This window comes from Xenopus laevis, chromosome 8L, assembly GCF_017654675.1.
Source record: "Xenopus laevis strain J_2021 chromosome 8L, Xenopus_laevis_v10.1, whole genome shotgun sequence".
NCBI classification, from domain to species: domain Eukaryota; kingdom Metazoa; phylum Chordata; class Amphibia; order Anura; family Pipidae; genus Xenopus; species Xenopus laevis.
Window position 1 is genome coordinate 14,342,787 of NC_054385.1, and position 58,308 is coordinate 14,401,094.

At 42.9% G+C, this 58,308-nt stretch overlaps 1 protein-coding gene and 1 long non-coding RNA gene across 5 annotated transcripts; one reads left to right on the forward strand and one right to left on the reverse strand.

Annotated features, from left to right (window-relative positions):
* Window positions 1-518: 518 nt before the first annotated feature.
* On the forward strand, window positions 519-25,325 carry gpkow.L (G-patch domain and KOW motifs L homeolog). 4 transcript variants are annotated; one of them, XM_041573270.1, is made up of 11 exons: window positions 522-762; window positions 7,497-7,654; window positions 8,562-8,689; window positions 9,382-9,488; window positions 14,289-14,490; window positions 14,667-14,799; window positions 17,330-17,576; window positions 17,665-17,737; window positions 24,448-24,517; window positions 24,692-24,777; window positions 25,098-25,325. In XM_041573270.1, exons 1-11 carry the CDS (start codon window positions 617-619, stop codon window positions 25,224-25,226), a joined length of 1,479 nt encoding a protein of 492 aa, XP_041429204.1. In that variant the 5' UTR covers window positions 522-616; the 3' UTR covers window positions 25,227-25,325. The 4 variants fall into 4 exon arrangements, with proteins under 4 accessions (XP_041429205.1, XP_041429206.1, XP_041429207.1 ...); XM_041573271.1 differs by lacking the exon at window positions 24,692-24,777 and having other exon boundaries at window positions 519-762; XM_041573272.1 differs by lacking the exon at window positions 25,098-25,325 and having other exon boundaries at window positions 519-762; window positions 24,616-24,703.
* Window positions 25,326-55,741: 30,416 nt separating this feature from the next.
* On the reverse strand, window positions 55,742-56,448 carry LOC121397130. The gene is made up of 3 exons (XR_005963482.1): window positions 56,318-56,448; window positions 55,951-56,028; window positions 55,742-55,780 (listed from the first exon to the last, which is right to left on the reverse strand). It is a non-coding gene; the product is annotated as an uncharacterized LOC121397130 (long non-coding RNA).
* Between the last annotated feature and the right edge of the window lie 1,860 nt (window positions 56,449-58,308).

The following is a 58,308-nucleotide window of genomic DNA, read 5'->3' on the forward strand; positions in this document are numbered from 1 at the left end:
TATAAAAGCACCCCAGAAGCCCGGGTGCGGGTTGTAGCAGGGCGGGTTGGGGTCGGTTGCGGGGTTAGGGAAACCCTGACCCACACATCACTAATAGGCACACACATAGATTTTTGTGAACAGACACATGGACACACACACTTTGACACACTGGCTTCATTTTCTCAAGCACACAATGTCACAAGTTCCACACACACTCTCTGGAACAGACACAATGACATGCACACAGACACTATGACACAGGCACACATAGACCACTCACTGACAGGTACACAAAGACACACACAGACACTGGGCACATATAGACACACTCTCTGGGAAATACAGATTCATCTTTGACAGGAATTCTTTGGAACAGACACGTGGTTTTTATGAGATCAGGTTCTCGTGAGGGGCACAATGATCATTACAGTGGTTTGTAGTGTTGTGAAGTGCGTGACAACAACATGTGTTGCTATGCTACACTGAGAGAGACAGTACACTGCAAGCTCCTCCCTTCCAGCTTCGAAAATTCCCTCGTACCCAGAACGCTTTGCGCTTCCCAGCGCTTCCCACAGTGCCACTGGGTCTTCGCTATGTCGGAGTTTCCCGGCAGGCTTTGCGCCGGTGAAAGAAAATGGCAGATGCTGGCTCCTCCCAAGCGCCAATATCTTTTGGGTTTAGTCGCAGTTCCAAAAAGAAACTCCTAGTGGGCGACGGGGAGAAGAAAGAGGGGGGCGAGAAGGAGTATGTGCTCGGGGCAGAAGGAAAAGAGCTGCTCAGGTGAGTGTGTGCGAGAGAGAAAGTGACCCGTGTCGCAATTGCAATTGCTGACAGCTCTAGTTACTTGTATAGTCAGTGTGGCTTTGTTTTATTACTATTCTATTAATTATTAGTATTAAATGTACTTATAGCAATTGCTTTCCCTGTTATTTATGAGTGCGTAGCCGCTGTTTTCATTTGTTCCTCTACCTGTCAGAATATTCCTTCAGCTGCACTTCTATTCTGTGCCCTGCAGCTCATATACTGCTTTTTTGTCTTTGAATTGACTTATACTGTGACGTAGAGAGGGATATTCTGAGACCATTTGCAATTGGTTTTCATTTTTTATTATTTGTGGTTTTTGACTTATTTAGCTTTTTTTTTTTTTCTTCAGCAGCGCTTCAGTTTGTAATTTCAGCCATGTGGCTGCTAAGGTTCAAAACTGGACACATTTATCTTAAAATAACTTCCTTTCATTAGTCCAAAAAAATAAAAAAAAAGTTTTGTGTGGTTTCAGATTCGTCCTGTGAATTTTTTTTTTTTTTTAAAAATGGCTGGAACTAGGTAGGGGTATGCAGAGTAGGTGCCCTTGGTTTGCTTGGCCTTTAATAGTTTTTTAATTTTATAAACTGCCTGTTCCAACCCCCTCTTGCCTGTGATTTGTACTGTGGGCAGAAGTACTTCCCACCTCCCTCTTGGCTGTTGCTGGCACAGATACATATTTGGGGGCGATATGATGGATTTTTGGCTACTGCTGGCACAAGTACATATTTGGGGGCAATATTGTTGCTTTTTTGGCTGCTGCTGGCACTGGTACAGATTGGGGGCATTGATTGGCTGCTGCTGGCACAGGTACATGGGGCAATATGGTGGCTGCTGGCACAGATACGCAGATGTTTGGGGCGATATGATGGATTTTTGGCTACTGCTGGCACAAGTACATATTTAGGGGCAATATTTTTGCTTTTTTGGCTGCTGCTGGCACAGGTACAGATTGGAGGCAGTGATTGGCTGCTGCTGGCTCAGGTACATGTGGCAATATGGTGGCTGCTGGCACAGATACACAGATGTTTGGGGCAATATAATGAATTTTTGTCTCCTGCTGGCACAGGTTCAAATTAGGGGCAATATAATGGATTTTTGGCTCCTGCTGGCACAGGTACAAATTAGGGCCAATATGATGGGTTTTTTTGACTGCTGCTGGCCTAGATACAGATTGGGGGTAACAATATCATGAATGTTTTGGTTTATGCCGACACAGGTACAGACTGGGCACTTGAGAGCAATCTGAGGGATTGACAGGTACATGGGGCAACACGATAGCTGCTGGCACAGGTTCAGGGGGCAATATGAATGGTAAGGTGGGAAATGGTAATGCAATACCTGTAGGGGGGCACTAATTGAAGCCCTTGCCTAGGGTGCCAAAATACCTTGGCAGCTCCCGGTGCGAGAAGCCATGTTCCGTCACTCGCATGTGCATAATAAAAAGCTACCCCGAATTGCTCATCATGCGCGTGACGGGACATGGCTGCTCGCACCGGCAGCACCCTCCCGGTGCAGTTAACCCAGTGCTGGCGTGGGGCATTTAAAAAAAAAAAAAACAACAAAATAACCTGCTGTTGTCCCCAACCGGAAAGCAGGTTCTATTAGCCCGCACCTTTGGTTGGGGATAACATTTTTACCCAACTGGTGCCATTTAAATTTATTGCAGGGTGGTAAAGAATGTATGTAACAGGTAGTAACATGGAAAAGTCTGCTTTGGACATTTATCCCACAGCAACCATTTCTAAAATTGTTTTTTTTCTAACTGAATTCCACCTGGGCACAGAGTGTTTATATTCTCCCCATTTCTTAGACGACTTACTGGCCCATGCACAACCAACCTTCCAGCACAGCTTTTCCTTGCACGTCCTGTCCAGACGTTTAATACAACTAGTATTAGTTTACTAGTTTAGTTACACGACGTGTTTCGGGTGTCAAACATGTCGTGTATGTGAAGTAAGGTCTTATGGGCATGGAGTGATTTGAATAATGAACGACCTCTTTAAAGCACTGCATAGCATTATCAGTGTTTTATAATTTTATAAAATGCAAGTTGGGTGCTATGGGGAACTGGACAAGGGAAAACTTCTCTCTTTACCCAGCATAGAGGGTTATAACGTATGACTTTTCTGCAGTACAGTGTAATGCATTCATAAAGTTGCACTGTGTATATGCATAGTGTACTCTCATTTACATATGCTTACATATTCTGCACAGAATCTTATTTATCTGATTGCTTATAGGGGGGTCTAAACCCTTTAGTTACACTGTCCCACAGCGCCCCCTAGTTGTTTTTTTTTTTTTATAGAAGTTGCAAAAGAACATAATTATAGATGCAATAAAAGTCACCATTGAGAATTCTACTGATTAAATAACTTTATTATAAATTCAAGAGAGCTAATGAGATTCCCAGCACTATGCCAGGCATATTCCTGTTATCTTACATATACAGATTACTATGGCATTTTTTTCCCTTCATTATATTACACTGAAATCAGACATGGGATTAACGACAGACTTGTTCAGTGCTGGGAAAACTCTAGTTGCAGGAACAAAGAACATGGAGCCAGATTTATACATATCAGATGGGATTCTTATTGGAGGATGTTTTGCATATTAATGCAGCCGCTGGCCGTGGTGATTTGGGGAAATTTTTTTTTTATAAATTGAATTGTGCAATGTTGCTTTAAGAATACAACCCTGATGGTGCTGGCCTACAGCTCCCAGCATGCCTCATCCTTCATTATATCATATAGTATTCTGGGATTTGTAGTCCAGCCACAATTTAGTAAAGTTTGGTTGTGCAGTGAAGCAGTGCTGTCTCTCCCATTGCTGCCAATCATCCTGGCACACACTCATGCACATAATGTCCCAGCTCGTTGAACATGCATATGCTTTATGATGTCAAAATCGAGCAGTGATGTTACTATTGGTTGCCTACTATTGGTAAACCTCTTACCGATGGCTGGCATTTCTCTTCTTCAGAAAATGCACCGGCCAGGAGTACTTTATTATGAATATTGCACCACCATCAGTTCCCTGCTCCCAGTCATGCCCTGTATTAAAGAAAAACTATACCCCAAACAGTGTAGGTTATATTGCATAAGACAGCTCAAAAGTAAAACCCTGCTTCATCTAAATATTTTAATTAAAAATATTTTTTTGTATTACAGGTATGGAATCCATTATTCGGAAACCCATTATCCAGAAAGCTCCAAATTATGGAAAGGCCGTCTCCCATAGACTTTCTTTTATCCAAATAATCCAAATTTTTAAAAATCATTTCCTTTTTCTCTGTAATAATAAAACAGTACCTTGTACTTGATCCCAACTAAGATATAATTAATCCTTATTGGAAGCCTATTGGGTTTATTTAATTTTTACATGGTTTTCTAGGAGATTTAAGGGATGAAGATCCAGATTACAGAAAGATTCCTTATCCGGAAAACCCCAGGTTCCAAGCATTCTGGATAACCGGTGCCAGAGCTGCATTATTTCTGGTCGGGTGATTTTTGAGCGAGCACACAGACCAACACAAAATGGGGGCTTAAGATAAAAGATGGAGAAGGGCAATATTTACTGATATCTGTACTTCATTTTGGAAAGATTCTTTAATATGACACTTAATATGATAAAAACTATATCTAGGTTAAGTATTCATTATGTTGTTTATCGTTTGCTTTTGAATCTGGTTCAGAAATCTGCAAAGAAATTACTTACTGTGCTTGTGCTTGCCCAGGGTGTTGCATGGAATACCAGGGAAAATTAGAGATGTTAGTTGTTAGTGTTACAAATTTTCATGCACAGTGATTTTACCTTCAAATTTTCTTTAATGCAAGATAAATTACTTTGGAAAATGTGCAGTAAGTAAATTGTTATATTTTATTCTTGATTTCACTGCCTTCTTTATTACTCTAACATTGGCCTGCAAGTATAAGATACATCTAGGTACAGGTAGGTTATTCAGAATGCTCTGGACCTGTGGCTTTCCGGATAACTGATCTTTCTGTAATTTGATCTTCATACCTTACTTTTACAAAGGCATAAACAATAGGCTGGTTCTGCTTCCAATATGGTTTAATTATATCTTAGTTGAGATCAAGTACAAGATACTGTTTTATCATTACAGAGAAAAAGGAAATCTTTTTTTTAAATATCTGGATTATTTGAATAAAATTGAGTCTATGGGAGATGGCCTTTTCCATAATTAGGAGCTTTCTGGATAATGGGTTTCCGGATAATGGATCCCATACCTTTAATACTTTAATTTTATACAGAATGGGTCAGATATTGATGAGGATGGGGAGATAATCCCGCCAGCTGAGTGCTGCGCCTGGCTAGTTTTAATAGAGATCAGTACCAGGGATGCTGTCCGTAAAATAAACAAAATAATCAAATACACAACTTTTTAAATAACAACTTTGTGTCACAGTACAGGTACGGGACCTGTTATGCTATATATAACTTCACTTTACTAATCCTTATTAATTTAGTGCTGTAACCAACGATTACACAAAACAATTCAGGGCTTATTAGGTTCTAGTAAGTGAAGGTATATATAGGTATGGGTCCAGTTGTTCAGAATGCTCGAGACTTGGGTTTTTCCGGATAATGTAATCTTTCCGTAAAACACAATAGGATGTTTTTGCTCCCAATAAGGATTAATTATAGTTTAGTTGGGTGCAAGAACAAGCTACTGTTTTATTATTACAGAGAAAAAGAAAATCATTCTAATTTTTTTTTGCATTATTTGGATAAAATGGGGTCTATGGGAGACAGCCTTTCTGTAGTTCGAAGCTTTCTAGATAGCGGATGCACATTTTCTGCAGCTTGTTGTACAGAAGTCCTTCTTGTGAATGCTGTGTGCAATTATCATTGCTGTTTACATTCTAGAACTTGCCAGTTTCTGTATACTTGCCCGTGATCTGTTCAGTTCCTGTAATCACATGCCCTTCCTGTGTTTCTCAGATAGAAAGGGCGCCTGATTGATTTTCGGTTACCCTAATGTATGATAACACTGTGCTTTAGTTGAAGATATAGAATTTTTTATTTGCACGGACAGGAAGAATTGCATTATATTGTGAATATATCCTTTCTTCTGTATTGTGTTGGAAAGCATATCCAAAATGCTCCCTAAAGTAATGACGCACTAGGCAAATGTTAGCTTTTTGTCTCCTCTTCATTCAAAGTCAATGGGTAGCACCATCAAGCAGATCTGAACTGGCAGTCAAAATAAGTTCCAAGTCCCAAACAGCCGCTCACCAGTCTAATCAACAGTGACGGTTTATAGCATCTTATACCCTTCTCTTGCATTTGCTAGACCCTACAGACTGTCAATCCAAGCCTCCTGCTGCTGCTATTGGGTAGTGATAGGCCTATGTTGTAGGGGTCAGGGGACGGGCTTGATACCACTCTATGCCACCATCAGATGTCGGTGGGACGGGGAAACTATCTGCAGGCTATGCAATTTTACATCCCCTGATTTTAATTCCCCCCTCACTTTACATTTGTTGTTTTGTGGCCCACCTGTATATATTCTGCATAAAACATTTCCATTTCCATTTTCCTGGATTTTACACCATTTTTTTTCTGGTCCCCTGAAAAATGTAAAAATGGGGGTTCTCTTGTAGTTAAAAATGATTTTGGGCTGCAGCTGGTAAAAATGATCCTGAACCCAATTTAGATTACGCAGCTTGTAACCTGAACCCACGTGACTTGCAATTAAATCCATGGGTCCTGCGGGTACTGGGTCATTGCTACTACACATCTGATAACAGGCAAGACCTGTATACTAGGGATGTACCAAATCCACTATTTTGGATTCGGCCAAATCCATGAATCCTTCTCGAATACCGAACCTAATCCTAATTTGCATATCCAAATTAGTGGTGGGAAGGGGAAAACATTTTTTACTTCTTTGTTTTGTGACAAAAAATCATGCGGTTTCCCTCCCTGCCCCTAATTTGCATATGCGGATTAGGTTCGGACAGGCAGAAGGATTCGGCCGAATCTTAATCCTGCTGAAAAAGGCCGAATCCTGGGTTCGGTGCATCCCTACTATATACCCATTGACTTTGAAGGGGGTGAAAAAATGCTTGTGGTAACATATAGTGTCCTCTAAGTACGAACATTATATGTACAGTTATGAGATTTGTTATCCGGAAACCCGTTATCCAGAAAGCTCAGAATTATGGAAAGGCCATCTCCCATAGATTCCATTTTATCTAATTAATACAAATTTTGAACTGTATTATGCTTGCATTTCATATGTGGTTGTTACCTTAGCCCTGCTGGCATTTGTGACCTAGGATTACCCCAAAGCACAAGTATGAGACCTGTTATCCAGAATGCTTGAGACCTGGGGTTTTTAGGATAACAAATCTTTCCTTAATTTGGATCTCCATACCTTAAGTCTACTAGAAAAACATTAGTAGTAGTAAACATTAAATAAACTCAATAGGCTGCTTTTGCTTCCATTAAGAATTAATTATATCTTAGTTGAGTTCAAAACAAGCTACTGTTTTATTATTGCAGAGAAAAAGGTAATGATACATATTTGTATTATTTGGATAAAATGGAGTCTGTGAGAGCCTTTCTGTAATTAGGCATTTTCTGGATAACAGGTTTCCGGATAACAGATCCCATACCTGTATGTATGTTTAGAGCAAGTCCTGCCTCTTCTCATTTAATTATCAAATTTCTGTCCTGAACAGTGCAAACCCTACTCCAGAATCAAAGCCGTTAGTTATTCCGCTCATAGACAAGAATAGGTGGGCCAAGCCGAACAAGACAAAGGACAAGGAGGAAGATGCAAGTCCACGGACAGAAGAGGAGGCTGTGCTGTCACAAGCTGTAAAAGAGTTGATTGAGGGTAAAGGACCAGTGTTTTCTGTTGCCACCCTGTAAACCCATTCCTTCTCCTTGTTATATTTGGGCGAGGTCACATGGGGTGTTTTTAAAAACGTTCGGTCTAGTGTAAATACTGAATTTAAGGATGCACCTGTTTTGGATTCGGCTGAACCCCCGAATCCTTCGCAAAAGATTTGGCCTAATTTGTATTTGCAAATTATGGATGGGAAGGGGAAAACATTGTTTACTTCCTTGTTTTTTGACAAAAAGTCAAACGATTTCCCTTCCGCCCCTAATTTGCATATTCAAATTAGGATTCGTATTTGGTTCAGCCAGGCAGAAGGATTCGGCCGAATCCTGCTGAAAAAGGCAGAATCCCGAACCGAATCCTGGATTTGCTGAATCCCTAACTGCAATCAAACCACACACATGATAATATGCATTTTTCAGCCTGTCGTTTTTTCTCTCCCAACATGCAGTTCTGTTTTTTCTTGTTCCCCGCAATTCCACTGTTACGTGTGCTCGTTTGAAGCAATAGGCTGTGCGCCGTGATTTCCACTTCCCTTTTCCTTGTGGTGCCGCATACTTTGTTCATGGCCAATAGTAACACTTGTTTGCTTCTCTGCAACGCAGCAAATACGTATATGTGCAATCCATCAAGCCAGAGTTCGGCTGCCATATTGAAAATACGCTGTGTATTTCCAAACCTGCAGATCCCATAGAGTTCAATAATCTAATGTTTCCTTGGTGTATTGGTGGTTCTGCTGAAAAAAGCAAATACGGGCGTCCTGTGGGAATTGCTATTGCGTGTATTCCATTATTTTTTTTAGTAGGGCTTCATTTTTTCCCGTATTTACACTCGAATATGTGTTTAAAAAAAAAAATCCCCCATGTAACATCGCCCTTACACTTTTTCTATTTTCCGTTAGAATCCCGGCGAGCCCAAGAGGATACTGAGACAAATCAAACTCTGAGCATCCCATTGCTTATGCAGAACAGAATTCCTGATGGTTATGAAGATGGAGAGAAGGTTGATGTTAGCTTACGGCCAGATTCTGTAAGTACTGTTACCATTTGTGTCAAATCTGTTTATATCGACTTTGTTAAGAGGCAGGTCCCTTTTCTGTTAGCTTTTACTATGTGATATAAGTATCCGTTCTTGGTAACTTTTCCATTGGTTTTAAATTTTTTATTTTCATTTTCTGCCTCTTTTTGGCAATTTAAAATACACCCTCGTTGTTGGGTCATTGCCCCCCCCCCCCCCCCACATGCAACAAAATTATTGCTCTGCTTTACTGGAGTAGTTACTTTTTTTTACTTATCGTTCTGCTCATACATTCTACTATTTAACTTCCAGTCTCTCATTCAAACCACTGCCTTGGTTGCTAAGTTAAAGTAGACCCTGGTAACCAGGTAGCTCCTGAAGACCAAAGCATTAAAATGCATTAAGATGCTAAAAAACAGGGATTGTTACTCCATAAATTGCAATATATTCAAGCTGGCCAGCTTTATTTATTTTTGTAACTAACTGCAGACGAGTCCTGCAGTAAAAACTGTTACCCTTGCAGCTGAACTAAAGATCAATGTTTTCCTTGGCACAGCACCTGAGAGGACTGTGCACCATCTCCCTGCTTTAGACTTTTTTTTTAGCCTTTACAGAGGCGTCAATGCCCCATTAAATTCCTACCCCTGTGTTACATATGTAAAATATTTCAATACACTTTATTACACTTGAACTTTGTTTTGCAGGCGGAAGCTGCTGACTATGATGTGGTGCCTGTGGAGCATTATGGGATGGCGATGCTGAGAGGAATGGGTTGGAAGGAAGGAGAGGGCATTGGACATACATTTAAGCAGTAAGTTCAACAGACCAGTGACAGAACAGTTTGTGAGATCAGTGTACTTATTGCATTCGGAGAAGGATTACTATCCTTTATGGGTTTAGTACTGTGGATGCATTTCTGGACTAGACTTATGGATAGAGCGAATAAAACAAATTGTCCTCTGATTCTCACTGAAAATCAGGAAGTTACAGAAGGTCCACTGACAGAATAAAATTGTACAAGGAAGGGAGAAATGTTCAGAGTGATATGAAGGAAGCTGTGATGCAAGAACAGGCAAGGGAAAGAAGTGCATGGAAAAAGGATGACGAAAAGTTGTCAAGGGAAAATGCATGTTGGATAAACAGCCCAATCAACTCTGTCTTTGTGTCTCCATGTACTTTCTCCTATAAAAAACCTGTCGAAGGACAGACGCAATAAGTATGTTTATGGCAAATAAAGGGGGATCATGCTAATTTCTTATTTAGACAAAATCAGGCAATTAGCTGGTTAAAAAAAATATCAACATCTAAAAAAACATTTCTCTGTCGTCTTAGGGGGACACAAGGAACGATGGGGTTAAGCTCTATCCTCCAGGAGGCAGGACACTTGAATAGTAATTAAGTGGGCATGTCAGGTCAAGCTTAACCCCACCCACTCTACAATGCGTTATCCCAGTTTTTTAAGTGTCCTGCTCCTGGGATGATGAGACACCCATCTCAAGGATGGAATCTTCAACAACAAGCTGACACCAGGGATTATCCTTTTTACTATGGTTAGCCCCCTACAAGGTGTACCCATCGGAGTCTTTTCTCTAGTCCTTCGGCTATACTGACCACCCAGAGAAATTCCTGCTCTAGGAGACTTGGGCAGACGGTCTGGCCGGTGTGAACGGTCAGTGACATTGTGCAGGGGATAGTACCCTATTTGGGGGAGAAAAAGCACCCCCAACTGCAACACCCCCTCCCTTCCCCCTTTCCCTGCCAGCCTCTGCTTAACACCAACAGACTGCCTCTCACCGATGCCTCTCTTTCTTGACTCACAGGCGCCTGCACCCAAAGGAGCGCAATTACGTGTATCCGGGCGGGTAGCTGTGGGGTACGGCCAGGGAGGGAGTGGAGAGACTGGCTCACTGTCTGTCAGATGCGTGCTGAATGGAAAGCACACTGCGTTCTAAATGGATTCGCCTGCGGCTTTTCACACGGCGGGGGGGGGGAGTTACAACCACAGCACAGGTCAAATACCCTGCCTGTACCAGGTGTCAAACCAAGTTACCGGAGAGCCAAGGGAAACCTCTATGCAGATCCTGCACAATGGGGCAGAGGGCAGCTTCAGCCTCTGTTGGTCTGCCTGAGCAAGACCAGAAGACCCTCCTCAAGGCACTTCCTAACAACTGGGCCTGGGCTCTTCAACAGAACCCCCTCCCCCCCTTCTAGGCAGTTCATCTCTCTCAGTCCCTGGCATCTCTGCAGGGACTACTGGCAATTGCAGATAATTTGGGAAAGGCCCTAGCAAAACTTCACTACAGAACAGGTAGTAAGCGTAAGCGACTTGATGATGCCAATAGGGACACTACCATTCAGGCACAGTCTGAGGAGTCGGGCCATGAGCAGACCTCACCTCCAAGGTGTCATCCGCTGATGAGGAAGGGGCAAGAAGAGTGTCGGGATAAAGACATTCTCCATGATGTTGACAGCATTATCAAGGGGGTCCTTGAGATACTCAACGTGTCTCAAAAGCCAAAAAAGCAGGGAGAAGTGTCAACACAAATCCTCAGCCTGTTTTCAGAGCATGAACAGCTACTTTGTATTATTTAGGACGAATACGATTCGCCCAAGTGCAAGTTCCAGGCGACAAAAAAAGTTTAGCAGATCATATCCTTTCCCTAAGGATCTGATTGACAAATGGTCCAATCCCCCTGCGGTAGATGCACCGGTGTCTAGACTGTCTAAATCTATCACCCTGCCAGTCACAGACGAAGCAGCGTTTAAGGATCCTTCAGATAGAAGGTCAAAAGGATTTTTAAGAGCAACCTTCTCTTCGGGATCGACATAACGGCCTTGGCTGGCATCAGCATGGGTGACTAGTGCTATACAAGCATGGTCTGAAACACTTATTAAAGACAAGCAATCGCAGAGGAATCGAGTTATCTCTGTGACAGCACCCCAGATGCCTCGCAGGTGACTGCACGCATGTTGGCATTGTCTATAGCGGCTTAAAAACTGGTTGGAGAATCTTCGCTCAAAGAAGGCTCTAACCTCGCTCCCATTCAAAGGACAAAGAAACGACAAGAATCAGACTCCCTGGAAGAACAACAAGCCCTATAACAAGCAATCGGCTGACAAGCCCGCATCTGCCTGACGCAACAGGCCCACAATTCCGGGAGGTATGGATCCGTTACTCGTCGGATACCTTGGTCCAGGAAATTGTTTCAGGCGTTTACCACTTGGATTTGAGAGTAATCCTACCCAGAAAATTCATCATGTTCACGGTCCCATCAAATCCCACAAAAGCAAACCTTTTTCTACAATGCATAGCTAAGATGGAAAGAACAGGAGCGATTAAACCAGTTCCACTTCCAGAGAGATTCTCCGGGTTTTATGCAAACCTGTTTACAGTCCCGAAAAAGGATAGCGCAGTCAGACCTGTACTAGATCGCAATTGCCTGAACAAACATATTTGGTCAGTGAGCTTTAAGATGTAGACATTACAGTCAGTAATACGAGAAATGGGTCAGGGACAACTGATGATGTCCCTGGATATCAAGGACGCATATCTCCATGTCCCAATAAGGCCTCCTCATCATCGCTATCTTCGCTTTGCATTCACGAACAAACACTCAATTCGTGGCGCTGCCGTTTGGCCTGTCATCTGCCCCCAGGGTATTCTCCAATCTAATGGCGGTAACAGCAGCGACTATGCGGTAATCTCTGTGTCACCCTACCTAGACAATCTCCTGCTAAAGGCCAGAAAGACCTAAACAAGGTAGTTCTTCTTCTCCAGGACTTCTGGTATACCATAAACTGGGAAAAATCCAACCCACACTCAAGCCATCAAATGACATTCCTAGCCCTCAAATTCAATACGGTGATGTAGATTGTAAGTCTTTCTCGGGACAAGCAGATCAAGAGCCAAGTCCAATCCATATTAGCCAACCAAACACCAGTGCACAAAGCAATACATGTACTAGGAACGATGGTATCTGCTATAGAGGCAGTCCCATTCGCACAGATCCATCTGCGTCCTATTCAAGCCAACATCCTTTCCACATGGAAAGCGAGATCACTAGCTCAGCCCTTCCGTTTGTCACAGATGACAAAGGAGGCACTCCGGTGGTGGCTGATCCAGAATAAACTAGTCATAGGACAGTAGTTGGCAACCCCCGAGTGGAATGCGATAGACACGAATGCCAGCTTCCAGGGCTGTGGGGCAACAAGGGACAATCGGTCGGCATAGTCTTTCGAAGAGTCCAAACTACTAATAAATATTCTCGAACTCAGAGCAGTGAAACTAGCACTCGCAGTGGACACAAATGCTTCAAGAAAAGCCTGTACGCATCCAGAGCGGCAACGTCACCACTGTGGCGTACATAAACCGCCAGGGAGGAACACAGAGTCAAATGGCACTGGCGGAGGCCATACATATTCCGGGGGTGTCTATATATTATCGGCCATACATATTCTGGGGGTGTCCAACACAAAGGCGGATTTCCTCAGTGGGATCAGAGAGACAATCAAACAAGCCTACTCGGCAAAGGGAAGTGAGGCACCAGAAGGAATTCAGGCACATTTCACCAGAGCGGTGGGGGCCTCCCTGTCATGGCGTAACTTTTGTCTGCTTGGCAAATCTGCAAGGTGGCTACCTGGTCATCCATTCACACGTTTACCAGATTTAACACATTCTCCTCGGCCAAGGCTTCCCTCGGACATAGGGTGTTGCAATCTGTACTAAAATAACACCGCAACATCCTTCTAGGCTCGCACACCCTGCTGTTCTGGGACTGCTTTGGTAAGTCCTCCTAAAACGACAGAGAAAACAGGATTTTTGTACTCACTGTTAAATCTGTTTCTCTGTAGTCTTAAGGGTGACACAGGGCTAGCGGTGAGCTTTTCAACCGTTAACCATGTTGGTCGCTACCGAATACTCCCCTGTTTTACAATACCGCCTGTTTTTAGCTTAATATTATAATGTTTCCATTAGGAGCTATGGAACAAAATGAATATGATTGTACAGTGGGTGGGGTTAATCCTGACCTGACACGTCCACTTCATTTCTATTCAAGCAAAAATCCTGTTATCCGAATAGTTCTAGCTCACTGCCTTTTGTACCTGTAGAAAAATATATGAACAATCTGGGATTAGGATTACCTTGAATCATACTGGTGTAAAATAACTGCAAATATACAGCCTACATATATAGATAAATAGATAGATATACACTGATGCTGCAGGTGAGACAAGTGTTTCCATTAGAACCAAGCCATTGATGGGTTATTCTGTGAAATGCAGGTAGTCCTGTACAGATGCCTGTCTTTGACTAATAACTCCGCTTTAGAGTTTGTTCTCCTATTAACCAGGTGTTTGGGTGCAGAGACACTACATAGAAAAAAATATACTGAATAGGGTGATGAAGCACCCAGTAGTGCAAAATGCCTTAGAACGGTGGTGCTTAGGTTCATGGAGCACTAAGGCACCCCTGCTATTTGGTATTATATGAATTTTGTTTATATTGTGATTTTATAATGTGATTTTTCTTTTCTGGATAGGTAATGTGGATCCTTAACAAACACATATTTCTAAGCAAAGTGTAATAGTAGTTCTAATTATGTGCCCCCAGGGATGTAAAGCCATTAGAGCAGAAATTGCGCCCTAAAGGACTGGGACTAGGTGCAGATCGTTCTGCACTAAAGGACCTGGATCCAAAGAAGCCACGGAAACCATTGAAACCTGGGGAGGAACCGCAAGAAGAGTCAAAAGGTCTTGGGACAGGGAGTGCAGTACAGATACAGAGTGGAGCTCATAAAGACATGTATGGGAAGGTAAATCCGACTTTAATTGGAATTCTTGCTTATATGCGCCATCCTCACTGATGTGCAGCAATGGTAAACTCTACCCACTGCATCAGTTTTCTGCTAGCTGCCATTTTCCCAGGTCAGAATATTTTTTGTGATTAGGTTCTCATTTATTGATGGCTGATTGTCTCTTTTTGCTGCAGGTAGAAGGCACTGACCCAGACAATTCCAGGGCAATGATCAAGCTTGCCATTGGTGGAAAGGTGGTTACAGTATCTCTGTTCTCCTTGCGATTGGCCAGCAGTGCAGAATATACAAAGTATGCAAAGGATTTGAGTGAGTGCAACTATAACAAACTGTGCTGTGCAATTTCCTAGTGTACACATTATGCAAATTGTGCAAGCCTTAGTTATAGGGATGTTACTATACCCACCCTAACTTTTTATACTGCTGTATAACATGCATGCATAACATGAGTGTGATAATACACAAATTATTTCTAGACATCCCAAACCCAAAAGTACATTTATTAGTTATTATTTTTAATCAGAGCAGCCATACTGTTTACTCTTGAGTATATTTGCCCCCTCCATATATATTATAGTGACCAAATTTTAATGAAAATTCTAGTTTTCTGGCCTTTACCAAGAAAAAACTCTTGAATTGAACATGTGTTGGACAATTTAGTAATGTTGTTTTAATGGAGAAGGAAAGGTAAAATCATCCTTCATTTATCATAAACGGCATGTGTGAATGGCACCTGTTTAACTTTACTGTGCAGCTTTTTGGACTGATGATAGTAGGTTATTTTTCCCCAACACTACTTCTAATCTCAGCCTTGGTGGAAGTTACTAAACTTCATCTCATCTACCCCATCCCGGTGCCAGCACATGCACAGGTGAGGTTTTCCAAGTACCCAGCAACATGTTCCATATTTCCTGGTTTTCTTTGAGAAGGTAGTGTGTCTAGTAAAAAGCAGCACAGGAAAAAAAAAACATTGAGCATGCGCAGCAGCAAAGCGTTGGGGAAAGTGGCATCACAATGATCCAGAATGGTAACTATTTTCCGCAAGGAAATATTTAGGTGCCTGGTGCAGATGTAATTGAATCTGACTAAAAAAAAAAAACTGCCGGTTAAATTCAGCAGATCGAGGACTGTGTTTAGGGATATCTACTGTTTTTAAGGATTCGGTTCAGTATTCAGCCTTTTCGACTGGATTTGGATTTGGGCGAATCCTTAAAATTGTGACTTTTTGTCACAAAACAAGGAATTAGTTTTTAAGGAGCTCAGCTTTCTTTTCCCCTTTCCCTCTCTCATTTGCTTATGCAAATTAGTTTTCGAATTCCGTTCAGTATTCGGCCAAATCTTTCACAAAGGATTTGGTGCATCCCTAATTGTTTACCTTTGCTTTTAATTAGCAGTACCAAATTAGACATTATTTCTTAAACACATACGTGGTCAGCATACTTTATATTTAAGGGTTGTGGCACATGGTGCATTTTGATTGCGACTATTTTAAAGAGCAAGACAAATGGACTCTGTTGATCTTGTTGATCAGGTAGGTGTCCCACCTACACAGACAATTATCCCCTGAAAACTAACAAAGGTGTAGTTTAGGATAAAACTGTCGCAATCGGCAGCATTTGACTATATAAGTAGCACCAATAAGCACCAATCCCCCTTGTGATTTTTTTTTTTTTTTACAAAAATGCAGTTCTGTACTACAGTATTTTTTATGCGTTTGCTTGTCTTTGTATGTTTTTGTACCTCTCAGCCAAGCACTCCTGCTTATAATTAGGGATGGGCGAATTTTTTCACCTCGTTTCGCCGAAAAAATTACGCCCATAGACTCGTATGGCAGCGTGCGTTAAAAAAAAAAAAGACGCGCGTCAAAACAGTTTCACCGCGCGACAAAATTTTTTGGACGCCCATAGACTTTAATGGGCGTCTGTGACATTTCGCTGGCGGCGAATTTTTGGCGAAGGGAAACGGGTCAAATTCGCCCATCCCTGCTTATAATAGGATTGTTATTTTATGCTGGGATAAAGTAACTCCCAGCCATTTTCAGATTGTTTTCCTGCAAAGAAGGGCTGATTGTTTAGTTATCAAGATACATATTTACAGTACTGTAAATGATTTACATGGGACTTGTAAAGATTTGGATGCCACGTGAGAGAACATGCACATAATAAGCAAAGTAAAATGAAAAGCAATAATGTTGCATTGCACTGTTTGTGGTACTCCTGATCACCCCAGTTGGCTATAGCTGAAAGCTGTATTATCTAGTTTGCACACGTTGATACATTGTAAAATGCTCCATCCCTTCATCTGTTCAACTCCAACTCTCATGTTATTACTGATTTTTAGGGAGGCCCCAGGAGCTTCATCTCAATGACTGAGGGACCATGAATTGTTTCAAATGTATTTTATTTTTCTCATCCTTGCCGCATATGAGTAGAAAAATTGCATTGTAAAGGTTATACCAACTAAATGTTAGATGTACATTTATCTGCACACAATCCCGATACCAATGAGGGGGACAGCCACCCAAGCAGGTCCCATATCAGAAGTAGTTCAGTAGTTCACCCCTTTATATGTTTGTTGTAAAACTACAGCTGACAGCCATCCCTGCATTACATGAAATATCAGAGGAATGATTGGTTTTGTCGATATGTTGTATTAAAGGAAAATATATCAGCTGTATCTTAGTAGTTTACTGTATAATTGAGGAAAAATAAATCAAAGATAAAACCCATTAATAATGAGGAATTGTTTTTCCAGTATTAAGAGGAAGGTGATGTAACTTATTTTTGTGAAACTGTGTTTAAATTTATGTAAAGTAAATTCTTTCCATTTCTTCCTCAAGGTAGGTTAAGTAAAGCACATCAGGAATCCAAAGTGGAGCCACATAGAGACAGAACACCAGAAAAAGAGCAACGAACAAAAGATGGTGAGAAAGGAAAAGATAGTCAAGTAGGCATGATGATGAATGATGTTGAAAAACGCAATGAGTCAAGCAGGAACGGTGACTCCAATAACAAAGAAAAGAGACATCGACAAAGGAGTCCGGATCAAGAGAAATTAAAAAAGAAGATAAGGCCTGAACCGCATGGGTGGGAACCTACTTTGATGGCTGTTAATAATACGACTTGGCCTTAGGGTGTGCTGTGCACTGGTTTATGTTTTTCTTTTCTCCCTCAGCTGGCTACGTCGTGACTTAAGGGTTCGATTTATCGACAAGAATTATAAAGGGGGAAAGCACTACAATTCTAAGGTAAGTTCAGCGGTACCAAATCATGCTTGTTCACCTCAAAATTTACTTTCTGTAAGAATTTTTTTTTTCTTCTCCATGTACGTTTCAGCGCAAAAAGACCCCAGTATAGACAGGCAAATAATTTAAAAGCTTCCATAACAAAAACTCCCCATTTCAATTAAAATTCCCATTTGAAGGGATTGCATGTGTAGAGCCTAGTAGGAGCATCCCAGATGTAAAACCTTTATTGAATATATTGCTGACAACACTTCTCTAATATTTAATAAATCCAAAATGACTAGTATGTCTTCAGGAAATATTAATACATTTGTAGTTAGCCTATTAATAGTCACACATACATGAAACTGTTGCACGTTTAATAGTGTTCTAACCAACTAAGGGACACAATCATGGCAAGTGCATGTAACTCCCATGTACTTATTTACTTGGGTGGTGGAAGTTTGTTGATGAAATGGCTAAACAGACAAAGCTCCCACGACACCGTCATCCCCAGAAAAACAGGCATTTCCAGTGGGGCCCTGAGTATAGCTCTCTCATTGGGTGTTATAGAGTTGCACTGATGGATCAAGCCTGGGACAGCTTTCTGGGATCCCTTTACAGGACCTGCTATAAAACAGGATTTTTGATACTTACCGTTAAATCTGTTTCTCTGTAGTCATAAGGGGGACACAGGGAACCATGGGGTTAAGCTCCATCCTCCAGGAGGCAGGACACTTGAAATTAATTAATTAAGGGGCGTGCCCTTCAGGCTTTACCCCCTACACTGTACCTTCCTATTCAGTTTGTCCCAAAGCTGCGAACGTAATCACCGAAATACACAGGCAGAAAGTAAACAGTGAAACTGAACAAAACTAGACCAAATATCAATAGCTCGACAAGGGTGGGAAGCCCTGTGTCCCCCTTATGACTACAGAGAAACAGATTTAACGGTAAGTATCAAAAATCCTGTTTTCTCTGTCGTCTTAGGGGGACACAGGGAACCATGGGGACTTAACAAAGCAGTCCCAAACAGCAGGGTGGGAGCGAGCTATAACTATGTACAAGAGTACTGCAAAATTATTTAATTACTGAATGCAACACCTGTCGCCCAAAGGCAGCCTCGGCTGAGGAAAAGGTGTCAACTTTGTAAAATTTAGAGAAAGTGTGAACAGAAGACCAGGTAGCCGCCTTACAGATCTGCTCCAAGGAAGCAGAGTTTCGCCATGCCCATGAGGCTCCCACTGCTCTGGTGGAGTGAGCCCGAAGTCCTTCAGGCGCCGATCTTCCCTTCGCAGAGTATGCTTGCTTGATTGATTCTCTGATCCATCTTGATATTGTCACTTTTGAGGCTGCCTGGCCCCGACGAGGGCCCGATGGTATAACAAACAGGGCCTGCGACTTTCGGAAAGATTTAGATCTGTCCACATACCATCGTAATGCTCTGACCACGTCCAAATTATGAAGTCTGCGTTCCTTCTCATTCTTGGGTTCCGGACATAGAGAAGGAACCACAATTTCTTGATTCATTTGAAAGTCTGAAACTACCTTGGGTAGAAAGGTTGGAAGCGTACGAAGAACGGCTTTATCTTTATGGAATATGAGATAAGGAGGAGCACACGATAAGGCACTAAGTTCAGAAACCCGTCTGGTCGATGATATCGCCACGAGGAACACTACCTTATAGGTGACCCATGTATCGGAAATAGAAGACAATGGTTCGAATGGTGGATCCAGCAGAGCTTCCAACACTACATTGAGATCCCAGCCAGCCACCGGAGTACGGAATGGCGGCACGATATGGGCCACTCCCTGCAGAAACGTGCGTATCAAGTCTTCATTCGCCAAACGAGATTGAAACAGGATTGACAAGGCTGACACCTGGACCTTGAGCGAGCTGAGCTTAAGACCTAATTGTAGTCCTCTTTGTAGGAAGGAAAGGATCCGTGGTAGCTGCAATTCAAGGAATGGAAATGAGACTCCTTGCACCAATTGAGGTAAGACTGCCACACTCTGTGGTATGATTTGGAAGACGAGGCTTTTCGAGCTTTTATCATAGTGAGAATGACTTCTTCATCTAGCCCTTGGCGTCGCCAGATGGACCTTTCAACAGCCATCCCGTCAAAGCGAAGAGTCCGGGATTGTGATGTAATATGGGTCCCTGCAGGAGGAGATCTGGTCTGCTGTCCAGCCGGATCGGCTGTTCTATTGACATCTCCTGCAGGTCGGTGAACCAGGTCCTCCGGGGCCAATACGGTGCCACTACAATGACTATCAACTGAGATTGCTTTATCTTTTTGAGGACCCTTGGTAGCATTGGAAGAGGTGGGAAGACATATGCTAGATTGAAGTGCCAGCTCTGAGTCATGGCATCCACCCCCACTGCTAACGGATCCCTGCGGCGGGCAAAGAATCTTGGTACTTTTCGATTGTTTCTGGAAGCCATAAAGTCTATGCTGGGGATTCCCCACTGGTCTGTCAGCTGATTGAACGCCTCTGGATGCAGTTCCCATTCTCCTGGATCCAGCTGATTCCGACTGAGAAAGTCCACTTTTGTGTTGGACACTCCTGGAATGTGTATTGCAGATAATTTCACTGAGTTGTTTTCCGCCCAGAGAAGAATCTGTCTGGCTTCTGCCAGGGCCGCCCGACTTCGTGTCCCTCCTTGACGATGTATGTACGCTACTGTAGTAGCATTGTCGCTTTGGACGCGTATGGGCTTTTCTCTGAATCGGTCTGTCCACTGGACGAGGGCCAATTTTACCGCTCTCAGCTCTAGAATATTTATTGGTAGTTTGGCTTCCTCTGGAGACCAAAGCCCTTGGACAGACTGCTCGTCCCATGTTGCCCCCCAGCCCTGGAGGCTGGCGTCTGTTGATATCACAATCCACTCCGGTGTTGCCCACGATTGACCTGCAGCTAGATTCTCCGATCTCATCCACCACTGTAATTCCGCCCTCGCCTGACGTGACAAGGACATGGGGCGGGATAGAGGTCCCCCTTTCCACGTTGCTAGAATGTTGGCTTGGAGAGACCGAAGATGTATTTGCGCAAATGGAACTGCCTCGATGGCCGAAACCATTGTTCCCAGTACTTGCATCGCCTTGTGTACTGTCGTGCTTTGACTGGACAGAAGATGTTGAACTTGACCTCTGATCCTGGCCTGCTTGTCCATGGGTAATGTTACAGTCTGTGTGATCGTATCGAATTCCAGGCCGAGGAATATCATCCTGTGACTGGGATCTGGGCTGGACTTCGACCAGTTGATGGTCCATCCGAAACTCTGGAGTAGCCAAACTGCTTGGTTTAGATGCTCCTTGGCCCTCGTTTCTGAACTGGCCTTTAACAGGAGGTCGTCCAGATAGGGGGTCACGGAAATCCCCTGCAGTCTCAACGTTGCAGCTGTCACCGCCATCAACTTGGTGAAAACCCTGGGAGCGGACGACAATCCGAATGGGAGAGCCACAAATTGATAGTGTTTGTTCTGGAAGGCAAATCGTAGGTAGCGGTGATGGGGGGGGCCAAATTGGAACATGCAGGTATGCGTCCCTTATGTCCAGGGACATCATCAGTTGCCCCTGTTCCATCCCTCGAATGACAGATCTCAACGTTTCCATCTTGAACCGTACTGATCGGATGAATTTGTTGAGACCCTTGAGGTCGAGCACAGGTCTGAGAGAACCGTCCCTCTTTGGTACTGTAAATAGGTTCGAGTAAAAACCGGAGAATCTCTCTTTGGTTGGTACTGGACTGATTACCCCGGATCGCTCCAACTTTTCTATACATTGTACAAAGGCTTGAGCCTTCTGAGCACAGTGGGGGACTCTGGACATGAGGAATCTTCCGGGTGGCGTGCTTGAGAAATCTAAATGATAACCCTCTGTCACTATTTCTGTGACCCATGCATCTGAAGAATGCTTCATCCATTCCTCCCGGAATCAAAGTAATTTGCCCCCTATCCAATCCAACGATTCCGGAGGTGATACCCCGTCATGCTGAGGCGGGCTTCTCCCCTGAGGGTTTGTTGTGAGGCCTGTTGTTTTTCCAAGCGGGCCGGCCTTTCTCACCGACTTTGGCCCGAAAGTGGGGCCTTTGTGGAGAATTGTTACGCCTTGAAAATCTGCCACTTTGGCCACGAAAAAATTTCCCCCTTCTATTTGAGGTAGATGCTCGGCCTCTGGTCTGTGGGAGAAAGGTACTCTTCCCCCCCCGTCGCCTGGGAGATAATCTTCTCCAGTTCTTCTCCAAACAGACGATGTCCCTTGAACGGCAGAGAAGTGAGTGACTTTTTGGAACTAAGGTCCGCAGACCAATTTTTGAGCCATAATGTTCTGCGTGCTGCTACGGACAATGCTGAAGTCCGGGCAGTAATTTGTGAAGTATCAAGGGTGGTGTCACAAAGGTAACTAGATGCCTCAGCAATAGTCTGTACCGACGATAACAACTCCTGTCGGGGAACCCCGTCTAGAATGTCCTTGGCCAGCGACTCAGACCATGCCTGTATGGCTCTGGAGACCCACGCTGAAGCCAGGCAAGGGCGTAGAGCCGACCCTGCAGAGGTGTAAATTGCACGAAGGAACCCCTCTAGCCTTCTGTCAGAAGGGTCCTTAAATGCTGCTGCGTCAGTAACTGGTAATGTGGTGGACTTTGACAGTCTAGACACTGGGGCATCAACTGATGGTGGATTAGACCAAGTATCAACTAGCTCTTTTGGAAAGGGATATGATTTAGAGAATTTTTTAGTCGCCTGAAACTTGTGTTCAGGGGAATTCCACTCATTCTGAACTAAACCTTGAAGTTGTTCATTTTCTGGGAAACATACAGCTGACTTATGTTGCCTCTTGTATAGGCTAGATGCCTCTCCTGTCTGTTTGGGCTTCTGGGATAAATTAAGAACCTCAAGGACACCCTTAATAATCCCGTCTACATCATGAAAACTGTCACGATCCTTTCCCTCATCCTGATGTTCTTCCTCATCTGCGGATGAATAGTCAGAAGATCCAACCTCACCTTCAGAGTGAGAAGAGTGGAGCTCAGGGGAAGATTCGTCAGACACAGCAGAGTTGACAGTGTCCCCTCTTGCGTCGTTCCCCCGTCTACGCTTGGCGCCAGTTTTATGGCTAAGCTGAACAAGAACCTTTCCAAGGTTATCTGCAATGGCAGGCAACCCTTGTAATGATGCCAGAGATTGAGATAATTGGACTGCCCAAAGAGGGGGAGGAGGCTCTGCTGCAGCTCCAGAGTCGAAATCCTGAGAAACCGTCTGCGGAGCAGTCATAGCTGACGCAGCTGAGAGGCCCCCATGAGCAGTAGTATCCCCCTGCTCCAAGGAGCAGGACCCACAAATCGGCTCAGCCTGGCCCCCTGGAAACTTTTTCTGGCATTTTGAGCAAGCAAGGTATCTCACCTGTGCTGTTAAGGGCTTCTTCCCCCCTGCCCTTGTGAACAGTCCCACTGACCTACCTTCTGCCATAGAATAGGAAGGTAGAGAGAAAGGGGCACTGCCTAAATCACCTCCAGACTTTTTTAGACAGAAAGAGTAGCTGCCTGCTGCTCTCCCTTCGGATCTCCGTTCCAAAATGGCCGCTGGAACGCAAGTTGCGTTCCAACCCGTGCGCACATGCGCTCACTTTCGCGCCCAAGAAAATGGCCGCCGGCGAACAGAGGAAGTGGAACGCATTGCGTTCCACTTCATTGCGCTGATAGACGGACCCGTCCACCTCCCTCCAGTCAAGCCCAGAGTGCGCAATAGACGCAGAAGGAGCCGAGGAGCAGGCAGAGCAGGTGCTGGAGCGGGAGAGAGAGAGCAGGGGGGAGGGGGGGGGGAGGGGGAGAGAGAGCAGGGGGGAGGGGGGGGGGAGGGGGGAGAGAGAGCAGGGGGGGAGGGGGGGAGGGGGTAGCCCAGTAGGGGGGTGCCCAAACCATAAGGCAACGTTACAGCAGAATACAGGAGATGTGCCACTTACCCCCACACCGGCCAAACCTTCTGCCCTGAATCAGTCAGTGCAGGCAACGTCTGGGTGGTCGATATAGCAATAGCTAGAGAGTGACCCCGGTGCGTTTCACCTCGTAGGGGGCTTCCTATTAAAAGACAGGTAACCCTGCTTTCAGGCCTCACCCCGGGTATCAGCCATGGGCTGAACGTGGAATCACACGTCGGTCCAACCTCCCGGGAGCAGGACACTTAAAAAACTGAATAGGAAGGTACAGTGTAGGGGGTAAAGCCTGAAGGGCACGCCCCTTAATTAATTAATTTCAAGTGTCCTGCCTCCTGGAGGATGGAGCTTAACCCCATGGTTCCCTGTGTCCCCCTAAGACGACAGAGAAAAAGGGAATTCAAAAGAGCTGTTGAGATCTGTGGAGAGAATAAATTCCCTCCCTTGGGCACATAGAGCTCTAGATTTCCAGTGAGCCACATATAAAGCATAGCGTCTAATTGAAGATGCTGCCTGCAGTTTTCACTCCATGCACCTGTTAAAAAGATTCATCTTTTGTTTTCTATGTAATATATATTTCCTGATTCAAGATAAATCTTAGGGAAAGATGAGGCAATTTAATTACTGCCACTATATATATTCTATTTGTTCCTTGTATTGCATGGTGCCTCACATAGTATCTTGACTAGCAGACTGTACATTATGATAGGGTGGCAATGGTTGACTGTAATGCCTTTCTCTTTTATTATATGTATACAGACACAGGCATAAAGATTTACTGTCCATTGTTTCAAATAGATGTTGGTAGAGGATGTTTTAAGCCCAACAAGATGCGTGTGTCGAACAGAAAGTGGGCGTATCCTGGAAGGTAAGTGAACTGTATTTTCCCTTGCTGTTAACATAAACCCTGTCTAAATCAGTTTTTTTTTAGTTGTTAAGTCTTTACATGCTTATTATTGTCAGCAGCAAAGCCTCCTGAATTGCAAACATAACTGATGATGCTATTCTGATCATGCTGTAAGGCTACATATATATCTCCTAGATATCAGACAAGATATGCTGGAGACAATCATACCCAAGGAAGAGGGAGCACACGTTATGGTAGTATTGGGAAAGTATCGGGGTATGGTAAGTGATAGTGTATTGTTGTGGAACTATTTTCTTTGTCTATACATGTGTGAGATTATATGGGGCCATCAATCTATCCAGTCCCATGGATATCCTATGAAGGATGACAAAAGGCAAAATATAGTATCAGGGAGACAGGATAAAAGAATAGCAGAAGAAAACAGGAAACATAGGGTAGGGGGAAAGAGAATCATTTCAAACAGCAAGTCCTTGGTCTGTGGTTACTCCTGTTCAGTGTTACTACCCCAGTCTACTGAAAGTATTTTGTCTACTTAACATGCATGGAAACGTTTCATAATGATGTTAATCACTCTTTTTAGGTTGGGAAGATTCTTCACAGAGACAAGCAGAAAAGTAGAGCTTTGGTCCAGTTGCAAGGGGAACATGATTCTGCAGAAACCCTGAGCTATGATGCCATTTGCCATTACACCGGGGCACAGGATGACTAAGGCCTTCAACAGATACACTTCAGGGAGGCAACTGTGTATAGTTTTACAATGTTTATTTTTTTTAATTTAATAACTGTAAATAAACCATTTCTATACAAAGTGTGTTTTGCATTACTATGGTGAAACCAGCAGTTTGCAGCTTCTGAAGGTTTTGAACAATGCAGATATTTCGGGGAGAACTGCAGTAATTGCAACCAGTTCAAGGTAATTTTAAATGAAAATGCACTCTGTAGCAGATACCAGTGGGTATCATGCTGGTGTGCACAAAAGGCCATTCCAATATAATACCCACTGACACGTGTTGCAGGTTTTACTTTAGTTCTATTGGAAGGAGTGAAAGTTAAAAGACGAGCGCTTGCATAGTGTGTCTGTATAATAATAACAGAACTGAAAAACCATTTACAAACACAAGAAATTCTGCTTTTTAGTGCTCTTGTGCTGCAGGGTGATCAGGGGCCCAGCCTGAAGGTCGTTATGGTTAGTTTTGTAGTTTTGCTTTGTGTAAAGTCATAGAGGCAGTTGGGAGTTTTTGGTTCATTTGTTTTTTGTTTTTTTACAGTTTTTGACACAGGTTTACACTATGGGTGCGCTCTTCCTTTAGCTATTCACTTTCCCAGTTTCAAATGAGCCTTATCTTGTGTAGTAGAATTGTAATACCATAATCCATTTAGACTCCTCTGCAAATTGTGGTATTGAATCTCTCCAAACAGATGGTCACATTTTCAAATTTCTAATTTGTTGGATTTTATACTTTATTTTGCTGCATTTAAAAGATTTACTGTAAATACAGAGGTGATTATTGGCCTTGGCTATGCACAAATGGGGATGCAGACATAAGCAATGCATCAATACCTATTTTTTTCTGCATTTTGCCATGTTTATGCACTCCATTAATATTGCCTTGTTCTGCATGTGCATAAATGCTCTGCATGTTTGTGCTGATTAAATATTATTTTGTTATGTACACCTATACTAGGTTTCATTTGACAAAAATCCATGGTCACTGCTAATAAATGAATCCTAAAGTTGCAGATTAACCCCAATCAGATATTTGCAGTTTAAGAAGTAAAGCAAAAATTTTAGGTGATTGAATGCTGTGGGCAATTTATAAACCAATGAGCCCCTTTAGCTGGATAACAGTATAAATAATTTTATTATCCTTGTTACATGATTTTTGAAATTTAAATTCATAAATCAGACTCTCGCCATGATTTTATTGTTTCAGCTTGTACCAAAACAAGGTAGACAGAAGAAAGGATTCCAGTTTCCAACTGCACTCCTTGCAGGTATATGTTTTCTTTTATAGTACCTTGCATTTGTTTCCAATTATACAGTAAGGACTATGGTACACAGGGCTTTTGATTGACATTACTTATTCTAGGTAACGCAGTAGCACTGAAAAACCTGTGAATCTACATGGGTTTATTGAGTAACATGGGAAGGGCTGCAAGCAGTATTGATTGTAACGTACACCTGAATGTAGTGGGCCTGACAGTAGGAGATTATCAATCACGATTAAATTCCCTCTGTGCCAAAGCCCTACAGTATTAAGACAACTTTGACATGGAAAAACGTTCAACTGAGTGTATTTTCTGCTACTGGCACATCCAGGCTATGCCCATACAAGAGATCGAAGTATCAGCAGAGGGCACCATGTTATGAAACTCCAGGACAATAGGGAATCTATTGTAGCAAGCTGGGAATCACAGTGATGGTGTGATTACTAATAAATTGGTCACTTTATGGTCAACCATCACTTCTAATTTTTCTGTCTTTATTTGCTTTTGTTAATTTACAAAAGCAAAAATGTCTTTTGCCTTTCTGCCACTTTGATTTTTACTTTTTACAATAAAGCAGGGGTCCCCAACCGCTGGGCCACGCACAGTCCTGACGTGGGCCACCGAACAATTAACGTGGCGTGCCCAAATTGTACTCGGATGCACCAAATTGAAAGCAACCTCTCCAACCCCCTCACCGACCTCCTTCCCTGAATTCCATAGAACTCCTGAATTGTGGTATCTAGTGAGACTAGAGTCTCTTGTATACTAAGCTATACAGGGCTAAGGGACCACCTCCGCATTTGCACAGGACTTAACTAGTTCGATGTGCCCCTGGAATGTATATTTGATCAAGGGCAGAGATGGGTTTTAGGCATAGTTTAGTGCATAATCTATTCTCAATAGGAACACACAAGATTATGATGTCTTAATGCAGATCACAATATGCATTCTATACATACTTCTAGTCCAGATATGGTTTGACCAAATTAGGCAAGGCTGAATCAACGATAGCAATAACATTTCCCATTGCTGTTAATTTGACTTGCAGATACTGAGGCAAAAAGTGTATGATAGTATATGTTCCCGAGTTTGTTTACAAAAAGGTTGCATATTTGGGGTGGGGGTGTTATTAAAAAATGATGGATTTGTAGAAGCTCTGGAAAACTCATAGAATGGTCTACCCCAGGGATCCCCTACCTTTTGAAATTGTGAGCAACATTCAGAAGTAAAAGGAGTTGGGGAGCTAGCATGAAAAAATGTTCTAGGGCTGCCAAATACATATTGTGATTGGCCAGTTGTTAGCCCTTGTGTGGATTGTCAACCTACATTGAGGCTCTGTGTTCCTGGTTTTTATATGACCAAAACTTGCCTCCAAGCCAGGAATTCAAAAATAAGCACCTGCTGTGAGGCCACTTGGAGTAACATCCAAGGGGTTGGAGAGCAACATGTTGCTCACGAGGTACTGGTTGGGAATCGCTGGTCTACCCATTACAAAAACACATGCAAATTCATTATATCTCTACTGACCTCTAGTGATGACTAACCAGATAGCAAGAAAAAAAAAAATACTGCATATTTATCATTTTAGGGAGATTAAATATATTGTACAGAGCTACATATTCACACTAGAATGGCACCAAACTCATTATGCAGCAGTACTTGATCCAAACTAAGATATAATGAATTATTTGAAGCAACATCAGCTTATTTGGTTTATTTAAAGGGATACTGTTATGGGAAAAATGTTTTGTTTTTTTTTTCTTCAAAACACTTAATGGTGCTGCTCCAGCAGAATCCTGCACTGAAATCCATTTCTCAAAAGAGAAGCAACTCCTTAACACAAGATAACCGCTGCCTGGTAGATCTAAGAACAGCGCTCAGTAGTAAAATCCAGGTCCCACTGCAACACATTTAGTTACATTGAGTAGGAGAAACAACAGCCTGCCAGAAAGCAGTTCCATCCTAAAGTGCTGGCTCTTTCTAAAAGCACATGACCAGGCAAAATGACCTGAGATGCACCTACACATTAATATTTAGGGATGCACTGAATCCACTATTTTGTATTCTGCCGAACCCCCGAATCCTTCACGAAAGATTCGACCGAATCCGAACTCTAATTTGCATAGGCAAATTAGGGGTGGGAAGGCGAAAACATTTTTACTTCCTTGTTTTGTGACAAAAAGTAACACAGTTTCCCTCCCCACCCCTAATTTGCATTAGGGCAGAAGTATTCGTTGCATCCCTACTAATATTACAACTAAAAAAAATACACTTGCTGGATCAGGAATTAAATTTTATATTGTAGAGTTTATTATTTGCAGTGTAAACTGTGTTATTTAGAAAAAAACGACATCATAGAAATCATGACAGAATCTCTTTAATGTTTATATGATTTTCTAGTAGACTTTAGGCATGAAGATCCAAATTACGAAAAGATCTGTTATCCTGAAAACCCCAGGTCCCATACCTGTATATCATCATCATTTAATTTTATAGTGCTAACAAGTTTTAGAGCACTTTAAATGATTTTATATCAAATGGGCTGGGGTGGAGGTTTACAGTATGAGGCATATGAGACCTTGTGGGAAACAGTGAAAACCTCTGGTCTAAAACCCCTTGTCCTGTCCTGGCTGTTTATTTTGTACCTGAGAAAAGAACCCCAAAGTGAATGAAGTGAATAATACAGATGCTAATTGTCTGTATTGGTATTGGACCTTTTATCCTGAATGCATGGGTCCTGGGGTTTTCCGCATAAGGGATCTTTCCATAATCTCAGTACCTTAAATCTGCACAAAAATCATGTAAACATCAAATGAACCCAAGAGGCTGGTTTTGCTTCCAATAAGGATTAATTATATCTTAGTTTGGATCAAGTACAAGCTTCTGTTTTATTATTACAGAGAAAAAGGAAATCATTTTTAAAAATCTGGATTATTTGGATAAAATGGAGTCTATGGGAGAAGGCCATTCCGTAATTTGGAGCTTTCTGGATAACCGGTTTCCAGATTATGGATCCCATACCTGTACTAGTAGTTCCCACAAACAGGAACCTTGTCACCCTGTTTTATTCCATATTTATTTTATTCCCCCCTGAAATTGTGCTAAGTGATGTATTGTTATTTAAAAATGAAATCCTAATTAACTCCTCAGGATTGAGGCCATTCTTCGGTAACCGGTTACATCCCATCCTTACAAATCTCCTACCTACACTGATACTTTTGCCCCAACCCTTTCAATCTCAGCACAGCTCTACATGCCACTCAAAATATCGACAATAAAGAAACATGCCCAATTACTTCTATATTATCTATATCTCACTCTTTATATTTATATAGTTGCTAGGGATGCACCGAATCCGGGATTCGGCCAGGATTCAGGCTTTTTTTTAGCAGGATTTGGATTCGGCCGAATCCCTCTGCCCGGCCGAACGGAATCCTAATTTGCATATGCAAATTAAGGGCGGGTAGGACAATTGTGTGACTTTTTGTGACAAAACAAGGAAGTAAAAAAAGACAAAGTCCATTAAGTTTAACCCCTCCAAATGAAAACCCAGCATCCATACACACCCCCCTCCATCCACTCACATAAATTCTATATACCCATATCTATACTAACTATACAGTTTAGTATCACAATAGCCTGATTGATATTATGTCTGTCCAAAAAATTATCCAAGCCATTCTTAAAGGCATTAACTGAATCAGCCATCACAACATCACCCAGCAGTGCATTCCACAACCTCACTTTCCTGACTGTGAAGAACCCTCTACGTTGCTTCAAATGAAAGTTCTTTTCGTCTAGTCTGAAGGGGAGGCCTCTGGTACGGTGATTCACTTTATGGGTAAAAAGGTCCCCTGCTATTTGTCTATAATGTCCTCTAATGTACTTGTAAAGAGGAATCATGTCCCCTCGCAAGCACCTTTTTTCCAGAGAAAACAACCCCAACCTTGACAGTCTCCCCTCATAATTTAAGTCTTCCGTCCCTCTAACCAGTTTAGTTGCACTTAGTCTCTGCACTCTCTCCAGCTCATTTATATCCCTCTTAAGGACTGGAGTCCAAAACTGCACTACATACTCCAGATGAGGCCTCACCAGGGACCTATAAAGAGGCGTATCAACCATGGCTACAACTATTTCATTGGTATTTACTGAGAGGTGAGCAACAAGTCACACTCTCAAAACTACAAATCTGAGCTAAAAGGGAAAAAAGTTCAGGGGTAGTTCACCTTTTAGTTAACTTCTAGTATGTTATAACAATCGGCAATTCTTGGAAACTTTTCAGTTGGTCTTTTTTTTTAAAAAAAAACATTCATAGTCTTTGGTTTATTTGTTTTCTTCTGCTGCCTCTTTGCAACTTTCACATGGGGATCACTGACCCCTATTCATCTTCTAGCCTCCCATTCAAACTATTGTCTGATTGCTAGAGTAATAGCAACCAGATAGCTGCTGAAATTCCAAGGTGGATAGCTGCTGAACAAAACACTAAATCATAAAAAAAAACCAAATAATAAAAAGAATCAATCAGGGTGGTGGCAATGCTGAAGGTTGATAGTAGAAATACATACAATTTGATAACACCCATCTCTCCATCTTTGATTATCAATTAAATACTTCAGTATTAATTGTACAGGTACAATTTCCTGTTCTCAGGAAATCCTTTATCCAGAAAGCTCAGAATTACTGAAAGGCTGTGTGAGACGTGCTGAGAGATTCTCCCGGCACATCTCTTCGGGTGTGCAGGCGCGTACTTCCGGGCTCTGGGCTAAAGTGACGCTGGCGCTTGGCTCCAAAACAGCTTTAAAAACCCAGTCCTCCATTTTGAGAGTGCCCAAGCTGGCTTCAGTTTACTGATCCTGCCGAAGCGTTATCGTGTTTTGAGTTCCTGGTTTTTAACTTCTTGACTTAGCTTTGATCCCTTTGCCTGACCCTCCACTACGCTATTGCCTAATCCTTATTGTTACCTTGTTCTGAACTTGTTACTATTTTTGCACAATCCCAGCAGCAGAAAGCCCCGGGGCCCCAAAAGGGCGTTGGTGAACACCGGAACCCACAGGGGTGCCCTGTGCATCTGTGCGTACCCGCAATCACCAAATGTTCCAACTAACTAGTATGTTACAGGCTGTCTCCCATAGATTGCATTTTATCCAAATAATCCATTTTTTTCTAAATTATTTCCTTTTTCTCTGTAATAATAAAACAGTACCTTGTACTTGATCTAAACTAAAATATAGTTAATCCTAATTGGAAGAAAAAGCCAATTGGCGTTATTTAATGTTTACATGATTTTGTAGTAGACTGCATGTATGAAGATCCAAATTACGGAAAGATTAATTATCCAGAATACCCAAGGTCCAGAGCATTCTGGATGACAGGTACCATACTTGTATATACCTTCACTTTAGACCCTAATAAGCCCTGAATTGTTTTTTGTAATCTTTGGTTTTGACACTAAACTTAATGAAGATTAGTGAATTGAAGGTATATACAGGTATGGGACCTGTTTTCCAGAATGCTCAGGACCAGGGGTTTTCCTGGGAGATTTGCAGAGGGTGAATATATCAGATACTACTCTGTCCTATACCAAGGAAATTGCTTGTTGTTTCAAATAGCCTGAAAAAACAATTTCCCAACTTTTTAAAAAAAGAAAAGGCAAGTATGTTGGTTTGCGTTTTGTGGGTGAGCGGGGAAAAAAGCAGATCTGCTCTCTTCTGCAAGTCCATTTAGCGGCACAGACAGACATGGCTTCTTCTTGAGTGCAACTTAATGGAGCAGAGATTGCCAGAAAAATGCAGGCATTTTTTGGCTGAATAGTGCTTTGCTCAGTTGCCCTATTCTCCTTGTGTATGCCATACTCTGCATGCCCTATGCTCCCCGTGTGTGCCATACTCTGCATGCCATATGCTCCCCGTGTGTGCCATACTCTGCCTGCCCTATGCTCCCTGTGTGTTCCATACTCTGCCTGCTCTATGCTCCCTGTGTGTTCCATACTCTGCCTGCCCTATGCTCCCTGTGTGTGTCATACTCTGCCTGCCCTATGCTCTTTGTGTGTGCCCTAATCTGCCTGGGTAGTGTTTTTTTTTTTTTTTTAAAGTGGTTGTTTCTCCTTATGAATAAGCCTGTACGGGAGAGAATGCCACATCTTCACAGCTCTCACTGTAAAAAAAACCCTTCTGAATATTTAGGGGGAACCTCCTTTCTTCTAATGGGAATGGTGTATAAAGGGTTATTTCCTTCATTTGCCATCAAGTTATACTGCACAAAATGACCTACACCAAAAACACATGGCTGTCCCCAAAACATATTTGACTCTTCCCCTGTAGTGATGTGCTGGTTGACCTGAAACGCACATGTTGTGTGGGTTCAGGTTTAAATTTGGTTGTCTGCTGTGGGTTTGAGTTTGGTGCGGGTCAGACTGGGAAGTACTTTACTCCTCTACTTTGTAAAATTCAGTATTCAGAGGTGCGCAGAAGTAGTGTAGAGAGGGATGAAACATTAGTCTGGGGGCCAAATAGATCTGCTGGGTACTGTAGGTCTCTCTGAGGGTGGAAGGGTTAAATCAATTTCTTTGACTTGACAAAAATATGACAGAAATGTCCCATTCTCCTTTTCTCGCATTCACCGCCACCCTTTCTACTCTCTCCTCCCATGATTCCATCTTCTCTGTTTCCTCTCTCATTCTTTCTCTTCCAACTTCTCTTTCCTTGAATACTCCATAAATCTATAATGTAAAAAAAGATGAGAGCAATGAGCTGTAACTGGGGAATAGTGTGTATAGTAAGGCAAGAGCTTCTCAGGGGAAAGGACTGTAACTATTGGATAGTGTGAATAGTAAAGCAAGATATTATTTGGGGTAGAGTTTGTAACTGTGGGATAATGTGTATATGACACAATGTTCTGCAGGGTAGAGACTGTAACAGTGACATAGTGTGTATAGTGGCTTTTTTCTTGTGTGGATACGCTGAATTACAGAATTGTTTCACCCCTCTATATTTTGTAGTTGCTCACTATTGTTCCCTAATGTTTTATGTTCTCCGTCTAATTTATCCTTTCAAAAACGATAGACCCATTTTTTTCTTAACTGTCACTTCAGCGCCTGAATGTGATTTTATGGAACCTTTGCTCTATCACCATCTTGTGTTCACTCTTTTTCCTGCAGTTTATGGAATGAATTGACGCGCGGCACAGTCCGGAGCTGATCAGTGCAAGGGAGCCGGTTAGTACTTAAATACTTTGGGGGTTTATGGGGTTTGTTTCGTGATTCCTTTTCGGAATATTTACAGAATATATGCTAATACTTCGATATTTGATTCCAGACAATCTTCCCTGGACGTTTCTCAGTGCGGTGCTTTCAGTAGTAACAGTTTAGTGATAACTTTAAAACTATTGAAAATATGTCATTAATCTATGTATTTCAACAAAATGTAACATGGTTAACAATGTATCCTTCGGTATTAGTTCCAATCTACATTAAAGGGTTTGGTCAACTTTATATTCAATTTTAGTATGATGTAGAGACAATTTTCAATTGTTTTTTTAGTTATTAAGCTTTTCATTCAGCAGTTCTCCAGTTTGCAATTTCAGTAATCTGGTTGCTAGGGTTTGAAGAAGAGACTGGTATATGAATCGGAGAGGTCCTGAATAGAAACATGAGTAATGAATACAAAGTATCAATAACAATAAATGTGTAGCCTTACAGTGCATTTGTTTTTAGATGGGGTCAGTGACCCCCCCCCCCAGCTGGAGTCACAAGAAGAAAGCAAGTAATTCTAAAAAAGGAAAAATGAAGGCCAATTGAAAATTGCTTCGAATTAGCCGTTCTATAAAATACTAAAAGTTAACTTAAAGGTTAAGCACCCCTTTAGATCTCTTTTATTCAAATCTTCTTGTCCTTGTACTGTCAGGGAATAAAGCTCCTATTGAATCAAGGGAATCAGTGTCACTTCTTTCTGAGCGTTTGCCTGTGGCATTAAAGTGAAATTCCTCCACACTTGCAGTTGCCTCTGTTCCATTCTGTTATTAGTCTGGGGGTATTTTACATGAAATGCTGCAAGGTGGACGTTTTCACCAAAATGTCACCAAAATCACCATATTTAGGAAAGGTGTGCGGCTTAGTGCTTTGGAGTAGAAAGACATGCAAATCCAATTTGGATTCGGGGGAATGTGTATATGGTTTTCTGGGGTTTTGGTTCCTTTTTCCATCTTTGTCTTTCAAAATGTGCTGTGAATGTGTTCATTTTGCAGTATCTGAAATGACAGAACTGATAGCTCAAATTGGGGGTGTCTTCATTTTGGGGCCCCCATATGCCACATACTTATGTAAACCTATACATATACGTGCCCGACCACACAGCCAGCCTATATCAGTGGTACAAGGATATCTAATCCGGGATTGTTGCTGTAACTGTGGGATATTGTGTAGGGTAAGGCAAGATGGTCTCCGTTATTGTTGCTATTGCTGTGGGATAGTGTATAGTAAGGCAAGATGGTCTCCGATATTGTTGCTGTTACTATGGGATAGTGTGCGTAGTAGGGCAAGATGGTCTCCTGGATTGTTACTGTGGGATTGTTGCTGTTACTGTGTGATAGTGTGTATAGTACAGGACCTGTTATATGGTAATCATGCTCAGCACACCCCAATCAGGGTGACACGACAGAACTCTATTTAGCAGCTCTATCCCAAGGTACAACCCCCCCCCGATAAATAGCGAGTGTTTTTCTTACAGCAGCCCCTTCTGCTGCCATTTTCCAGAACCTACAGACTTTTGGCCTAGTAATCCGATCCTAACTGATCCCAAGTCACAAACCCATTCAGCTAAACTTGATCCAAGCCCAATATAAACATCACTCCATAGTGACGTGCAGCAAAGTAATCAAACCTATTAAATGAGTGCCTGTCATCAGAATCTGCTTTTTCTAATAATGTGTCATTTTCTAGGGTAAACCTGCTGTTAGGGGAATGTTTGGCCTTGAATTCAGATATATGGAGTTTTGTGTAGCGATGCTTTGGAAATTTGGTATTGATGTACTGCTTGTAGTTTGGAGATCTATACAAGTGAGAAATATTCATAAACCTATATTTATTTGGTATTAACGCGTTCAGGATTCATGGACCTTTCCAAATCTGCTGTGTTATCGTACATGTTTTTTTACCATTCCATTTAAACCAAATTGTCTGGCAGTGAAAGGGTTAAAGTGTGTAATGGTAATTACCATTCTCTGCCCTAGTTGGCAGTGTAAAGATGGGTTAGATTAGACAGCTGTATATATAGTGTTTGCCCACTAGAGGGAGTAGTGAAACACAAAGGAGGTCTAAGAGGGTGGAGTTTAGAAGAATATGAAAGGAGACAAGTCACAGGGGCAGATGTGCATCAGAGGAGGAACATCTATTGAAGAAGTCACTTTGCAGAAGAACAACTGGCAGGACCCAAGTAAGTAGGAAGTGTGAGGCCTGGTTAGCATAGGATTCATTTTCTTATAGTCACTGCTCAGCCCCTTAGAGGGGAATGTGGTGGCAGGTCCCCTTAGCATTAGGCTGAGTAAGCATGGTGTGTGTTGTTTGTTGTGAGCCAGAGATTATTGTGTGGGGTTGGTGTGTTTTTATCCTCATTTGTCAGGTAGATTTGAGAGTCCAACAATATGAACCAGCGCTCCAAAAAGCTCAGGGTAGAGAGAGAGTATAAAGAGAAAGGTAAAGAAAAATAAATAAAATAGTGTAGTATTGTTTGAGCTCTATATCTTACCCCTTTTGTAGTAACACTGTAATAGTGGCTTTGTGAGTTTTCCACACCTTGTTAGTTTAGGTTGTCCTTTAAATGAAAACGTGTTTCACACTGCAGAGAGGTGGTGAGCGATTAGTTAACAAACGTTTAATTTCCATTACCCAAAAGACTCTAAAACAAATGCGCTGTATATAGTGTAAAAATCTTTTATTACAATAAATATAAATTGCCCTCACGTGTTTAAAGGTTAAAAAAAGTCAGAATGCGCACTATTAAAATAAATCTCTGATTACTTGGGTTGAATCTGATGTTAGTGGAAGTTTTTAGCTTTGGAACCTAAAGTATGTTGATTTCTCAAGGAGGGTTTTATTCAATGTTATTTATTTAGTGGGATTGCACATAAATTATAGTAGATTTGGAAAGCTTAAATTGCGCCAAAAAAACCTTGATGTAGTTTTTTCTATTTATAATACTTGTACATTTGTGTTTATCAGGAATATGCCAGTAAGAAGCAGAAGAAAAGAGATGGATAAAGCAGAAGGGGTAGAATTGAGATCAGAAGACAGAGGAAGAATTTCCCTGGGACACTCTCAGGTAAGTATAGCTCGAATGGGGTGTCTTCATTTTGGGGCCCCCATATGCCACATGTAAACCTATACGTATACCTGCCTGACCAGAGAGCCAGCCTATATCAGTGGTACAAGGATATCGAATAGGAATAATGACATAAATATCTTATCTGTATTTGTATAGAACTGGCTCTTTGCTGTGACAGCTTTGTGCCACCAACCAGTGTGTTCAATCAATAGGAGCTGCAGCCACAGAGTGCTGTCCATGGTACTGAATGGAAAAGGCAGTTTAAGCTTCCCTCAATGGCTGCATTAGTGATTGCAGCATATGTACCATAAGTCACATGTTAGATATGTACTTACTATAGCAAATGTGTTTTATGTAACATAGTAACATAGATTGAAAAGAGACAAGAGGGGCAAAAACAAGTTGGCAATCTGACTTGTCCCTAGATCAACTGGTATATGAGCTATCTCCCATAACCCTGTATTCCCTCACTTGCTAAACACCATCCAACCCCTTCTTAAAGCTATCTAATGTATCAGCCTGTACCACTGATTCAGGGAGACAATTCCACATCTTCACAGCTCTCATTCAGCTCTGGCACTCTCTATACCATAGCTCTCATATTAGGTGCAATGTATTGCTGATATATAGAGATAAATCGCTTGTTCAGGACAGTGGAGATCTGTTGATGGCTGGAGGGCTCCCTAGGTTTTCCAACAGTTTGTGCAGAAGACAGAGGAAGGCCGTACAGCATAATGCAGTCCCTTGGCAGTGGATTCTGCTAACATTGATTTCCCTCTAATGAATAGACTCAGTTTATCAGAAAAATAGATACAACACTTGCATACTCTATTCATTTGGCACAGTTTGCCTGGGGCTTATTATATCCTACAGTCTGGTAGGACTTTGACTTCTGAGGCATTTCTGCATGATTGCTTTTATCAGTCCTGCCCTCCCCTTTACCCACTCAGGGAGCCAGTCCATCCGCCCCTTTACCCACACAGGGAGCCCGCCATCCCGCCCCTTTACCCACACAGGGAGCCCTCCCCTTTTCCCACACAGGGTAACTTTCTTCTCATGACCCCAAATCCTATAGCTCTCTTCTGCATTCTCCTTATGATTACATGCTATTATACCCCAGGCTACCAAATTTTATATTCCAACTACCCCTTTTCATTAGCAATAGGTTGTTTTCACCTCCCTCTCTGCCATTGATTGGTTTCTAAGGCAAATGGGACCCTAGCAACAACGCAGCAGCTTCTAAACTGATTGCTATTGGGGCTAGTTGATTCACTCTCCCATCTGCCTCTTTCTGTATATGTTACCTTGGCTTTTTTAAAGGAAGAACCAACCTTTATTCCCAGCCCACCAATACCCAGAATAAATACACACACAGCTTCTTTGTGGTTAATCTGTGTAAGTCACAGCTTTATTGATGGAATATATTTGGGCTTTTCGATCCTGAGGAAGGCAAAAAAACCTTTGTGAAGCTTGATCTAATCTGCTTCACTAGAGGGAAAAATTCCTTCCTGACCCCTTAACGGCGATCGGTTTTGCTCCCAGGATCAATGCTCAATAATCAAAGAAGGGAAGCAGGGTGAGGGACACAGAAAGAAATTTGGCAGCATACACATGAGCTCCATTAAGCTTCTAAGTGAACGCTGCATTCCTCTTCATTCCATTAGATCCCGGATTTTGCAGTTTGTGGGATGGAATGAAAAGCAATGCAGGGTCTGCTGAGTGGCTTAAGGTTGCTTCTGTGTATGAAACCATCTTTTAGATGTAAGGGGGGGCACTGCTGTTGGAATTGTGGTGGAAGCAAGGGAAACAGAAGGGAATATGGCAGCATATACATGAGCGCCATTAAGCTGCTAGATGAATGTTGCATTCCTTTCAATTCCATCCCAGGAAGCCTGCAGACCCGGCTTCTACAGCCCAAGGATGGAGTTAAAAGCAATGCAGAATCCACCGAGTGGCTTAAGTGTGCTCCCGTATATAAAACCATATTTTGGATGAAGGGTGGAGCACCGCTGGTGAAGCTGCGGCTTAAGGAAGGGAAACAGAAGAGAATATGACAACATACACATAAGTACCTTTAAGCAGGAAGGTGAATGCTGCATTCCTCTGCATTCCGTTGGTCCCCCTGCAGCCTCCAGACCCGGCTTTGCAGTCTGCAGAGGGATTGAGTGAAAAGGAATGCAGGGTCTACCGAGTGGCATAAAGGTGGTTGCGTGTGTTTAACCATATTCTTGTCCCCAGTATGGTACTGCTTGTCCCTTCTGGCAGCTGTGACTCAGATGTGTGTGTGTGCGTGTATGTAATTATGTATGGGGGTCATGTCAGTGGGATGAAAGTGTGTTGTCCATAGTCTCAGTGTGTGTCTGTGTGCGTATGTGGATATGTGTTTGCTCGTGTGCCATTACAAAATTTACAGCATCTTTGTGTGTTCCGTACTGTTCTTCTTGTGGGTGCGACTGCCTCTGCTGCTGTTGACTCGGCTCTAACTTTGGGATCATTTACAGAAGCCTCTATCTTTGGTCTTTTTGCAGATTGGTGACTGGCTGGCTCCTTCGCTCCTGTCTCTTTATTTGGCCTTTTTGCTGATGATTTACTGGGCTTCCTGACTGGCTCCTTGGCTCCTGACTCTTCACGTGGCTTTTTTGCAGATGTTTCACGTGGCTGCTTGGCTGGCTCCTTGGCTCCTGTTCTTCCTCTCTGGTTGGTGGGGGGAGAAGGAAACTTGGGAAATACCTCAGGAAAGACTCCTGGCATAAGCTGGTGTAAAAATTCTTTGTTGGCTGATGCCAGGAGTAAAGTTTTCCTGAGGCATTTCTGCACAATGTCGTCGCTTGGCAACTCCACTAATAAGTTGTATCCAAGGATGTGTTCAGCAGCTTTAAGGCAGCACTGAGCCATTAAAGATGGTAAATAAGTATGAAATTCATACTTCATCATGGTCAGTGCTGCAATGCCCCTGGCAGCTGTAAGAGCATTGGCTACTCTAGTGATGTTGTCATAAAAAAACATCTCCATGGATACACTCATTAAGGTGAAGTGCTCCAGAAAAATGAGCCCCAGAGACTGTTAAAGTCCCAGAATGGGGGTTATTTATAAACACTGGGCAAATTTGCACCTGGGCAGTAACCCATAGCAATCAATCAGTGATTAGCTTTTTTTTTGAGCTAGCTGTAGTGTGATAGCAATCATCTGATTGCCCCCCCTCCCCCGGAAATTCACTCTTAAAGTACCAGGAGCAGCATTTTTGCTGTCCCTGGTACTTAGTGGGGCTCTGCCGCCTGAGGCGATAGCCTCAACTTGCCTCATTGGTGAAGCACCCCTGGGAACATCTATTGAAGATGTCACTTGCAGGAGAAACACTGGCGGGACCCAAGTGAGCAGGAAGTGCGAGTAGCAGTCAGAAAAGGATTAGTTGTGTTATATACACTGTAGCAGTGTAGTGACTGATCAGGACATTGAGCATTTAATTTTCCTATAAAGGAACATAAGCCCTCTACAGGTCTGGACTGAGAATTAAAATAGGCCCTGGCATTTCAGGTACACAGAGGCCCAAACAGCCCCCCACCAGTCCACTAAATACTGACTTTCTATGGGACCTTATAGCTGCCCCTCTGGCATTTGCCAGAACCCACAGATTGCTAGTCCGGGCCTGGCCCTCTAAGAGTCTGAGCCCAGAACAAGGAATGGGGTGACAGGTCTCCTTAGCACATCTCAGTGGTTTATTCTCAGTGGTTGGCAGTACTGTAACTGTGGGTTAGTGTGTATAATAAGTAACACTTTTATCAGTGGTTTGGACAGTGGGGTAGTGTGTTTAGTAAGACACAATTATTTCAATAGTTGGGACTGTAAGTGTTGCTTATTATTATTGTTATTATTCTTGGTAAGAATATTTTTCTCAGGAAATAGAGCAATGGCCAAGCGAGGAGGGTGACTAAGGAAACCTTTCAGATGGACTGATAGGGGTTTAGGTCCACCCTCTCTATATAAAAAAATCCTCAGGGGAGGCCCAGTTTGCAGTACCCCCACCCCCTACTGGTATTCCATCCTCCTTGCCACCGTATTCCAAAACCTGCAGTAAAAGAGCAAGTGTGGCAAATTTAAATTTGGAAGTGGTTAGGGTTGCCACCTGGCCGGTATTTTACCACCATACAGCATCCTGGGCCCACTGTGACAATAGGGCCTGCTGTATTACACACTATGGAGAATGATGAGAGGCAACTGTACAGCTGATTGAGGGCCCAGGAGGTAGAGGTACCCCAGTAGGGTTGCCACCAGACAAGTAAAAATCATGCTTGATGCCAATGTTATTAAAGGAGAAGGAAAGCTACGGAGGCATTTTATTGCCAATAGATTAGCTGCAATAGTGCAAGCTAGAATGCTATATTTATTCTGTAGAATGTTTTACCATACCTGAGTAAAAAGCTCTAGAAACTCTCTGTTGTTTAGGATAGGAGCTGCAGTATTAACATGGTGTGACATCACTTCCTGCCTGAGTCTCTCCCTGCTCTGGGCTCAGATTACAGTAGAGAAGGGAGGGGGTGGGAAGAAGAGCAAACTGAGCATGCTCTTGCCCAGGGCAATGAGGTTTAAGCTGAAGGCAGGAAGTCTGATACAGAAGCCCATGTGTACACAATAGAAGGAAAGAAATGCTGTGTTTCTTTTGACAGGGGACTCAGAGCAGCACTACTTTGGTGGTTTACTGGTATATTTAGATGGACCTTTCTGATAAGGCTTACTTAGTTTTAACCTTTCATTCTCCTTTAATAGGGAAAAGCTAAAAATATATGAAGATTGGTATTTTTCTCCAAAAAAGGTGGCAAGGCTACATTCCAGTAGAGGACTTAAAAAGATTTTGCTCTGTGGCCCGGCTAGTTATGTCCCTGAATGAGGCTACGTGCTACTGATACAGGAGGGACACAATATTTAGGTGGAGGATTTAGGGATTGGGGGGATGGAGGTGCAGGCCCACTTGCCAAAGACACCAGTATGACTTGTTCATGATATATTCACAGACTGTACGGTGTCCATTTCTCTAGAACGGCCCTTCCTGTCAGTGCAGCAACCATGGGGTTAAGTATCCACCTCCGGAGGCAGGACAGAAGAAAAAAATTAGAATCTCGACTCCGCCCTCTTCATATAAGCTCGTGCTCCTCCTGATTACCCTCCTGTTTTTTTCTTCTGTCCTACTAGGAGGTTTGGACAGCACACTTTGTGTTATATATTTTTTATTTCACTTTCTTTACAGGTTTTCCATTCTGAAGAGGGGAGTTTATCCAGAGCAGGAGGCATCCTAGCTCTTATTCCACAATCCTGTGTCTAATCCCTAACCTGCCTCCACTCCTCAGGACTGGCGAATGGTTACCTAAGGGGATTATTTATCCACAGCACAACCACCCTCTCTCAGAGAAGGTACTGCTACCTTGCGCATCTTCCGGTTTTCCCTACAACCGCAGCAACAGAGCCACGGGTATCTAGGGGACCGCATTCTGTACTACGCGCAGTTCCTGTTAAGGACACGCGCGTGCGGTTTTTCGCGCCACAGCGAGGCTCGCGCGTATGCGCGTACACGCAGAGATCGTGCTTACTGGGCGCCATCTTGGATTTTTCATCCACACGCGCCGGAGTTCACAGAGGCACTACAAGCTGAGACTTGCCACCAGACAGGTACAAGTTCAGTAGCAGTGAACCGCTACATGAGGGTTTTAACCCAGCGACTTTACTTATGTGTTTTATGGCAGTTTTTCAAACGGTTCCACATAACACGTATATTACAGCATGTTGACTGTTATTATTCTCTGCATACTTCCCAGTTATGCCTATAATGCACACTGGATTAAGGTCTTACATGCCTATAGGCAGACAGGGCCATGTTTCAGACTAGTTGGTCCCTTTAGGGCACCTTTAGTTACTAAGACACATCTGTATGTTTTATTCCAGACAATACACCATGGATGCAGATTTGGGTCTGGAAGAGTTTAGGAAAGAGATGACCTCAGCTACGCCCAAGACAAAAAGGGCAGATAAAAGATCACACAACCAACCAAAAAAATGCAAATTCTGTAAACATTCATTACGTAAAGGGGAACAAGGTGTCTGCCTAGACTGTGCCGAACCAGCAGATCTTCCACCAACTTTATCACCACAACCTATTCCATTGCAACAAACTGAGGCTAGTTCCCCACATTTAGAAGCTCAGGATCCTTCTACTTCAAAACCTCCTCAGCTAGAGGAATTGTTTGACTGGATTAAATCAACCATTCAATCTTCCATTGCTCAACCAACTAAGCATAGTAAAAAACGAAGGGCACATACTATTCCAGATTCAAATTCATCTGATTCTAACTCAACTAGTGATCAAGATAGTGATGTTGAGCCAAGGCGCAGTTTCTGATACAGAATATTCTTCCGATGACTCAGACACACAGCGTCATTACCGCTCCATTGCAGGCCCAGAAACCGCAAAACGGTTGCTTCGCGAAATGCTAGCTACGCTAGAGATTAAGGATGAGACAACAGCCACATCAAAAGCTGACAGGGTGTTAGGGATTCAACCCAAAAAGTGTTGAACCTTTCCGGTTTTTCGATCAATATCTCAGGTGATAGAGACTGAATGATCAAAACCAGACCACCGCCTCACTCAGACTCAAAGGTTCCAAAACACTTACCCCGTTGCAGAGGAACAACGTAAATTGTGGGACAAGGCCCCTAAAGTTGACTCGGCGGTAGCTCGCTTGTCCAAGAACACAACTCTACCAACAGAGGAAGCGGCTTTCAAGGAGCCAATGGATAAAAAGATGGAAGGGTCCTTGAGGAGAGGGTATACACATGCCACATTGATTCTAAGACCGGGAATTGCATCGGCGGGATTAGCTCGCACTGCCAGATTTTGGTGCCAAGAATTGCAAAAGAATCCTCCTTCACTAGAGGTCTTACATGAAGAACTACAACGTCTTTCGCCTTTTTGGCAGATGCAGCCATGGACACGGTTAGGTTGGCAGCCAAAACCAGTGTAGATACAGTAGTTGCTAGACGAGCACTTTGGTTACGTCATTGGTCTGGAGATACAGCATCCAAGACCAAGTTAATGAACCTAAAATTTACTGGGGACACGCTCTTCGGACCAGACCTCAAGCAGATCATTACCGAAGTTACAGGTGGTAAGAGCACCTTTTTGCCTTCAGGCAAGAAACCCAGATCAGAACAGCCCACTAGATCTTATAATAGACCCTGGAGCTCCCAGGGCCGACCATTTCGTTCCTTTCGGAATCCCACCTTTCATACTTCACAATCGAGCGGCGACACGAGAAAAGGCAGACAAACCTGGCCCAACCCACAGAGACAGAACAGGAAACCTGTCCCATCAAAGCCCAATTCAGCCTGACTCCAGGCTAGGACAAGCGGGGGTAGGAGGTTGTCTTCAGCAATTTTTTCCAGTACGGCGAGACCACATACAGGACAATTGGGTGCTCACAATCATAGCAGAAGGGTACCGAATTCCATTCGACAGCCTACCTCCTCGCACTTACAAACGCTCATCTACACCAAAAAACTCATCCAAAAGACTCGCTCTGACTACAATAGTAAACGAACTGAAACAAAACAATGTCATTGTACCAGTACCTGCCGAAGAACGTTACAGAGGTTTCTACTCGAATCTCTTTTTGGTCTTAAAGAAGGAGGGTACCTTCAGACCAGTATTAAACCTAAAAACCTTAAACAGGCAGGTGTCCAAACAGAGATTCCGCATGGAGTCCATTCGGTCGGTGGTAATGTCAATGACCCACAATTGTTTCATGACCAAGGTAGACCTTCAGGATGCCTACTTGCATGTACCCATCAGGAGGGCATCCCAACGATATCTACGGTTCACGGTGCTCGGAGAACATTACCAATTCAAGGCTCTTCCTTTCGGCCTTTCCACGGCACCCCGAGTGTTCACGAAAATACTCAGCCCATTGATTGCACACCTCAGGCGTCTAGGAATCTCAGTTACACCTTATCTGGACGACCTCCTGATCAGAGCTCGGTCCTACGACCAGAGTCACAACGACACCCAAATTTGTGTCACAATACTCCAACAACACGGTTGGATAATAAATTACAGAAAAAGTCACCTCACACCCACACAGCAAATTCAATTTTTGGGAATGTTGTTCGACTCATCCCGTCAGACTACATCTCTGCCCTTGGAGAAGATTCAAACAATCGTACACGCTGCTCAACAAGTCTGCACTCAGACCACCATTTCGGCGGAACGCTGCCTCCAGTTATTAGGCTACATGGTAGCAGAATTGGAAGCACTGCCTTTCGGCAGATTGCGCATGAGAGACTTTCAGAATCACTTTCTATGCCTTTGGAACAAGAACCACTCAAACTTGTCGCAACAAATTCCACTTACCATGCAAGTCAAACGTTCACTGACTTGGTGGACAATACCTCAAAATCTTTCTCAAGGCAAGACATGGGCCGTACTGACCACGGACGCCAGCCTCACCGGCTGGGGGGCAACTTGGCCACCTCGAACTTGCCAAGGGACATGGTCACAAGCAGAATCAAAACTTCCTATAAACGTGTTGGAAATCAGAGCAATACGAAATGCCATAGCTCATTGGTCTCCAGACTTACAAAACATGCCACTACGCATTCAGTCCGACAATGCCACCGCAGTAGCCTACCTCAACAAGCAGGGGGGAACCCGCAGCAACAGAGCGATGAGGGAGGTAGCACAAATACTCACCTGGGCAGAACTTCATGTTCCAGCCATCTCTGCAGTCTTTATTCCGGGCGTACTAAACTGGGAGGCGGATTACCTCAGCCGCCAGAGGATAGACCAGGGAGAGTGGTCTCTCCGCTTGGACGTCTTTGCGCAGTTGGTAACCAGATGGGGAAGACCAGACATAGACATGTTTGCGTCAAGACACAATTTCAAAGTTCCTACCTACTGCGCCAGGTCACAGGACCCGAAGGCGGCTTACGTCGACGCATTAGTGATACCGTGGATTTTCAAGAGAGTCTATGCCTTCCCTCCACTAGCACTTCTTCCAAGGGTGATACGCAAGATACGGCTGGAACGGACAGAAACCATTCTCATTGCCCCGGATTGGCCGCGAAGACCTTGGTACTCCGAACTCATCAACATGTCAGCAGCTCCACCATGGCGGCTGCCTCTCACACCAGATTTGCTCACTCGAGGTCCGATAAAGCACGACAACCTGCAGCGGTTGCATTTGACGGCTTGGCTGTTGAAACCGAGTTGTGGCGTTCCAAAGCCACTGACATTCTGTTGAAGGCCAGAAAGCGGTCCACATCTAGAGTCTATCACAGGACTTGGAAAGCTTTCATAGACTGGTGTGAGCCCAGGCAGTTTCAGTGGCAGCAAGCGTCAGTTCCAACAATTGTTGAATTCCTTACTCAGGGGCTCCATTTAGGTCTCTCCTTAGCAACCCTCAAAGGCCAGATCTCAGCACTTTCTATTCTCCTACAACGTCAGTGGGCAAGGGAACCAGATGTCTTGCAGTTCATGCAGGGAGTGGGTAAGGTTAGGCCTCCATACAGGGACCCAACGCCACCCTGGGATCTTACACTTGTTCTCAATGTATTACAGGGTCCCCCGTTTGAGCCTTTGGCTTCCTGCACGCTTAAATTTCTTACCTGGAAGATGACATTTCTCTTAGCCATTACCTCAGCAAAACGGGTTTCTGACATGGCAGCCCTATCTTGTAAGGAACCCTGGCTTATTTTGCATCAGGACAGGGCAGTTTTCAGGACTATTCCAGCTTTCCAGCCCAAGGTGGTTTCTGCTTTCCACATAAATGAGGAAATTAATCTTCCTTCCTTCTGCCCTAGGCCAGCTAATCTCAAGGAAAAGGCACTACATAAACTAGACGTAGTGAGAGCGGTTCGCTATTACCTAGACAGATCCAAAGATTATAGGAAGTCGGATACCTTTTTAGTTACATATGGTCAGAACAAGGGGTCACCTGCTTCTAAACGAACCATTGCTAGATGGCTGGTTGAGACAATCAATTGTGCTTATGACCTTAGTCACAAACCTAGGCCCTTCAAGGTCCGAGCTCATTCTACCAGAGCACTCAGAGCATCCTGGGCCTTGTATAATCTAGCCACTCCAGAACAAATCTGTAAGGCAGCCACTTGGGCGTCTTTGTCTACATTTGCAAAATTTTATAGACTTCATGTGTTTCATTCAACTCCTGCTGCATGTGGTAGAAAAGTACTTCAAGCAGTTTTGAGGAAACAGTAAATTGAACCCAGCCCTAAAAAAGATGGGACAGCTTTCGGACGTCCCCATGGTTGCTGCACTGACAGGAAGGGCCGTTCTAGAGAAAGATGGATTTTCGACTTACCGGAAAATCTTTCTAGACGGCCTGGACTGTCAGTGCAGTAAGCCCCACCCTTTCATTACTGTTCGATATTGTTGCCTGTTGGCGAGTTAATACTGTTGTTATTGTGAATCTCTTCTCGCTCTTTCTCTGCTATCCTTTTTCTTCTCCTAACTGAGCTGACAGACCAAACTGAGGGGAATCAGGAGGAGCACTAGCTTATATGAAGAGGGCGGAGTCGAGATTCTAATTTTTTTTCTTCTGTCCAGCCTCCAGAGGTGGATACTTAACCCCATGGTTGCTGCACTGACAGTCCAGGCCGTCTAGAAAAAGATTTTCCGATAAGTCGAAAATCCATCTTTTGCACTTCCAGGATAAGACTGGGCTGGCGGGGCACCTGGGAAAAAACCTGGTGGGCCCTGGCTCTTTCGGTGCCCCGCTGGCCCAGACCTGCTCCCTTCACTGCCACCACTTACCCTGACCCCACCGTGACACACAAATGAAATGGTACACAGGTAGGCATGTTCGCTCCTGTGCTGGGGGGATTTGGGTGACTGTTGGGTTGAGAGGGGTCTTTGTGGCTGGGGGGACGGCTCAGGCTTTGGGCCCTTGTGCCCCCCCAGTCTGACACTGTGCACTTCCGTACCAGCCCAAGGCCACCACAGCCCTTTAACAGTGAAAATCCAAAGATGCCCCAGTAGCTCCCCATCTTCTTTTCTGCTGATTCCCAGCACATACAAAGCTCACCCAAAGGTGTTTGCAGCCGTTTGACACAATAGACTCAGGGGATCACCCCCTCGTTGAAAAGCAATTCCGTGTGCCGGTTGTGTGTTCTTCATGTTTGTTTTGTGCTGATATTGCTTCCAGAGACAGTTTAGAACTCAGCAGTGAGTGTTCCATCTAAGAACATGTCAGTTTAGATCGACTTCAGGATCGTAGAACCGCCGATTTCTTTAGAAATTGCAGGTGAAACAACACAAATGCAGCTTTCCTGCAGCCTCACGTGTCACACCGGGACTGCTGTCCAGGGCCCTCCTGCCGCCCTACTCTGATGAACCTCTTGCGCACACGTATGAGGTGCTCATGCGCAGATGACGCACATGCGCTGGCGGCTCTGCGCAGCGCAGAATAGCGCTTTACCCTTTAGAGAGGGGTCATCCTGAGAAGGGGTCTGGTTTTTTTCACGGTGTACCGCCGGGCCACTCCAACACTGGGAACAAGTTCCACACCCTGTGCTTCTATCAAATGTAAAGGGAAACTATGCTACATTATTATATATGAACATTATGCATTCATATATACATTTATATAGTTCAGTAGAAACAGACCCCTAGGTTTGATCATAGCCTGTACACACAGATACGCTAAAAGTCATAATAGATATTCTCCTTTACTCACTGTAATTCAGAAGGAGCAGACTCCTAGGTTTATTCATAGCCCATAAAGAAAGATAGCATAAAGCTATACCAGCATATATATTCCCTTGTACTAAGTAACATTCAGCAGGAACAAGTCTCGGAGTTTGCTTATAACCTGTACAGAGATAAACCATAAATTTATTGCAGGACAGGTATTCTGCACTAAGCACAATTTTATAGAAACAGACCCATATTTGCTTCTAACTTGTATAGAGAGATATAATAAAACTGTCACCATTGGTTTTCCCTTCTACTAAGCATAGTTCAGCAGAAACAGCCCCTACATTTGCTTATAGCCCTGTACAGAGAGAGGCCACTAAACGTCATCAGATATTTCCCTTTATTATTATACTTTTTTCCTCCGGTTGGGACTGTAACTGCGGGGATAATGTTTATATTAAGGCAACGATTTTCTTAGGGGTTGGGACTGTAGTAGGGGGTAGTGTGTATATTAATAGCAAGATGATCTCAGGGAAAGAGACTGTAACTGTGGGATTGTGTGTATAGAAAGGAAAGATGCCATCATGGGAAGAGATTGTATGTGGGACAGTGTGTATAGTAAGGAATGATGGTCTCAGGGGAAGGGAGTGTAACTGGGATAGTGTGTTTCAGTAAGACAAGATGGTCTTAGATGAAGGGAGTGTAACTGTAGGACAGGGAGGATAGTGTGTATAGTAATAGTAGGCTGTAGGGACTGTAACTGTGGGATAATGTGTATAGTAAGGCAAGGTGGTCTCGGGTAAGGAAATTTAGGGAAAGCCTTGGCGACTCAGTAGTTTGGAGCACAAAGGCAGGGTACCCATTTTAAGATTCGGCAGAATGTGCACTTTCCATAATATATGGTTTGAGGAGGTAAACATGTTTATCTGGGTTTTTACTCCACAAAACCTGCAGCTTTTTATCCAGCAGCTCTCCAGTTTGCAATTTCAGCAATCTAGTTACTAGGGACCAAATGAACCTAGCAACCATGCATTAATTTGAAGAAGAGACTGGAATATTAATAGGAGAGGTCCTGAATAGAAAGCTGACTAATACAAAGTAGCAATAACAATTATGTGGCAGCCTTACAGAGCATTTGTTTTAGATGGTGTCAGTGACCCCCTATGTGAAATCTGGAAAGAGTCACCAGAAGAAGGTAAATAATTCTCAAAAAGAAAAAATGAAGTCCATTTAAAAAGTTGATTAAAAATTAAGCCATTCTATAAATATTAAAAGTTAACTTGAAGGTGAAGATCTGTGTTATTCAAATCTTCCTTTCCTGGTACTGTCGGGGAATAAAGATCGGTGTCACTTGTCTCCGGTGAAATTCCTCCACACTTGCACAGCAGAAAATAGTAGCAGTGGCGCAGGCCAAATCTCCTGTAGGTTTTATATGAAAACCATATTCCCCGCCCTTGGAGAAATCCGTCACGGAGCAGCTGTGTGAATAATAGCGTGGATGGGGATTACTTGTCTGTTTAATAGAAAGTGTAACTGCGCTGCTTGTGTCTGGCCTGAGAGGCCACGTTTTTCTGTTAAATGGTATGTTCCATATCAACTGTCTCCTGCACATGAAACCTAGTTTGAAAGATATACGGCTATGGAACCTGTTATCCAGAATGCTTGCAACGTGGGGCTTTTCTGGACAATGGATCTTTCTGTAATTTGGATCTTCATACCGTAATTAATAATAATTGAAGCAGTAATTAATCCAGTAGGTTGGGTTTGTTTCACTGAAGGATTAATTATATCTGAGTTTAGATCAAGTACAGGAACTGTTTTTTTTTTATTACAGAGGTAAAGGGAAATTAAAAAAAATTGGATTATTTGGATAAAATGGAGTCTACGGGGAGATGGTCTTCCCATTATTCGGGAGCTTTCTGGATAACGGGTTTCCGGATAACAGATCCTATACCTGTATGTACAGGTAGAAGCTCATTTCTGCGTCAGATGGACAGTTATACTGGTTGCCTTTGGATGCTCTACAGTTTTGCAACTATGGAAGGATCTGCATCCAATCTGTAGATGAATGGGGAAAAGGTACGGCTTTGTGACACCTTACGAGAACACTGGGGGCTTTTATATAAAGAGGAGAGAAGGGGAACGTAAAGTGTCAGGGCAGGTGGGTTTCATTATGTAGTTCTGCAGAGAACAATGAATGACATTCAACCCATTTATTGACCTGGTAGTGCACCGATGTGACAGATTTCATGTGACCCTATTGAAGGACGACACCCACTGATACACAGCAGCTCATTGATATACATTGGACTAATGCATCTGTTTCCGTTATCCGGAAAACCATTATCCCGAAAGCTCCAAATTACAGAAGTGATGTCTCCCATAGACTCCAAATGATCATTTTTAAAAATGATTTCCCTTTCTCTGTAATAATAAAACAGTAGCATATACTTTATCCAAATTCAGACATAATTAATCCTTATTGGAAGCAAAACCACCCTATTGGGTTTATTTAATGGTTTACATGATTTTCTAGTAGACAAGGTATGAAGATCCGAATTACAGAAAGATCCGTTATCTGGAAAACCCCAGGTAAGAGCATTCTGGAATTTCTCGGTTGTGAGTTTGTTTGTGGCTTTTTGTTGTTCACTCATATAGTACTCATATAGTAAGCTCATTATATGACACTTCTTGGCTACAAACACAAAAACCAGGGCAACCCGTTGCTGTTTATTTAATCGAATGAGAAAAAAGCTGTAATTATTAATGTCACTGACATGCTGTTTAACCAAAGCTCATTATTTATTCATATACTGTACTACCCAAGTTTTGCAGCACTTTTTAAAATGACTTTCTAACAGGATTAAAGAAATGTAATACAGATATGGGACCTGCTTATCCAAAATGCTCAGTACCTGGGGTTTTCTGGATAACAGATCTTTCCAAAATTTGGATCTTCATACCTTACGTCTGCTAGAAATCATGTAAACATTAAATGAACCCAACAGAAGGTTCAATAAGGATTAATTATATCTTAGTTGGGGTCAAGTACAATGTACTTTTTTACTATTACAGAGAAATAGAAAATTATTTTTTTAAAATTGGATTATTTGAATGGGAGACAGACTTCCATAATTGGGAACTTTCTGGATAGCAGGTTTCCGGATCACAGATCCCATACCTGTACTGACAGACAAGGTTAATGGTATTTCTAAATATGTAAATTGAATACACATGTATTTGCTGCCAAAGCCCAAAGAAATGACCAAAATCCAGATATGGTGTTTTCTTTAGAGGTTGTTTAGGGGTTAAGATATTGTATCTTTATATTTAACACTTCTTTCCAGGTTTTCTGTTTATAGATTATTGTGTCCCACTGGGAAACAATTCATGAAAAAAATATTTTTTTTACATGTAGTCGTTATATTCTTCTTGATGTATATGTGCCCGGGCATGTTTTTATATATAGGCCCCGAGGGCCTGTGCCTAGGGCGGCATGGGTTTTTGGGTGCCTATTTTTCTTGTTTTAAAAACCCTCCCCACCCCTCCGCCACGGGATTTCTATAGGAAATTTTATTTTTTTAGTCTATATCTTTCAACAAAAGTGGGATTGCACATAAATTATAGGTAGATTTGGAAAGCTCAAGTAGTCCCCAAAAAAACCCTGATTTCGTTTTTTGTAATTAATAATTTCATACATTTATCAGAAATATGCCAGTAAGAAGCAGAAGAAAGAGAAGGATAAGCAGAAGGGATAGAATTGAGATCAGAAGACAGAGGAAGACATTTCCCTGGGACACTCCTCAGGGTAAGTATAGCTTTAAATGGGGTGTCTTCATTTTGGGCCCTTACAAAACAACATGCTTAGGTAGAACTTTACATATTTGATATAAAACTGTTCAGCGGGGCCAGGCTTTCATATTTAGGGTGTTTTATCTTGGTAACCTAATAGTTATTTTGAAGATAAGATGTTGCAAGGTGGAAGCATACTTAGGTAAACCTATACGTATACGTGCCCGACCACAGAGCCAGCCTATATCAGTGGTATATCTAATAGTAATAATGACATAAAAATCTTATCTGTATTTGTATAGAACTGGCTCTTTGCTGTGACAGCTTGGTGCCACCAACCAGTGTGTCAATCAATAGGAGCTGCAGCCACAGAGTGCTGTCCATGGTACTGAATGGAAAAGGCAGTTTAAGCTTCCCTCAATGGCTGCATTAGTGATTGCAGTATATGTACCATAAGTCACATGTTAGATATGTACTTACTATAGCAAATGTGTTTTATGTAACATAGTCACATAGATTGAAAAGAGACACAATTCCATCAAGTTGTCCCTGGATTGCCTTGTAGCTATCTTCCATAACCCTGTATTCCATTACTTGCTAAACACCATCCAACCCCTTCTTAAAGCTATCTAATGTATCAGCCTGTACCACTGATTCAGGGAGAGAATTCAACATCTTCACAGCTCTCATGCTGATATATAGAGATAAATCGCTTGTTCAGGACAGTGGAGATCCGTTGATGGCTGGAGGGCTCCCTAGGTTTTCCAACAGTTTGTGCAGGAGACAGAGGAAGGGAAGAAGCACACAAGTTCAGCTAGGCAATGCCTTCAGCACATTTATTTGCAGAAGTATTGAACGCACAAGCTTTCGGGGTCCAACCCCTTCCTCGGGTGCAAGGAGGGAGGGGTTGGATGAATGGACCCCGAGTGCGTTCAATTCTTCTGCAAATAAATGTGCTAAAGGCATTGCCTAGCTGAACTGGTGTGCTTCTTGCCTAATTGGAATCTGTTGCCGTGTTGGGCTTGGAAGCGGCCTAGGATATGATTGCACCGAGCAACATGAAGTAAGTGGTGTGCGGCAAATCTAAAAGAGTTGCGGAGACAGAGGAAGGCCATATGGCATTTGGTAGTGGCTCTGCTAACATTGATTTCCTTTTAATGAATAAACTCAGTTTTTCAGAAAACTACTTGCATATTCTATTAATTTGGCACAGTTTACCCTGGGGCTTGTTATATCCTACAGACTTGTAGCAATCAGTCCTACCCTCTTTTACCCACACAGGGAGCCCACCTCCCCTTTACCCACACAGGGAACTGACCCTCCTTTTACCCACACAGGGAGTCCACCCTCCTTTTACCCACACAGGCAGTCCACCCACCCCTTTACCCACACAAGCAGCCCATCCCCCCATTACCCACAGGCAACCCGCCCACCTCTTTACCCACACAGGTAGCCCGCCCATCCATTTACCCACACAGGTAGAATGCCCACCCTTTTCCCGGAATTCACTAAATTTTGGATTATTGCATAGATTAGGATATATTCTGGACTTCTCGCATTGATTTATATACAACCTCGTCAGATATGAGATGCCGGATTTTCGGATTCAGACTTTTTCCATCCGGGTATAAAAAATCCTGAAAAATTTTGATTCTTTTTTTTTTACTAAAAATTCAGATTTTATAGTAAAAAAAACTTTTTTTTTTCCCAAGTTTTTTTTAACCCCTAAGTGTTTTTTCTCATTCATTCTCACCCTCCCCACCTCTTATGAGTTACCCTAGCTTTATACCCAGAATAAAGACTCCGCAGACTGATGGTTAAATCTGTGAAACGCACAGCTTTATTAATAATTATTATAGGATAAAATAGGGCTATTTGATCCAGAGGAAGGCAAAAACCCTTTGTGAGGGAAAAATTCCTTCCTGACTCCTTAACGGCAATCGGATTTGCTCCCAGGATCAATTTGCCATATTTAATCAAGAGAAAGAGGGTAAGGAAACAGATGGTAATATGGCAGCATACACATGAGCGCCTTTAGGCTGCTAGGTGAACTCTGCATTCCATTTCTTTGGTCCCTTGCAGCCTGCAGACCCGGCTTTTGCAGTCTGAGGGATGGAGAGAAAAGAAATGAAGGGTCTACCATGTGGCTTAAGGGGGCTTCTGTCTATGAAACCATATTTAAGATGGGAAGGGAGGACTGCTGGTGGAATTACAGTGGCAGGAAGGGAAACAAAAAGCAATAAGGCTACGTAAACATGAGCACCGTTTAGCAGCTAGATGAATGCTGCATTCCAATCCATTCCATTGAACCCAGGCAGCCTGCACACCCCGGCATTTGCACACTGAGGGATGGAGTTGAAAGGAATGCAGAGTCTACCGAGTGGCTAAATGGTGCTCCAGTTTATGATACTATATAAGAGGGACAACTGCTGGTGAATTGGAATGAAAGGAAAAGAAAAAGAAAGCAATATGGCAGCATACGCATGAGCGCCATTAAGCTGCTAGGTGAATGCTGCATTCCATTCCATTCCATTGGAGAACTGGCAGCCCAGACAGCTTGCAGACCCGGCTTCTGCACACTGAGGGATTGAGTGAAATGGAATGCAGGGACTACCGAGTGGCTTAGGTGCATCTGCCCATGAAACCATATTTTAGGTGGAAAGGGAGGCACCGCAGGTGGAATTACGGTAAGCAATATGGCAGCTTAAACATGAGCACCGTTAAGCAGCTCGGTGAATGCTGCATTCTGTTTCATTCCATTGGAGCCCCAGCAGCCTGCAGACCCGGCTTCTGCACACTTGGGGGATGGAGTGAAAAGGAATGCAGGGTTTACCGAGTGGCTTAAGTGCGCTCCTGTTTATGATGCTATATTTTAGTAGGAAGGGAGGGCACCGCGCCGGTGGAGCTACGGTAGCAGGAGATGGGCAGCACCGCTGGTGGAGCTATGGTGGAAGGAGGAGGGGTACCGCTAATTGCTCTGGATGGAAGAGAAACAGAAAGCAAGATGACCTGATGTGAAACCTGATGTGCCGTTTTTCATGTGTCCCCATCTTCTGTCAACGCGGGTGATGGCAATGATTTTTGCGTTGCAGGATGATCACGCAGCTCTATATTGCGGAATAATCGAAGCTCCCCAAAGGCATCGGCGATCTCTTTTCTTATTGCCAAGGAACCCTCGGAGGGGGTGTTAGAAGTAGATGTTCATAACAGGGTCCATCGTCGGAAGTCCAACATCCTCCGGTATGAATGGGGGCTGCAAATTTTCTCTGTACCAAGCCAGCCAGTCAATGCCCTGGTTAATAGACAATATAAAACATTCTTTATTAATTCTTTTGTCCATCTGTACCTTTAGTTCATTTTGTAGCTAGCAAAAATTGACTGAAGTAACTTACTCGAAAGAAATGATGAAACATTAGTTCACCTGCATCTTCTGCTGGAGCCCAGCCGCATCCATGGGTCCAACTGTAAAAGCTAAAGAAAAGAGAGAAACATTAGTAGATAAGCTTTGTTGCAGTGCTGTGTGCCAGTTAATGGCTATAAAGGCTTAATACTGTTAGACTGCACAAATAGGATAGTGCTACCTATTCATGAATCACTGGTTAAACCACACACATGCACCCTTAACTTGCTGTGTAACTTACCCCTGATATTAAAATAGCTGCATCCTCAGCCAGGAACTTTGGGCAGACGACGCCAATAGATGGTCTCATCCATGGTAGCTGCAATGTGAAACATAAGAAAGATCTGTTATTATAGATTAAAAACTAATCAGGTGTAACTGACCAAGAAGACTACAAAACCTGTTGCTATATACATTAAGGGGCTTTTATAAAGATAGCTTTGAGTATATCGTGAAATATTTATATTCCCTACACACGTGATCAATTCTGCAATACAAACAACTGATTACTCTATGGCCATACGGAGCTAAAATAGTTGATGTTTGATGTTTTTTCCAACTTAATGTACATTCACCTATTCAGTGCACTTATTGAGCTTTGTACTTACGTCCCCGACTAGCATCTCGAAGATCACGATGCCCAGAGACCACCAATCTGCAGATCTTGAATACGGCAGCCTGGAGAGGACTTCGGGAGCCATGTAGTCATAGGTTCCAGTCAGGCTGCGTGTTCTGTCCCCATAGCCAATTCCTGCAAAAACAGTAACTGTAAGTAAACTGGAAACCAGTGGGGCTTATTTATCAGTAGCGGCTCAGACTCAAAGTACAAGAAGGACAGTTCAGTTTGTTTTCTTTTCATCCTGAGCTGCATGATCAGCAAACAAACTGAACAGTTAGGTCCCATGTGGCCCCCCTTTCTAACTGACTAACAGGTTAGAGAGATGCAAAAATATAAGGTTTTTATTACATTAGACGTCTTTCTATAGATTACATTCTAGGGTAACTCCGATCTATGTTCTCACTAAATATTAAGTGATACAAATCAATTGCCTAACAATTGGCACCCTCTAGTAAATTCACCTTTCTTTCTCCTTTAATCTGATCTGCTAAGCATAACTCTTTAGGTGAATTTCACTCTTGCGTTTCTCATTATGAAACTACAAATGTCAGTCACTTAGTGAGTCTCAAAAACATAACACGGAAGCGCAACCCTTTTTTGACATGTAAGTTTATGAAACCTTACCGTCTTTGCATAGTCCGAAATCAGCCAGTTTGATGTACCCGTTGCTGTCTAAGAGCAGTTTTTCCGGCTTGAGATCTCTGTTAATACACACGCGGCAAATGTTAGAAAAGTACAAGTTCACTGGCACACAAAAGGGAAATAATTAGTGATTATATAGTGAATAACAACCTTTTTTAACCTTAAAGTCACTGAGGAGATTCTTGACCATATAAAGGCACAAGGCTGAAGTTGTCATGCTCTTGTGGAGCAAGCTCTATAGGGGACATTAATCGTGGCTTCTTAAAAGTTTAGCAGTAATATTCTCTTATATTTTATATTGCAAATGTTTTCATATACTTAAAAAAGTATTGATATATATCTCTATACTTACCGTGTATGATACCATTTTCGTGCAAATAGGAGATGGCCAGCACTGTGCACGCAGCATAGAACCTGCAAAGAGAAAATGACTCCCATCAGTAGTTTATTGAATACATAGCCATTTATTGTTAGTGTAGCACAGGGTGGTGATATCTCAGTCTAATATTACAGGCTCGCTGTGATTTAAGAGACCCATCTGACTATAATGGTAAGTTGTGTATGCAGCTCCGAACTTATTAAAATTTCTTATGTATTTCTAAATAAAGCCTCTTGCATTTGTGTAATATGGCTGCTTCCTTCGATAAACAAGGAGCCAGATCCATATGCTATTTATGGTTTTCAAACTTGTGTAGTTTTTCTCAGCACGTCCCTTGAGTTCCTTATCCTGTGGGCTCACCCTCTCAGGTCACACAGTAAAGGCCAGAAATTGATCAATTCCTACAAAACGAAGTAAGCCACAACAACCACAGAACTGTGCTGCTACTTTTATTCTATGACATGTTCGGATCACATGGACCCTTTCTCAAGTGTGTGACTTGAGAGAGACACACTTGTGAAAGGGTCCATGTGATCCGAAACATGTGGTGGAACAAAGAGTAGCAGCACAGTTTCTGTGGTTGTTGTGGCCTGCTATTTATGGTTTAGTTTGTATGAATGGTATTATATTAAATAGCGCCCACATGACACTAGGTAAAGGTTCATTATTACGTACGTAGTCCTCCGTTGTCCAAATTTCCGTTCCCTCTCCAGGAGAGTCCTTAAGCAGCCTCCAGCGACATACTCCATGAGGAAGAAAGATGGTGGTCTGACTGGAAGGTGGCATGTAGATCCACGGTGAAGGGGTGGACAGCTGCTGTGAGAGCGACCCTCCTCGACCAAATCCTTGAATATTAAAAGCATTTCATTAAAACAAGCCCAGTTAGAGAAAGTGTCCATTCTGCCATAGGGAGCTCATTATTGTTCTTAGATTATTAGTTATAGTACTAATGTGAGATG

Bases quoted from the DNA above. Each gene is read 5' to 3' on its own strand.
- gpkow.L (XM_041573270.1), top strand. From the start codon at position 617: ATGGCAGATGCTGGCTCCTCCCAAGCGCCAATATCTTTTGGGTTTAGT. The intron at 763-7,496 runs GTGAGTGTGTGC...TGTCCTGAACAG, and splicing joins GAAGGAAAAGAGCTGCTCAG to TGCAAACCCTACTCCAGAAT. The intron at 7,655-8,561 runs GTAAAGGACCAG...ATTTTCCGTTAG, and splicing joins TGTAAAAGAGTTGATTGAGG to AATCCCGGCGAGCCCAAGAG.